Below are 59,043 nucleotides of genomic sequence, written 5' to 3'. Positions count from 1 at the left end.
CCTACTGGTTGCCTCTAAAACTTGTTTTAAAGGGAATATTACCCATTCTTAATGCAGTTTGAAATCTCAGGATGTATTTAAAATGATAATAATAACGAATTACAATAATAAAAATCTATGTGTGTGTGTTTCTCATTGGGAGGACAATGTTGTCTAATTTAACTGAATGGTGCCGTGTTGCATGCTTTACCTGCAGACCCCCTGCCGTCAGTCACGATGACCCGCACCCTGTGCTTCGGCTGCCCCTTCCTCCTCCTGCTGCTGCTGCTGTCCTTCTCCTGTCCCGCTCGTGCTGAACCTCGACGGTCAACGTCCCCTCAGCGCAGGGCGGCGCGCGCACCGGCCGCCAAGGTGCGTTTGGCGGGTAACTTTCCTCGAGAACCTAACGAGGGGCGTGTGGAGGTGCTGCACAACAACACCTGGGGGACCGTCTGCGATGATGAAGTGAACATCAAACTGGCCAACGTGGTGTGCCGAGAGCTGGGTTACCAGAGCGGTATAACGTGGGCACACAGCGCACAGTACGGAGAAGGAGAAGGTGAGAGGACCTCCTGTAGAAAATTACAGTTAAAGGAAGGTCAGTGTCACTAAAGCCAGACTGACTGATTGGAAAGGTGTGACACACCTTCATATGTTGATATAGCAGGAAGCGGGAAAAACACAGGTGTAATCAATAATATTAATAAGGGCTGCAGTCCATTTAGCTTTACTTGTTTAGTCCTGCCACTGTGCAATTTAGCTCACTAACAGGGCTTACCAACACACTTTACTGGAACAGAGCCATCATTACTTGTAATAATTAGGCAACACCTGTGGTTTTCCGGCAACCCTCTAGAAAAGGCCCATTGCAATAACATTTATCATTTTTGAGATGTCTTAGACTCAATATCAGGCAACTATATTGGACCAGTTTATCCCACCTGTCTTCTACAGAAACTTCCACTATAGTGTGCCTGCCTCACACACATCACAAACTAAGTGTATGGCTTCAGGAAAAGTCCACCAATTAAGACATCCAAAATAACTAACATCTCAAAGTGGCAAAGATAACATGTTGTGGGATTGGAGTCTACATCTCGTTAAGGTCTACTGGCAGTCTGGTAGAGCAAATATGTGGGCCAACAAGGGCATTTGTTTCAGAATAATGACAGCATTTGCTTGCCAGAGTTGTGCAACACTCTCTGTGGTTTATGTACGTTCTTACTGCTGCTTTTAAATTCAAATTAAAGAGAAGGTTGAGTGGATTCAAGGAGCAGGATCTACAGCACCCTGCCTTGTAAAATACTATGTATCTGCTGCTAAACACGCCACTAAGGTGCAACCCTAAATCAGTGTGCCTGTAAAAGTCAAATGTTAGATGTTTAAGAACCGAATCGGGCCCTTGAGTAGATGCATTGGCCAGTATTGAACAATCAATGAAAATCACAATGGATGAAGTAATGAATTGTTTATCCTTTCACAAGGCCCAATCTGGATGGATAATGTACACTGTGACGGCACAGAGAAGTCCCTGAAGGACTGCAAACACAACGGTTGGGGGGTGAATGACTGTAAACACTCTGAAGACTTGGGGGTGGTCTGCTCCACTGAGCGCAGGTTGGACCAGACAGCCAGCAGAGGCCACACCACTGCCGCCAGGCCCAATGGCAGCCCCGCGCCTCAGTGGCAGGGCCTTGTGGCCTCACGTGGGCATCAAGGACATGGCTATTATGGAAACAGACATCCACAAGAGACCCCCAATTTCCAAAGACAACACCACTACCAGGTACAGTATTTTCCTCGAGTTACATTTCCATATTTTTCCTGGAAAGACATGTAACAGTAGATGTGATGTGCATCTTCCCCAAGGGAAACAGAAAGGTTCAAATTGAGGAGGTCCGTCTTCGTCCCATCCTCATGGCTACCAAAAGGAAGAGCTTGATCACAGAGGGTGTGTTGGAAGTGAGGCATGCTGGGAGATGGAGGCAGGTGTGTGACCTGGGCTGGAGTCTCAACAGCAGCCGGGTGGTGTGCGGGATGCTCGGCTTTCCAGAAGCTACCAACCACAATGTCAAAACTTACACGTGAGTGTGAATTTTGCCTGCTAGCTGCACTGAGAGCAGCACAATTCACCTTTATGAACTAGATTAGAAGACAGCAGGCTGTTTGCCTGTAGTTCAAAAGGAAAACATGCTATGCCATTCATCTCATTATTAAGTGAATAACAGCACATTCATTCACATTAAAAACAAACAAAAAAACCCAAAACAAAACAGTGGCATCCAGTTTACAGCCACTTTGAGTAAAGGCCTTTTTGGGCTTATCTTCCTCCCCCAGCCACCTCTCCCCCATGTCCCCTTTACTCCCCCTCCCTCCCTCAGGCTCAGGATGATGATAAAGGGATCCCTGTCCTCTCTCTGCTGCCCTTTCTCCACACCCCTCTCAAAGGCAGATCACCTCTGCTCACCTCATTGCCTTTTGCTCTCTCTCACTCTCTCTGATGCTATCTTCAGCTTGCAGCTCTCAGACAAACAGCCCCACTTTAACTTTTAGATTCCCATGCCAAGGTGTAATATCACTGCTGATTGTGCTTTAACTCTCCCGTTGATAGCATGTGTGAGACAGGGGTAGCAATTGGAAAGTGGGATGAGAGTCTTTGTGAAGCAACTCGTCTTATTGGCAGGGCAGCCTCTGCAGGCTTGAGTCAGCCATGCATCTCTTCTGCACTTTTACATCCCACTCCAACAGCACCCATGACTTGCTGCTAGTGTGGTTAGTGTGTGCTTGTATGTATGCAAGTGTACTAATGTTGGGTATAATTTATATGCTTTTCCATAGAAAAAACTTTCCTTCCTAATACAGAACCTTTCGAAATAAAACACTTTAAAATAAGGAAAAACCAGAGAATGAGTGAAAGCTAATGAACAAACATTCAGTCCCTGGTTTTAGTGCTTTTGGCACATTTCAGTGCGTTTTCATCACTACTTAAAGGAACAGTGCGACATTTTGGGAATATGCTTATTTTGCTTACCCGTGAAGATACCACACTGATGTCTGTATGGAAAATGTATAACTGGAGCAAGCATTGGTAAGCATAGTTTAGAATAAATACTGGGGTTCTGTCCGAATTTAACAAAATCCACCAAATAGAACCTGGAAAGCTCAAAACTCAATATGATATAATTTGTTTCTCTCATCTGTTTAAAAATTTATTTTATAGGGTTTCGGTGAATTTTGTTACCTTAGGACAGAACCAGAACCAGCCAACTGTTCCAGCTACATATTCAATTGAAACACATGAGAGTGGTATCAATATTCTAATTAAACTCTCACAAAGAAAGTTAATTAAGCTATTTTCCCAAAATGTCAAACTCTTCCTTTTTTAAAAGCATATAGGCTCAATCCCCTCCTCGGCATGTACACGTGCATTGCACCATGTCAGCACTGCTCTAATGAGACATGTTCATAAATACATTATATGCTTAAAAAAACATAGACAGTGGTTGTTGGGAAGGTTCTGCTCTTAACCACACGAGGACCACACATTAGAAGAGAATTGCTCTATTGCTATTATAAGAATGAATACTGCTTGACCATTCCCTGTCCTCAGTGGAAAAGGGACCCAGTTGGATCTTGCTCCTGGAGAGCTGCCGGCTCTTGGTGATTCACAGTTTAGCTATTCCTTTCGACGTTTGGCCGGGGTTATTCTGACTCAACTGGCAACAGACCACAACATCTGCTCTGTACTGTAGGTGCTAGATTCCTCTTGCTACTTGAAAGATTATAACTACTGGGGTAACTTATTTGTTTTATAGACTTTTTTAACTTTTTATTGACTTGACAAACTCCCCATATTGAAGCACACTCATTCACTGAAAGTATTTCTGCATTGCCCTTGAATTAAGCTATCTCAGCGGAACTTTTTGTTATTGGAAACACGATGGCGCTGTAACTGGATGCTGTTGTTGGAGGAGGGCATCATCAGGCATGATATCTTCAGTAATAAAAGGCCCACAGAATGAGGTGTCAGTGAACAGCCCCGGCCTGACTCTGCACACCATCTGTACAGGATCATTTATTAGAGCACGGCTTCCCCGCATTGCAGGTGTGATGCTTTCATGCTGCTCTTCTATTTTCTATTGTAGCACAGAGTCAACACTCACAGTACAAAGAACAGCAGATGAGAGGTACAAGTATTAGCTGAGTGAGGAATTAGATGGTTAGATTTGTGTGATTGCAGCATTAGAGATTTGGCTGCTCACCAAGAAGAGAGATATGACAGAGGAGGATAAGGTTGCTGTAGCTCGAAGTGAAGCCTGGAGGGAATCTATTCACTGGCTGCTTCACAATGCTGTTTTTAAATCTCCTCCTTCAGTCCAGGAAAAGAAACTTGAACAATAGGATATAGCATGTTTATTTAACATATCTGCTTAAAGGTACAATGAAAAGTTTGAACAAACATATGCCATTGTGCTGATTTTTTTATTGTCTGTGTAAATTACAAGGCTCTGGCACTGAAGCGGTCATGACTCGATACATCTTGGTCTGCCTGTCCTGAGTGTGACCCGGTGTTTTGCTGTAGCCCCAGGATCTATCTCTGTCTGAACCACGATGATGTTGTTGTTTCCAATTCTGTACCTGTTTTCTATCTCCACAGATGGATATTTGGCTCTCGCCATGTGTTTTTCACTTTAAAGTGGTTCTAGGTGTACACATGCCTCAAACTTTTAGCTGCCAGTGATATATTCGAGTTATTTTACACTATTTGGTTTCTGTCTTCGTTATGTTATTGGGATGTTTAACCGGCAGTCATAAGCAGAAGAACACTTGAAATACAAGTTATGCTATTTCAGCCTTAACTTGGGGGTTCTCTGACTGATGTTGCCACTGTAATTATGATTACAAAATGTGAGCAGAGTCACAGAGAAGCAGTTGGGTTTGAGACAATATGATGTTCAGTTTTCATGTAACGTTTTCCACTTCAATGGTTGCCAGAAAATCTCAGGATTGTATTGCATGGTTTTACCAAATTTAGCCATGGACACTCCCCCCCGCTTCTCCATCTTGCTTCCAAGTCTCTCAGCCATTCTTAGAAATTCCGGACCGTGCCATGTCTCTTGGCTCCCTGTGTCTCTTGGATGAGTCTCTGAAGATGCTGTAATTACAGGTTGGTCATGACCAAGGCTCTCTGGGGTTTCTGCTGAGAGTGAAAAAAACACCCCCAATTATAGCTGTGTGTGTGTGAGAGAGAGAGAGAGAGAGAGAGAGAGAGAGAGAGTAAGACAGAGCTGGTGCAGGAGGAAGAGAGTAACAGGAGAAAGAGGAGATGGAGAGAATGAACAAGAGCAGCAGCCAGATTTTCGCTTGCTCGCGTGAAATATGTCCAATTACAGCTGCAGTTAGCAGCGCGGCCCGCTGTGTCAGCAGCTGTCTGTCTTCCTCTGTCACTGTAGTGATTTGGGGACTTAACTGGCATTTTATGTTTAATTATGCTTCAGCTGAAAATTTCTTGCAATGAGGGTATCATTTTCAGGCTTTTGGGTGACATTTTGCGTGACCGAGTCTGGGTTTCCTGTCTGATCTCTATGTGATCTTCCTCACTGACCTTCTCTCTAATTTATTTTACCATCTTTTAATTCCTGTACTCATGCTGGTGGCTATTTTTGTGGCCCAGAACAGGCTGTGGAAGCTGTATTTCAAAACTGAGTTGAAGCGTAGTAATTATTATCAGCTCACTGGTCAGCATGGAACTATTTAGCAACTATTTGTCATACAAAATTCATTGATAATCAAGGTAGGGCAAAATTAAACCTTCTAAAATATTTCATGTTGACTTTCATATTCTCTATATGGAATTAATGTGTTTCAGTTTTTTTGTTATTTTTCTTTAACTGATTGTTGGGTTTACTGTTAACTTCTTGTACAGCGAAAATATTTACCTTAATGCCACTGAATGAGCAGTAAAAGCGTCTTGTGAAACAAGCTAATATATTTTAACATACCTACTTCTAATATAGGTATAAAAGGGTCAGCATTTTTAGTTTTTGCTCATTTTCATAGCAGTGAATAGTGGAAAAAAATAGTGGAGTCAAAAATTATTAATTAATTAATATTGAGGCTCACATTGTAATGAAATTTCACTTTTCATGTAGGGGTGTCATTGTGGTCAGAAGAATTCATGAAAAAATACCATCGTGCTATCTATAGAAAATGTGAAATATCTGTCAAATTCTTCTTTGGCTTTGTTTGTCTCTTTTTCGGCATTACACTCAAAATTTGCGTGTTGGGAGGTGAAGACAGAGTCTGAAAGTATACTAAAAGAACAATTACACTCAATGAACAGTGAAGAAGCAAACAGATCAACTGATAAACAAAAGATTCTAACATCTGGATTATTTATATAATATTATCATATGTTTATTATTAAAAATATAATCAATATTTATTTTTTAATATCAAAGTTATTGCCTTTGGTTGTACAAATGGTGAATAATTGCATTGTGATGCAATACCGATTTGCATCTTTATTTAGTTTTTAGTTTATTTATTTCTTTACTTATCATGGATTTTTACGACAATTTATCAGGCCTTGTTGCATTTAAGAAAGATACACAGATTTTGCTTCCAGAAATGAAGCCACTTAGCAGTGTGAGGGTGATGAAACCCAAACAGTGGTGTAATGCTTGTCTTTTAACAGGCGGGTGGGACTCCCTATCATTAACCTCTGTTCCCCTGGCTCCACAACAAGGGCTGGATACACTGTCTAAGCATTGGTGATGAATGTTATGAAGGTGGAGAACAAACTAATACTGAGCCATTGAATCAGCACTGAGCTTGTGGGGAAGTACTCTAAAACCGCTACCTATTAAATTACATGCATTTATATTGGATTAGTTATACCCTTTACAACTAGAGACTGATCTAATTCTTACTTATTTGATCTTATATATTAGAAAAGTGACATTTATCCGTTTTATTTTCCTTGAATGAAGTTCAGCATTAACAAACAAGGCTGTAATTCAGTCAAATGAAAGACCTGAAGGGATCATTTATAGCCTGCGTAGTAGTTCTGATGATTTCTGAAGAGAGAAAAATGGTTAGCCAGTTGGTCTGTGGTGAGGTCACAAACAAGTCACAGACATGTTTGCCTCATGGGAAAATGTGTTTGTATGTGTATGTTTATGCTCCTCACTGTTAATCTGTGATGACATGTTGCTGCAGAGCCATATGGCAGACGCATTTAAGACATTTTACAAGTGGAATTCAAGACATTGTAAAGAATAAGCCTTAAATTCTATACAATGTGTCGCAAGTCACAGAGGGTCCTGTGATATCACACGCAGCTTTATTTGGAGCTGTGCACGTGATTTAAAATTGTGGGATTTTTTTTTTGGCATCAAGGCGAAAGTTTGATGTCGCTTTGAAAGGCTACTTGAGTTCTTAAGAATTTATGTACAGATGTTCATAATTTAAGCACACATTTGAGCCAGTCAGAGCTGCATTGTGCTTCAAATGAGCCTGAGAAATGACCCAAATTCCATTTGAAGAATATTTAAAAATAGCATCTGCAATTTGCAAAACGGCTCTATTTGCTAAATAATTGCACAAATGAAATTATACTTGTTTTCCTTACCAAATACTAATATTTTTGATGAGAGGTCTCTTCTGGCTCATTGGTTACTTGCAGCATCAGGAAAGAGGTTGATATGTGATTTCGAAAAGTGTTCAGTCAGCAGTCCATGACTTTGCACAGCCACGCATGTAACATCACGTCGATGACAATGTCTCTCTTGTTTCCAACATCCTAAGTTTGTTTTGTGAAGCTTTTTTTTTTTTTTGGCTTTACCTTAATGGGAATATTTAGAGTTCAAGTCAGAAATTCAAATATTGACCTGTCTCTACTTTCATACAAACATCCCTAGATATGTTTGTTTCTTTAAAGTTCTGAAGTTTTTTACTGGCCACAAAAACCATTTTACCCACCCCATACCTGTGATGGCATGCTGATGTACAGCTCCACAGAGAGTGAAAAGTGTAGTGTCCACTGTTTCAAAGGAAACTACACCTCACCAGCTTATTTTGATGAATGCCAGTTTGAAGTGTTCAGTCCAATGGACTTGATAGGCTACAAATTCTTGACACTGGGTGGATGATCCACATGTTAGGAGTGCAAGACAGCCAGAGTTTTGGATGAAGGTGCTATGTAAAATACCACCATTTGTAATGTAAACAAAAACGCTTGGCTCTGAATTACTTAATGCACTATGAACTGGATTTTTTTTTTTAGCACCTCAAGAATATCTGTAATCCCTATCTACTTTCAAGGTGTGTGGAGAATTGAAAAAGTCTGAAAAGGTCAAAACTCCCTGAGTGTTTTTGTGTAATGGATGTGAATGTCAGTGATGGTGCATGCACTTTGCAGTGGTTATGAGGATGTCCTGGCATGGTCTGTGTGGCATGTCTGCTTTGCATGTCTGCCAAAGAACAGAAGGCTTTTCTCTCTGCTGCTCTCCCGAGAACGCCAGCCTGCTTGCAGCATAAATCTTTATTTGGCTCTGGCGTTTCTCGGACGTGCAGCGCAGCACAGTGCCAGAAGTTTTTGTTTGTACATCATGCTTGGTTGGACCTTTTTTTCTCAGAAATGTTGTACATCATTGATGTTGGATGTTAGGATGGCAATGTGGCTTTAGAGGTTAACAACAGACTTCCAAATATGTTGTGTTTGTTATTTTTTTAAATCCTCTTATCATTCTTACATCCTGCAGTTACATACAAACATTGCATCTAGCTATGGTAAAGTCTTATATTCAGAGGGACTATGTTAGTTTAAAAGGCAAGTACATTTTAATTATTCCTGTTGAACACTTATCATTATGAAGGTACCAGAAAGTAGTGTTGCCTTTAAGCTCAAGAACCTATGATACTTTGGCCACTCTAAACATAAACACGGTAAACAGCAAGCAGCCCACATTCCAGATGGAAATATATACTACTGAACCCATACAACAAGAAAGAGAGACAGAAAATGAAGTTGCTGAAAGAACAAAAACAAGAACATTGCATTCTTCCTTAAACTGTACCGGTCATCACCATCACTATGCCTAACACTCACCACAAAGCCACGCACACAAGTCATCCTGGTTTTATATACAAACGTTTGGAGCTGCATGATTCATTTTTGATAAGAATCAGTATCTGAGCTGCAACTATTTTAAGTCATCATCACACATCCCAGCAAGACAACTTTTCTTTCTGTGTGTGTGTGTGTGTGCATGTGTGTTGGTAACCTCAACAAATATACAGATCTGATGGAACTAACATCCATCTCTGCTCTTTGGTTCTTTTACAGGAAAATATGGGATAGCAAGGTTGCAGATCCCTCAACAAGGTAATAAAAAGATGACTATTCTTCTTGTTGTCATGTTTGACTCCATTCCTTTTATAACTGTCCAAGGTACTGGCCGACCTAACAAGTTGGACTGTTATTACCATTATATTATTGCTCGTCTTTCTAGATTGAGCCTCATGGCAAAGAAGAAGGGATTCTGGGTAGAAAAAGTTCACTGTCTGGGCACAGAAAACTCCCTGTCAGAGTGCCATGCTCAGCTGTCAATCCCCCGCAGTCCTTCCCCTTGTAAGAACGGGAGACATGCAGTGGTCAAGTGCGTACCAGGCCCTCAGTTTGCTCGCATGTCCTCAGGGAGACCCCAGGCCCCGTATCCAGTTGTGGTAATGTTAACAAAGTTATACCTACACTATCACGATCGCAGTGTGTTTATGAACTACATGTAAGCTCAGGTATATTCTCCCTGCTGCCCTGTTCAGCCCGTGCGTCTGAAGGCCGGCCCCAGGCTGGGCGAGGGTCGCGTGGAGGTGCTCCGAGACGGAAAATGGGGAACCATTGTGGACCACATGTGGGACAGACCTGCAGCCAGTGTGGTGTGCAGAGAACTGGGCTTTGGCACTGCCAAGGATGCCCTACACGGAGCCTTTATGGGTCAAGGTGAGTGAGAGAAGTGCTGCTGCCCAGAAGGCTTTCACACAACTTAGACAGGAAATTCTGGAGAAGTCCACATTTAATCTAGCTGTTGAGTCTGCAATTTCAACGGTTGAATGCGGTTATCATGCGTCATGGTATTCCAGAGAAGACAGGGAGACTTTCTCAGTGTTGTGCTTATCTTAGATGCCGCACCCGTCTGCCCTGAGTGATCAGATAATGTATGGCCTTGTGTGTTTGTCTGTCTGTGTATGTTTCCTTGTGAAGCTGCAAATGTGTTGATTGCAGTATCTCCAGCTGTGATTACATGAGTGCTGTGCCAGGCCTTCCAGCTGCCCAAACATCATTGACATGCACACACACACACAGACAGACAGACAGACAGAATGTAATGCTATAAGCCATGGTGGTTAACAGTGACATTTGGTAACTAAATCAGCAAACATAATCTTGTTAGCTTCAAGAAAGCTTTTCATTCACTCCCTTGAGTGCTCCTTCAATTTTAAATTTCCCAGCTTTGGTGATGCGCAGATTCAGTCAGCATCCAGCTGTGGCAGTGGTGTCCCCACCCTTACAAGATGTGAGAATGACTTCCCCATGCCTCAGTCTAGGTTGTAGTCTCTAATCATGCTGATCGAGATGAAATGTGAGAAGGTAGTCTGCTGGTTTGGTTTTACAAATAATATTTTTGTATGAGGTGGATTAGTCCCTTTTGCCTTTTATCTTCCTAAACCTTTTCTCTAGATGATGTCATTCACTCTACCGTTCTTTTTTCAATGGGTCTAATAGAATTAAAATCTGGTTCTTTTGGATCCTCTCAGCGGTTTCACACCCCTTGGCGTCTGGTTTCAATCAGTACCTTTGGTCGCTGGGTCAGTGTTCAGGTTTATTGTGGTTACAGCAGTCTGGTGTTTAAGGTGTTTAATTGTCGGGAAAGGTCAAAAAAGCTTTCAATTTTCTACCTAAAATAGATTTTCCCTGATCTGACCACAAAACTACATTTTGTAGCATGCATATATTGCCTGGGTGTGGGTGTGTGTGCGCATAATAAAATCAGTCGCAGAATTATAACCTTAAGATGTGGCTCTGTTTGGTTTGACAAATAGCAGGTTTACCCTCTACTTTTATATTACTCCTGTCTCGCTCGGGAAATGCAGGTTTCCTATACCATGTTTCCTGTGATTTTGATTCACTTGCTCCCTTTTGGGCACTTCATGCACTATACTTTCATGGCAGCACTCCAACCATCGGTATTTGCCTGACCTTGAAATTAGCTTTGCCCTTCTCTTTGGTATTATGGTGCCAAGTGCACAGTGGGTGGGAGGGGAGGCACAAACAGGTGGGAGGTGAATTCAAATGAGGTAGCACCAAGTGAATTTTTGGACTTCTAGTTGGACACCAGGCTACATGAAATACAGCGGAACTATGATTGAAATAGCATTGGATGTATGTGATCATAAAAACTGCTCCACCAAATTATGTGTAATTATTTGAGTCTATCATCATTGTACTAATTAACTGTTAAAAAAAAAAAAACACACCATCTGATACCTGCCAACAGGTAGGATATGTAGGCCAAACCAATTTGTTGCGTAGATTCTGTTTAATTATTATGTATGTGCTTATGTACCCATGTGTGATGATCATTCATGGTGAATCAAAAAGCATTTTTCCATTCGTTGAGCTGTTGTCATGTGTCAGTGTATGACTGACACAGCTAATGCAGTGCAATGAGACCAGTGATGTGACTAGCTAGGAGTGTATTTATCACCACTCCCTTCAGATCTATATTCACTTTAACCCTGCTGCTTCACTTTGTACCCTCAGCCAGGATGTACCACTTTGTGTTTGTTATTGTGCAGAAACCTACTTCACAAACATATAAGTACATAGTGTCTCTTCTGTGAGACTCCAACACACCCATGCACATACACCGCCCACACACAGTGCACCACCTTCTCTTCTTGTCTGTCTCTTTCTTACACTTACATATACACTGCCTTTGCTGAATGATTGGACTTCAAAGTCCCCTCACAGCTTCCTTTCTATAACATTCAGTCTGTTTTACACATTTTACTGCGACATATAATTTTCCATGTGCTGTAAGACCACATAAACACAGGCCTATAGGTCGCCTGAATTAGACTCCTTTCAGACCAGGGAGGGAGGGTTTGTTCTGTTAAACTGTAAAGTTTTGTACAAATGTTTAAAAAGCGCATACAGTCAATTTCTCTTTCAAATTCCTACATTTCAAAGGGCATCAGTGTTTTCTTCACATCACACTGCATTACATTCAGGTACAGTTTTTTTTCTGTCAGCATATGAAAAGAAAATCCTCATCATTTCTATGAAATCTTTCAGCCAGTAGTGTCTAGCATAAGACCCCCCTGGAGAGTGTTGAATTATTTGTGATGATCAAATGTGATAAAGGCTGTGGTCGACTGGCTGGTCGGCTGGAGAGAGTGGTAGACTGTCTGTCAGTCAGAGAATCTGGCATTGAATGTAATCTCATTCTACAGATTTGCTGAAACAGTTGTTTGCACATACGCATTTTCCTGCAAGTGTGGTCTACAGGCCATGCACACACAAGCATATAATATGCTCCACTGCGATAAGTGAAGTGTCATCATATCACTTGTTAGCCAGCTTTGAAAGCCTGTTGACAAAGGAAACGTGACTTTGATACTGCCATCTAAAAGCAGACAGGCAGACAAATCTATTTACAAACGTAAATAGTTTTATCATTTGGCTAAGAAAAAGATCTGTCTGATGACAGAAACTTTTTGTTAGAGGCATAGAAAGGGACGTTCCATGGAAAGAAAAATACTAAAAACACTACATTAATGTGCCTAAAACGGAGTGTAATTTCAGAGAGGGAAAGAACAGGGTTTCCCTTGCAACCACCAACTGACTACTTGTGCTATTTTCAACAAGAATGTGACCAATGTTACCCTATTTCCATCCCCTAAAGTCAATTTTCTAATCTGTCTAAATGATCTGCGGCATCTGCCAATTCTAATTACATGGGCATCAAGCGCACTCTTTTTCTTGTAAATACTGAATTGAAGCTACCACATAAAAAAGCAAGTGGAAATTGATTTTCGGGAAGAATGAAAATATATCCTAAGATCTGTTCTCACTTCCATCTGCTAACACTCTAACTCCCACCATCATGACATTTATCATCACCATCAGTGATTTAAATTACAGGGACAATGTTTCTAGTTGCATTCTTGACCAACATTACTTTACTGTGTTATTTTGCCTGTGAAGTTTTTACATGTAGTATAGACTACATGTAAGTAAAACAGCCCGAACACCACTGTGTGTATACTGTGTGTGTGCATGTTAAGTGTCTGTGGCACATTTCTTGGAATTATTTTGTGTTTTTGTGGATTACCCAAAGGTTTAAATCTAGCATGTCACTGTTCATTCTGAGGATCCCTCAAGTTGGCCCCATGTTTGACATGATAACTTAAACAGTGGGAGTTGGGATCTAGTTTGTGGCCCGTACCATGCAGATAGAGGCGGAAGTGGTTCAGATGTGTCTTTTTCATACGTGTGAACCCACGCTCGGTGACCAATATGGAGGCAAGCCTACAATCTACTAAAACCAACAGAGGGACAGATTGGGTTTGGCTGCAATCTGGCCACTACCATTTTGGTCATCTTCTTTTTTGCCCTTCTTTCTTGGTTTTTTCTCTCTTTCCTCTAGTTTATGTGGTTTTGGTTGTGTTTATTTCAATTCAACCTCATCTCCAGGCTTGGAGTTTGTCGCTCTTGTTTTAAAAAGACTCATAAGCCATAGTTTGTTCCAGGTTTTCATTTGTTACCATCATTATGGCAGCAGCTGCTTGCTTTCTCCAAATTTTAAACTTTTTCCCCACCACCTTCTGTGTTGTTTAGAGATTATCTGGTTTTAAACGACAAACAAATGCTACTGAAAGTCTTTTATTTTGTTGACAGAGATTTGGTCTTGTGTGCACACCCAAGGCGGTGGACTACAGACAGTGTTGTTGTTTGTTGTGCCTAAAGCAACAGAATAGTGGTAATGAGGTGTGACAGATCCCCAAAGTAGATGCTGGTGGTTCCTTCTGCTTGGCTTGCAGGAGCATTTTGTCATAACAGCTTTTCACTGTTGGTTTGAAGATAAGATATAGAGAAAGTACATTTGGGAGGAAATACAAAGCCTTGCATGTGTGTGTGCTCCTTTGCGTGATAATGTCTGCTAATCTCATTATGGTCTGTGTTGGTGGCCCCAGACAGCGCTCATGAAATATTGCCCTACAGTTAAGTCCATGCTCACAGGTTTCTGTATTTGCTCTGCTTTTTTTTGTCAGCATAGTATGTAAAACTACCCACTGTCCTCCTTCAGGTACAGGACCAATTCACATGAACAGTGTCCAGTGTATGGGGTCAGAGCGCTCCATCCTTGACTGTTACTTCCAGGAAGTCCAACCGTGGACATTCAAACACAGTCAAGATGCCTCAGTACGCTGTAACGTGCCTAAAACTGGCATAGAGAACACGGTATGTAAGATTCGCTCTCATGAGACATACACTCATCAGCTTACAAATCGCCCATTTAATCTTTTTAATCTAATGGTTTTTCAGGTACGGCTTGCCGGGGGTAGAGTCGCATCAGAAGGCCGTGTGGAGGTGTTGATGGAGGTTGGGGGTCGTAAGCGTTGGGGTGCTGTCTGCAGTGAGAACTGGGGCATCAATGAAGCCATGGTGGTGTGCAGACAGCTCGGCCTGGGCTTCGCTGCCAGCGCTCATCAGGTAACAATCCCCCTGATCAGCACAACATCCATAACTGACAAGGTGGCGAGTTAATTTTGAAACATACACCCAGAAACTTTTCAGCTCATCAGTGGTGATGGGCATGAACAAGCTATGCGGCACTCCCACCTCTAAACCAATCAGTGTCATTTTGAAAATGTCAGATTAGAGTGGTCAGAGGCATCCTTCCCCCAGTATTTGTCAAAATCCCATCAGCAATGACTGCATTATTGATGACAGAATAAACAAAACAGACATTCCATCCATAGTCACAGCCCCCTGTATTCGCTGTGGTGGACAATGAGCTATGATAATACTAATTGATAAAAAATCTGATGTCCTGTGACCCCACCCCTAACTTCCTCTTTGACAGGAGACATGGTACTGGTCTGGTGACCCAAATGCAGCTGACGTGATTCTCAGTGGAACTCACTGTGTGGGCACAGAACTTTCAATTCAACAGTGTCGCCGCAACAACCATGTCCACTGCCCTCGAGGAGGTGGAAATAAGGCAGCGGGGGTCAGCTGCTCAGACAGTAAGTCGAGCCGTCTTCCCGTTTTTCCCTTTCTCCTTCGTTTCTTCTAAATATGTGTGAATCCTAACAAACCTCTCACATGTGACCTGCTTTAGCGGCACCTGACCTTGTGCTGGATGCACAGCTGGTCCAGGAGACGGCCTATCTGGAAGACCGACCCCTCCACCTGCTGACCTGTGCCAATGAGGAAAACTGTCTGTCCTCATCTGCTGCCAGGATGAACTGGCCTTATGGTCACAGACGGCTGCTGCGCTTCTCCTCCCGCATCATGAACCTTGGTCGATCAGATTTCAGACCAAAAGCGACAAGAGAGAGCTGGATATGGCACCAGTGTCACAGGTAGAGCGGAGGGTTTACATTGCTTTGGTGTTTAGATTGTGGAAAAAAAATATATAAATACTTACTATTTGTGGGATATTGTGGTTGTGTGTTTTTGGGAAAACTGTGATTTAGAGTGGACACAAGTGAGCTGTGGTTTTTAGAGGCTGTCAAAAATATTCTGACAAACACCTGCTCCTCGTTCAGAATTGCTTATATGTACATTAATCACACAGCTTGCTCCATGTTGAGTAATTTGAGTTATATTTAATTTAAAGAAAACATGCTGACGCGCACCAGCGCACATGTAGATTGACGAGCACTGCAGGTAGCATGCAACACTCACATTAAACATAAAAGCCTTAGTCCTCGCTGACCTTCAGCAGCATTTCATCTGTTAGCTGAAAATAGATGAAACATTGTCTTCAGGTCTACTCTTAACATGTTCCACTCCTCTTACTAAGTTAGTTCTTGTTAAGCGACGAGAGCACTTTCAGGCTTGTCATCACAAGAGAAAAAGGAGCCATTTGAAGACCACAATACTGGCAGTGTGAGATGTGTCCCAGTGAGCTACGGGTGGCCTGAAACAGTGTTGTCATCTTTTCAGATTCATTAGCCGCCCTACGACACGTGTCTGTGGAAATGACGGTTGAACCAATCCAGTTACCACAGGTTGGGTGTAATACAAAGGACAGGGTCCGCCACAGTTTGTTACAACAACACATCAGAGCTAAGGGTGTGTGTTTCAAAGCCCTCCATTCACTCAGAATGAGTAAACAGTTTAACCAAGCTGGGACTAAAACAAGCTTCTGTGAGAGGTGTTACGGTGACACCCACGCTCATGTTCAAGCAGTGAGGTCATTAGGCTACAAACCATAGGGAGCCAGTGTTCAGTTAGTGTAAATGCACACACTCACACACACACTCTCACCTGGAATTTCCCTTCTGTCATCCCAGGCACTATCACAGCATCGAGGTGTTCACACATTACGACCTGCTGACTCTGAATGGCACGAGGATTGCGGAGGGCCACAAGGCCAGTTTCTGTCTGGAGGACACGTACTGCCCTGATGGTAATGTTCACCATTATTCTTGAGTCCCAGTAGTCCCATTAGTGACAGGAAATTAATATCAATATTTCAGCTACTTGTGTACTACTTTGTGGTTAATGTATCAGATCACTGCTGTTGTTGTTTCTTCACCGTCCATTTACTTGTTATATCATGGATGAAATAAGTCATGAAAAAGTGTTGTTCATATGTAGTCTAACACAAGCTAAAGGCTGGAAGCTAAAGACTCTTAAAATAATAGGGAGTGCCAAGCATTAAATGAGCTCTGATGTTGTGTTGATAATGTTGTTGGTGTCTGTGTCTGTATGTTAGGACTCCAGAAGCGGTTCTCCTGCTATAACATGGGTGACCAGGGAATTTCTGTGGGCTGCTGGGATACGTATCGTCACGATATCGACTGTCAGTGGATTGATGTGACGGATGTACGACCGGGAGACTACATCTTCCAGGTCAGAATTCATTTTACGTCTCTCTTTCTTTCTTTCTTTTTTTTTTTTGCTAAGAGTTAGACAGGATGAATATGAAGCTACTACCAGAAGCCAGTTAGTTTGGCTTAGCACTACCTGGTAGCCTTGGTGATGGTAGGACTCCAACTACACCTGGCCAAGAAATAATCCAACACTTACTTTACACTTACGTTTTTATGATATAAGATATAATGCTAATGATAACTAGTGAGCTTTAGAGGAGCTGGCAGGTCCTGCTAAGCTAACCAGCTGCTGACGTAGCTGTGGTTTTAAGATATAAGAGTTGGTATCAATCTGCTCATCTCCATCTTGGCAAGAGACCAAATAACATTTGAATGTTTTACTTGTTGTTCGCTGCAGCTCAGTGGTGTAGAGAGCGATGGTTGAGTGAGCTACACTGTGAATGAAGAGAGAGTGGAGTGGATTAACCTCTGCACAACCCTCTGGACTTGGTGTGAATACAGCCGAAGTGCAGGCTTCATCCTGCATCTCTGCTCCTGTCTGTCTCACACTGACAGACCTGCATCTCTATATGGCAAACAGAGAGCAGAGGAGAGAGTCACAAAGATAAACAGAAAGAGCTGTAACCTGGTTGCTATGATTTTATGCCATGACCTTGTGCTGTTATTGGCTGGGAGTTACACAGAGCTGCACACAGCACACACTCCTAGTGGGTCATAAGCAATGATTGAGAGAAATGACTCTTGTATGAGTGTATACACTGTTTTTAGGAAATTGCTGCATATTATACCTTTAAGGCCAAAGATTTAGGTAATGAGAGGTTCATGGGCTCTTAAGGTGGGCTTTCTCATGATTCTTTGGTGTTTCTGTCTATTTCTCTTAAACCTCCCAACCTACCTCATCACAGTCATCACCTCGACCATTCTTCTGTTTGTACTTTGACTGTGGTCAGTCAGTCGAGTCATTGTGGCAGTAACACTAAAACACATCAAGGACTTCTTCTCCCATTATCTCCCATTTCTAGTTCAGACTGCACTCACCAGAATATACACAGTCTTTTAGATATTATGCTGCCAATTACCTTCCAGATGTGGAAGATCAATTAAACTGTCTGCTGTTAAAAGTTCTGCTGTTGCCTGGGTTGTCTGAGAGGTCACACTGAGCCTTTGTAATTACAATTCTAATCTCTAAAGTTGGATTTGTTTAATTTACTCATGATCGATGTGACACAACCATACATGCCAATTGGATGTATTTTAAGCATGTTAAGCGGAGTGTAATTATAAAGTTGGACATTGCTACAGAACAATGCGGAGGCGGAAAGAGGGAATGATGGATAGAGGAGGATAGAAATGGAGAACTGGAAGAGCTGAAGGTGAAAAGGTCAGGGTCATTTTAGGAGACCAGCGCTAAGGGAACATAACCAGATATAACTGAGAAGATCAAGAGAGAAAAAACAAGTAAGCCAAGCAGGGAGTTTTATTCACCAAGGCTGCAGAATCTGAAAAATACAAACATCTCATTCAGCAGCCCTCCTTCTCTCTGCTGTGTTCTTTTATTTATCCAGTAAAGTGTGGATGATGCCTGACTTTTCTGATCCTGTACTTTATAGAAAGGTTCAGCAGCAGGCCTACCCTTGAACCACCCACTGCTAATGAAACACACCAATTACCCAAATTAACTATTGCCTCCCTTTAGTCAAACAGCAGCTAGTCCCCCCTTCTATTAGGAACGGCTAATTTGCCACCAAGGAATTCCTTCTGCCCTGTTTTTATTTTTACTGCCACTTTCTCACTGAGCAACACATTCTGCCACTGAACCAGCCCTCTACAACAGCCTCATACGCTCTGCTCCAGCACTGTAATTTACCCTGAAAAATTAAGAGAGAAGAGTTATTGTGCATTCACTAAGTTGTTTTAAGTTTTTTTTTGTGTGTGTAGTTTTCCTTCTTTCTCCCTGTAGCTGTTTGTAACATGTACTTAAAGTGGGTGTAGCAGTTTACAGAGCAGCTATTAGAGTAAATGACTTCTCAGTATTATCACCAGACCAGATTAAGAGAATGGTTGTATCAGCAGTTACAGAGCTGCTCTGCAAATGACAGACTATTAGTACAATATATGGCAGCACTCAGAATAAGACTCATTTCAGACATATAAACATGTCATGCATAACTACTCTGTTGCAACAGATTTCAGGTTTGGGATAATTCAGTCCTTATTATTGCATAACAATGTTGCTATGAGGAGCAGAGCAGATTTCTCCTCTGCAGAAGCTGGGGGATACACTGTGGTAGAGCCACATTCCATGACCTTAAAGTTGCACAACCTCTCGTGCAGCTAGTTATCATGTTTTGTGTCTTTCTTACATGTTTTCGTACAAGTTATAAAGTATTTTACGATGGGGTTTTCTTAAATGTCAGTATGTTGCGTGTTTTGCAGAAAATACATGTTTAAAATGCTTTTGCCGCCACATGTTATTCAGTCCATATGCTTAGCTGGAGACTACCAAGTGAACATCATTCCAACATTAAGTCCCTGAGAATGTAGTGGATTTATCTTTCCAAACAGGAATACAGTATGGAAAAGTAATCTAGCTTTTTATAGATGAGAAAGGGATTGACTATAAAAACAATACCAACCACGAGCGCTGTTTAATAACAGGCCCTCTAACATCCAACTGCCCTTTAATGAAAAGGATTTCTCACTGTATGGAGAGCCTGGCAAGCTGGAGATACAGTATTACTGTAGATGAAAATGAGGACAACAAAGTGATAAACTGTCCTTTTTTCCTAATAAATGTTTGTCATGGTGATGAAGTACGCAGCTGAAACCCACAAGGTCAGAGACATCTGGTGTCGTGATATTGAAGTGATTACTGTCAAGAGAGGCTGAATATGACTGTGTGTTTTTGCAGGTGGAAGTCAACCCCTCGATGGACATGGCAGAGTCTGATTTTATGAACAATGTCATGAGATGTCGGTGCAAGTATGATGGCCACAGAGCTTACATGTATGGATGTCATGCAGGTGAAGACAGCAAACCCTCTTCCTCTTTCTCTTTTCATCTTAATTCTCCCCTCCTCTGTCACTGATAGTTGTTTTTTTTTCCCTAATAGGTGATGCTTACAGTGCAGAGATTGAAGACCTGTTTGAGCACCAGAGGCAAATCACCAACAACTTTGTGTAGCCCATCCCAGGGCCCAGTACGAAGGCCTTACAGCGGGGCTCAGAGACTACTCAGGGTGGGCTGAGGTTGATGTCCTCAGGCCCTCGGAACCTCAGGTTCCCACAATAACAGAGAACACACAAAATGGTGCCTGTTCATCTCCTTGGCTGATGCGGATAAAATATTCATAAGTGCATCATACCACAGCAGCGATCATTGCAGAGACAAGACACAGAGTGGAACAAGTGCTAAACAGCTCAACTTTTTTTTTTTTTTTTTTTTTTTTACTCTAGTAAGTAAGAGGATTTTAGACATTGATTTAAATTATACTGAATTTTATGAATGTGGACATCTAGTAATTTATGTTGTTATTCAAAACATATATGCAAGAAAGACCTTAATGTTGCTATAACAAATCTGTCACAAAGACAACTGGGAAGCCAGAGCTGTAGGGAAATCTCACTCCCAAGCTAAAAGATTTAAGATTTAACTATAATTGACTCTGTTGGCATTATTTCACCCAAATTCTTCGCTTTTACTTTACTTTAATATTGGTGCTCCTTAACAATGCTGTACATTGTTATATTAACCTCACTACAATTCAGGTAAACAGTATTGTACAATCTGTTTTGGTTAGATTTCTCTTACAGTTAATTAGGTGTGATTGCATTGGATTTAACAAAATTGTTGTTTTAGAAAAGTGTGGTTTTGCTTCTTATCTAGAGTAGGTAAGAGGAGGTCAAATGATTTTTCATGAAACAAAGCACTTTATCTTTTAAACATCAGTATTCTGGTTTTTTGCCCCCATACCTTTTAAAATTAGCTACCAAATTGACTTTTTAGGGTGAAATTAATACTTTTGTTGTTTTGCATATCAGAAAGTGTATTATGAGGTTTATGTTTAGTTTTCATATACAATGTACTATTTATGCTGTAGCTTTATTTATTATGAACTTCACACATACAAAGCCTGTTCAGTAAAGAGTTTGTTAGGTAGCATTTAATTAACAGTACGGAATATTTTTTTCTTTTTCTTTTTATTTTTGGCATAATTAACTGAGGAGAAAAAATGATTTCATACAGTAGTTCCAGGACGTTATTATAACGTTCCCATGATGCAGATGAATAATTGTTGATTTATTTTATTTTAGTTATTAAAACAACTGTAACTGTACAGTTTTCCTCTTCCAGCCACTCTGATGGGAAGGAAAACCGGCCTGACAAAACCACAGTATTGTGGTAGGCAGGCAGGCTGGGATTTGAGAGCATATAAAAAGCCTTTTAATTACATCTGTTTGGGTTAGACTTAAGGTTACGGTTAAGGTTAGGGCTATAGCATGTGCTTTCTAAAGAAACATTATGGAATTGTTACTTATGGAATTAGGGAAAAAACGAGAATATGGATTCCCTTTAAGCAAACTTCAAGAAAGATTGTGAGTTTCTGAGAAGTTTAGTGAGGGAGAGAGCGACTGATTGAAAGAAAGAATGAGAAAGTAAGACAGAACGAAGGAAAGGGGTGAAGTTTGGAGAAAGACTTATGCAGAAGTACAGTTTTACTACCAGAGCTGCCTTTTTTGTAGGCAGCCCTACAGAGACCACAAGCTGGCATTTTCAGCTCCCCAACGAGAACAACATGTTTGTCTGGGAGAAAAAATAAACTTCTCGATTCATGCTTCTACACAGTAAACAGTGGTCTTATTTTTACTAAAGCTGGGCCCACAAAAATATACTGTGTCTTCCTACATTTTCTTTGCTAACCTTTTAGCTCCACACCAAACAATGATACAAGTCCATTTTCTTTACAACATGGAACTGGTTTTATCCCATTAATGTGTTTGATGTGTTTGCCTTATTGTATGAGTGCTTAAACGTGTTAAGATGGTTTTCTGGTGGACAGTTTCCAGGACATGTTGTGGAAAAGACACGTCACTCGTTAAGACGACTGTAGACTTCATTAATTGCTTAAGGAGATTGTGTTCCTCCTCACTGGAACGTCGTGATTTCAACTGCCCAAAAAAGGCTTAGAAAGAATCTGTAGCTTTTGTTGTTTGCTGATGTGCTTTCCTGTTGTTTTGTGCTTGTGTACAGTTACTATTGACATATTACCATGGTCTGTTTTGTGTGTTATTTAAAATGCTATATTATTCCATAGTTAACGTTGGTTCACATTCACCACTCTCATCACATTACTGTATTTGGACCCATGCTGTAGGCTTAGCACTGGGACACTGTTTTCCATGGCCAGTTATACTTTTATTTTATCTTTAAAGCTGAGAGTGTGAGCTACGTGGTGCTTTTCTACAGTCACATTCATAGAAAGCTGTGCTCTCAGGGATATTGAACTCATCTAAAGAATAAAAATAACATTTGATGTGATTTAGGTTGCTTTTAGCTGTGATGCATACACAACACAAAATGAACTGAAACTGAGTTCTTTTTCGAGGAATCGGATTATCAGCGCTCTTACAATCTGTATCCACTTGTTTATTCTGCAGGTAAAAATTTAAGGTATGAAGGTGATAAACTTTGTTGTGTTTTTCCTTGAGGAGAGTTAGAATAACTGTGGATAGACACTGGCTGAGTCAGAGGCAGATTTCAGTTACAGAACCAATCACAAGCCATTCATTCAGCATTACTGTGAATCAATAAAACTTTATCACATACTAAAACGCCCTCTGCTTCCTGCCTCCTTCTTGCTGTTAATTCATGACACTGCAGAACAGTTGCTGATGAGACAGTGGCTTGAACTGTATGTTTCGAAATCAAGAAGCAGCATTTTGCTTCCACCTGCTCAGTTTATGCGAAGATCTGATCTGTCTAAAGTGGCTACTCAGGCACTCTGGGTTCTTACATTTGAGACACTTAAAGGCTGATGTTATACTGGAACTTTATTTAACAAGGTTTCCCCTAAAATGACTAGACAGCCCCTTCAAGTTGTTAGATATTCTGTCTGACTTAATCCTTTGCAAACACTGCCCCTCATGGGAACTGAGGAGTCAACTAACTATTCTGGTAACAAAAATACACAAAGTGTCCAGGAATTAATGACTAAATTCAAGCATATCAAATGCGGCAGAGGTGGGTGGAGTAAACAGCCATGTCTGGAAAGGAAATTTATTCTTTACAAAAGTCTGATTTGATCGCAGCTCACAAGTCCACCCAAAAAGAAAACAGCAGAGCTGTGAAGTGGTCGCTCGCTGGGATGAAACAGCTGCTGGGCAAACAGGAAAGGAATACTTGAAAGCAGAGCACCTGGGTTCACACAGTGCGCTCACACACATTCAGCATCCCTACATGCTCTTTCAGCATTCCAATAAACACACATGCAAGTGCACACATATGGAAAGCAAGAATAGTGGACTTCACAAAACCATCTTGATTTACATTAGGCCTTAAACTCTTATCGTTTCATGTTGTTGAGTTTTTAAATGCCTGAAAGTTAGCGATAAATCCACTTGCGCCTTATACTGTTTCACTGTTCACTGGAAACATGTCACTACTGTGGAAAGATCTCAAATTATCTCATCATACTGGCAGACACTAGATAATGTCTGGAACTTGCTTTAGGGGAATAGGATTTTGTAAGTCAGAACATGATTACATCTCTTTCTTGTGAAGGGTGGACATGTGTGGACCTATAATCTAAAGTTAAACCCAAGCAAACTGAATTATTCCATCAAGATGAATTGGAATAGGAGAAAGAAAGCAATTTGAGGTCGAAAAAAAAGAGCTTAGGAAATATGACCAAACTCCATTCAGAAAAGCTCAGCCGCACAGTTTTAGTTTTATCCTTGCAGGCCCACTTCCTGTTTGCAGCACGTGTTTTTATTCGGGAGGCCCCGTTGCCACCCCACCCTGACCCGATGGGGACCACAGATGGCTTCACAATGGAGACTGTGTGTACTCTCTGAATGACAGACCTGTCCATACAAGCTACAAGGAACCCCCTACTCAACCAACCTCAACCCTGTCACACACACACACACAAACAACTGGACTGTATAACAGGTTTTCTCTTTCTGAGGCAGTGTTCCATGGTTTACTCAGCAGACAAACATGATGAAGGATTTTAGAGATCAAACTTCAGATTATTGAGCAGGAATGTCTTCTCTGAGAGCCATGTGGCAGCTTTGATAATGGGAACTGTCTGGTCCACATGATAACTTGCCTTTTGTCATGTTCAGGATGATGAGCTGCTCCTGTATAATATAAGGAGCTGATGGGAAGGCTCATTAGTGTTGCCTTCCACTTGTAATTGATTTACCTGTTTTCATCATTTTGTATGCAAGTATGTGAGTGTGTTTCCATGTGTGCATGGATCATAAGCAGACCACCTGACATGCAGGCCCTAACCCATCAGCTGGGATTGTTAATACTTACTGATAAGGATAAGCTCTCTTGAATAATGGATACATCTGCATAATTGTCCCATCCTATTGTGTAAAAACACATTATGAGACACACATTCAATTTCCATGTCTGGCCCATTGAGAGACGAAATGACTGTGGAGAGGGATATAATGACTTACAAAGGCAAAGAGCGCTTGCAAATTAGCACAATGGCTTTTGGTAGGTGCTTGGACAGTTTTATCTACTTGTCTACATGCTTACTGTGTTGTTTGATCATTGTGTGTAAGTAAATGTCTCTTTATGGGCAAGCAAGTGCTTGTGTGCACGCACATACCCCCTAGCCTGCACCCCTCCCCACCCCAAGCTTCTCCTCTCCACTACCAGATTTATTGCGAAGCAGCCCTGTGAGAGAGTACACATGCTCTGCCCAGTCTCCGTACTGCACCCTGACAATTACTGCTATATATACCACTCCAAATGAGAGCCATGAACCGGCGTGATTATAGGGTGGAGCAGGAGCAAAGAGGGAGAGGGGTGAAACGAAAGAGTGAGGCGAGCTGAGAGAGAAAAGTAGAGAGAAGAAGAAAGAAAGAAAGAGGGAAGAGGCAATATGAGCGGAAGTGACTGAAGTCTGCTGCAAATTGTATTCTGCATCTTTCATAAATCACAGTGTATAACAGAAGGTATGTTTTAGTCTGAACAGTTTTCTTTTCAAAATAGTGAAGACGAGATTAAAGGGATGAGAACCGTGTAAGGAATGAGCAGCAAAATTCAAGTTGATGACATCTGTCTGCTACTGGTTCTCCTCGATAAATTACAGAGCAGAGCAGGAGAATACTGTACATGGCAGAAGTTATCATAGCGTTTGGTAAAGAAGTGCTGCCCTCTTCTGGAAGTGAGGGAAGACGAACTTGAAAGAAGAAGAGTGTTTCCTCACTAAAAGAGCTCAGGTTTAAATCAACGTGCAGATCCTTTTCTTATAAATACGCAGAGTACGCAGAGAAAACAGAGGAAGACTTCAGGATGACTGGCCAAAAAAATAGACATGAAAGTAGAAAAAAATGCTTCTTCACTTCCCCAGTGGCTGTCTAACACTGAGCTTGTCACTTGAGCAGAGTGACAACGTGCCGTCAGTCACAGGGCTGCCCTGACTCTGCTGTCACATCCGACAGGCTATCTGGCAACATCAGGCAGCCTAAAAAGAGGCATCTAAAGAAAGATTGATAACACAGGAACTGATGTCACAGCGAAAAATCCCAACATATGATGTATTAAACCGATGGATGTAATAGAGTTCAGGCCCCGGTGATGAACGATGTACTAAACAGATCAGTCTATCTTACGGGGTCATGAAATTGTGAGGAAGGTGGTGAACTGGGAAGTGATGAGTAGAGAAATGGCTGTTCTTTTAATTCCCCCCCCCCCCAATCGGTGGAAGCCATCCCTGTGGGGGGAAAAGCAGCAGGATCGCATTACCCATGGACCAAGTTTCATTGCACAGAAACCCACGCTCTGCCTCACTCCAGCGACTCGCATAATTGGAAGCATCTTGGCATGAAGATAGAGTCAAGGTGGCATATCAATGGGCGCGTACTCCAAGGGCATGCAGATAAGAAAAGGCTGCTTCTCTTAACAGGTCGTTTCCATGATAGGGTCACTGGCCCTCCCTAAAAAGACTGCAAGCTGGGTGTTGACTCACATACAAATAGAAAAAGCTGATCAGTGGTGTGGAGCCTTGTAGTACAATTCACTCCCAGTGGAGCTCATCCCTAACACCAACAAGAAACTGCTTTGTTGCCAAGCATTGTCTCATTATGTATGCATGCATAGCAGCAGAGAATCCTGGCAGCTCAGGATAAAGAAACCAACAGAGAGTACCTGCAGCATGGCTGAAAATCAGTTCTTATGTATGAGTGCTTATTTGCTCATAAAAACTTTACTGCTCTTTGTTGTTACATTACACCAATAAGAGATCTGTGGTTATATCAGTGCTTTTGCCCAACAGTGTCACAGACATTAGTGTCTGGTCTTACAAGGCTTTTGCAACATGTTTGCCCCCCAAAAAAGTCCCTGCTTGGGGATCAGTACTTTCCAAAACTTGAGCAAGTCTCCAAGTGGGGCTTGGCCCTGAATGTCACTGACTGGCAAAATATACTTTTGTTTTCTGTAGCATTTTACAACCACTCCTAAAGCTTGAAACCTTGAAACTGCAAACACACTGTTTGGTGTGGTCAGTAGTTAATTGTGCTGTGACCAACAACAGTCGGAACGGAGCTGCAGAAGAGATTTTACAACTGATGGACAAACGGTACCCTGAAGCTTTTTGGGGTGTTTTTGCTGAGGACAACATCCAGAGAAAATCTGAGATGGTGATCCACATCGAGTGGGTGTACCTGAAAGGTGTCAAAGAAGACATTTGTCCTGTCCATGACTAGAACAATTATTTATAATTTATCTTGTACAATGTAAAAATATTGTGATTATATTATATTATATGATAAATAGGCAAAATTGCTGTTTAATGTCAGCTGCATTCCACTGTTTTGTATTATATCAAAACCTTTTAAACATTAAACTGAAACTTCAGCACCCCGGTTAATAAAAATGTATTTAACAAAACAATGTGAGCCCAGTAAATAGTATGATATTGAATTCTAACCAGCTGTAAGTCATACATTGATTCAGTCCTGCATAGTACTTGTCATATGGTCCCAGTAAAAATGATCAGTTCCTCTTTCTCATGCCTACTTGGTCCGTCTCAGCAAAGCATCCCATATCGCCCCACTGCTTCTCGGACTGCAACAGTATCCACACTGCTCCACTCCCCTCCAGAAGGTGGGGAGAAGAGCGGGACTTCTCAGCCTCCGCACAAATAAAACTGTGTGCCAAGCCGCATTAACTCTGCATCCTTATCGCCTTTCTGACTTGAGACATTTTATGAGCGGGAGTTGTCAGCCCCCCTCAGACTCCAACAACAAGAAGAGGCATGCTTTATGCACTGCTGCATCGCTGTTTACGAGACACCATTATCACTTAACTGCATGTACACTACGAAAGGTCATATTTTGGACTTCAATTCATCACACCTCATTATATGATATACATGTAATGCAGCTTCAAAGCTGCTCCTGGGCTGGAGGCAGGTGAAATTGAGCAAAACTGTGGTGAAGTTACATGTAAACACAGTCGTGTTAACACACCTAGTTGAGGCAAATGACCTGCTGTGGCCGGCTTAAACCAGCTCTACGGACTCTCTTATAGTTTCTGCCCACACAAACACTGACCGCACTGGCCCTTGCTGTTTCTGAAATAGGCGTTTATGCTTACTGAGGGGAAAATGACTCAATAGAGTGCTGGGAATGTGTACGGATTTCCACGAATATCTAAACAGAAGTGTAAAATAACGCGAAAGTACCTAATTTTAAAACAGTGGCGTATATTGTATATTCGTCAACATGCTCCACCAGGACAAATTGCAGGTTTACAATTTAAATGTTTGGTCTGATACTTTTCACTTTTCAGTATGCATCCACTGTTGCCTGAATCAGCATTTCCGCCACATCGCTGCGGCTTGCACTCAACTAAAGCATTAGTATATGCAATACCTGACAGTCATGCTGTGGCTTTGGCCCCTTGTGGTTTCTATAGCAGTGACTTAATTCTGCTCCACTAATCATTATAATTATAGATATTACAGTAGTTGTGGTAATTACTGTAGTGCACTGGCTCCTATCCTTTAATGGATGCTTAAACAAACAGATTTCAGATAAGTTTGGGAAGAAAACTAATTTGTGGCCTCTGAGGGGAGATCAATCAGGTGACGGGGTTGGGGATGGGGGGGTGTGATAGGGTGGGGTTCAGTAATTAATACAGAATGCAGTAAGAGATGGAAGCTGGCTCTTCCTTTTTTTCAATTCTACTTCCTTTTCATCTCTACATTCCTCCTTCTCTCCGTGGCACATTATTTATCTCTGCTGTCACACCATTGTTGTGATTATGGATGTCATGCAGCCGTAAAGCGCTCCACGATCAATAAGCCTGAAATTAAACCAAAAAATGAATTTCCGCAGTGTCGGCCACATGCACTCCTGAGCAGGAATTACCTCGCAGGCTGATTATCCCACTGAGGAGACAGCAGCAGAAACACAGGAGGAGGGATAGTTTTGGACTGGCAGCACAAGGACAGTTTTACTGGAAACTTTGTTAAACAAAGTCCAGGAAAAACAGTTTTAATTCAACAAAACATTTGAGTTGTCGCACTGGGACAAGCTGACCTCATTTGACTAAGGATAAGGAAGTAGAAACTGATCTGTGCAACCGTGAGGCAAATATCTGTAATGTCACAAGTGTGGGTTGTTCATGATGACACAGGCCAACTAGATGATGCAGTCATTTCCTCCAGTCAGAGATCAATACACTATTAGGCATGATGAGATGAAAAAGCATTCATTACTGTGGAGAAGCCCGCAGACTGGGAAACTATGGCCAACTGGCAAGACCTTCTGTGATGAAAAACACAATGACTAAATAAAAATTTGAGGTTCAGGCTCATATGAACCTCCCTGTCACTCTTGGAGTTTTAGCGCCATTGCTGTCCACACGGTTGAGATTATTTTAAAATGTAGTCAGTTATTGAATCTTAATTACAAGGACAGTTTTGTTTGTTTTTTTGTTTTTGTTGCTAATATAATCTAATCGGAATACAATATATATATATTCAAGAAATGGAGAAAGCCACAAAAGTTTGAGTTCCACAAATGTTCTTTTTTCTTCTTAAACATCTCAAAACATTTTCAGTGCAAATGTGGTGTAGACTGCATATTTAGCATTTGCAGTTGGTCACATCAAGCAAGCCATCAGTTCTTTTGTATAAGTTTTTGTTGGTGTTTTTTAATGAGAGGCCACATGGAGGGGGTAAGAGGAGCACTTGCTCAAAATGTTTTTGAGCATTATCAGTGCAAATAAAAAGGAATAAAAACTCCACTATCATCAATAAAAACAAAAACAATTATTTAGGTCATCATTAACAAACTTGACAAACTGAGAGGAATACTAAAATATACTGCATAACATATTTGTCATATTTAATAAAAAAGTTTCATATATTTCAGTATATTAGTATAATATATATTAAACACAAAACAATAATGATAAATTAATTTTTGATGATGTAACTATAATCTAATTACACATTTTATGTAATCTGGACTGATTAATTACTTAATTCCTGTTCCACACAGTTCATCACTACTCAACCCTAACTGTCCACACAAGCAGCTGGTATTTATCCTAAGCAACAGATGTGGAGCTGCAGAGAGAGGATGGGATGTCAGGGGAAATGTTTCGTGCTTTTGAACATACCTTGTAGAGCTTTGTGAGACCAACCTGCCTTTCAGAATCTTCGCCTCCTCCACCGGAGATGGACGCATCCTTTTGTTTCTCTCTTGCTTCCCTTGGCCCTCATTTAGAATCGATTTGCTATTAATGCCAGCGCATCACAGAGGGAGGGTGACAAGGGGTCGAGATGGCTGTAGCTGCTTGACAGGCTTCTTCATCTCCGAACAGGAAGTTTGGTTTACATCAGCCATGGGGCGGGAACTGTCATCAGGAGACCTCAGGGCTAATGGGATGGATTTATGCGCTCCTCTCCTCCTCTCAGAGTGGACCAAAATTTGGAGGAAGCCGAAGTCACTGATCTGAAGTTTTCCATAGCTTATGACAAAGATTATTCCTGTTAGAAGATATAAAAGTTGAGCTTAAATTCAAAACACAGTTATGGCTGTAATGCATTTATATAACATTGTCAAGCAGTTCACCTAAAGTCATTCCTTTCCTTAACTTGACATGTCAAGACAAATTATGTTCATCACTCCAAGATGCTGGGTGCTGGGCAGTAACCACTGTTTGGTTTTCAAATCAATCTGACAAATCCTCTGAGAATTGTAAAACAGTCTTAGAGCAAATAATGGCCTGACACTCTGCATTAGCAGAAAAGACATGAGTCACAACTGACGTCTGACCATGTGGCTTCTGGGTTTTAAAAGGAAACATCATGTTCTGTCACTTATGACATTGTTGTAAGATGCCAATAAAGGTTAGCATTTTGAACACTCAAAGTACAATGACGCCTGGAAGAAAAGTGTATCACAGCTCAATGCAGCCAGCAGCTTCATTTAAAAGTGACGAAAATATCATGTGACTTGTGCCCCGATTGCAGGGTTAAAATCAAAGAATATAAAAGTGACCAGTTGATTCTAGTAATTATTTATTTCCGTCTAGATTATCTGAATTAATTCTTTTTCCATTTCTCTCTATTCCTGGTCTTTCCCCCATAGCTCCATCTCCATCTCCCAACCTTGTGAGCATCACAGTGACTGAACTCATTCTCAACTATTTATTTGCTTTATTTCCTGAGATCAGCTATAAAGAACAAACACTATTAAGCCAGCCAATCAATAAGGGAACATCAGCACTGTTACCCCCCCCCCCCCCCCCCCCGTCTCACAAAATAGATTTATATCTTCTGCCCGAGCAACATAAATCACATATTCATACATTAAATTAAAAACCTGATTGATAGCAACGGTGAGTGTGTGTACAAAACCTCATGATGTACAAAACAATATTAGTTGGGAACTATAGAGGGTGAAGAGAAACAAACACTGTTTTTCAAGGGTAATTCTTCACAGTCTTGTGAGGGTGTCCAAGTTCAGGAGATGAGTTGTTGCTTTAGCAAAAGGAAAGCTGACGTTTGGTGAAAATTGGAGCTACAGAGGCAGATTATGCAGACAATTATCAACATGCAAACTCAAACACAAACTCAGGGTTACCAAGCAGTTCTCACAATAAAAGAAAAGCTCTTAAAGGTTAGTCCAGAGTCCAAGAGACATTTTGACTATTAAAGGTGCAGGTCAGCCTCCAGCCCCTGCATGTCATTCTGCAAGGCGAACTGCGTGAGGAGAAACAGGTTCATTCACAAAGTGACACTTAATGGGATATATACAGATTGTGTCATGCATTACAGGGCCCAGTGGTTCTGGGAGCAGAGGAGAGAGGCAGAGAAATATGGCAGCATCCATCAGGGGCTCGGCCAGAGAGAAAAAGGTGCAGGAACAGAGAGGGAACGAGAGCTGGGGGTTGGGGTGCTGCCAAGGACATTTAAGAGAGCTGTCAGGGGAAGCTGATCTATGAAGGACCCTGCTGGCCAAACCTATATCCCGTGTGTGTGTGTGTGTGTGTGCTGTTGAAAGACACAAGTGCAGTCACACCAACATATGCAGTAGCACATACATTCTAGACTAAAGTACAGTAGAGCAGCCTCAGTGCACAAAGATCAGAGCTGGAGCTCATCCACACAGAAAATCAAATGCTTTCAAATGTGCACTCTGAGCATGAAATGAAACAGAGAATAAAAAAAATTAGAGCGAGAGAGAAACTGTTCAACTGCAAAAAATAGTTTATGTAATAAAAAGTTGCAGTTTAATCATAAGTTGTAATTATCATTAGTGTTTATGCATGTGTGCGTGACATAAAATTAAAGAAAACTCTATAACAAATAAATAACAAATAAAGCATACTTATAGCAACCAAAAGTAATTAAAAAATCCATTTAGGGCTTCTTTTCAGACAAAGAACTTAAGCTGAGATACAAAACAGGATTCACTTTTTACTTCTCCTACAGCAAACAGGTCACATAATTTAATCTGCTCCTGAATATTTTTCAATCTGACAACCTGAATAGCTGGAGAAAGGAATGTTTTCTGTAGGATTTGATAACAAATTTCCCTTCTGGTACAATAAAGATTAAAATCACTGGAGGTTCGACTTGTCTCTGCAAGTGCAACACTCAATCGCTGCCACGATTGTGGTGTGAGTGCTTGAGCTGCTCGTTAAAATTGTTGTATGAAAAGTGCTTTATGAGAGTGTATGTCCATATTTTCCAAATAACACAAACCTTTTTTTGTTGTGATATTTAATTGATGAGAACACATTTTGAATCTAGCAGATTCATGAAACATTGCTCCAGGAACCTGACTCTTCCTCGGCTGACTCTTGAGGCAGCCCAGCAGCTGCAGCAGCAGCAGCAGCAGTAAAGCAGTGGGAATCTGCAGGCAGCCAGCAGGCCTGTTAGCCAGAGGAGTGAACGCCGGGCAGCCCTGCCAGAGGGGGACGCGGCACTGGGACCATTACTAAAGCTTAATGATATGAGAAGTGTTCTCTTATCCACCGCGGAAGGGATTCATCATGATGCTGTAGCACTATACATCTTTCAACAGCCCTTAAAGAGGAACGGGGACATTTCTTCATGCTGTAGTAAAAGCCCCTCCCATCCCCGTTCTTCCTTTGAGCTTTCTATGCTCCTCATCTTCACTTAAAGAAGCTCTATTTTAAGATCATTGCGTCTAAGGAGGGAGGAGGGGGGGCCATGACCTTGGTGACAAGTGAGGGTGAAGAAAGGGAAGTAAGTGAGAAGCGCTGGATGAGTGTTTGTAGCCAATGGACAAAGTCACAAACCACAACATCTTGTCTGGAATTTGTCCCAGTGTGCCCCTGGGGAAGGAATACAATTCACTCTTCCTCAATGTCACACTATACACTGTCACCGGCTTCAGTCGAGTGCTGATAGATGTCTCTTTGTCCCTCATAAATAAAAACACTCTGGTCTCCGCTGTGAGAGACTGTAGATCAGGGAGTAAATAGCTGAAGGTATGCGCAGCAGTACGACAAGCATGGAAGATTTTCCCTTTCTTCTAACCCTTCACATTTTGTGACCGCGTAAGAGAACTCTGCAACCTGTAAATCAAATGGGGCAGATAAACTGCAACACAAGAGCAATCAAAATAAGTAAAAGCAGTGTTGACTTTGGGTCTTTAACTTGATTTTATAGCCCGGAGCCAATATGCAGTAATCACAGCATGGAAAAGCAGAGCGTTTCTGTCCTGCTATTTGCATTGTTTGACTCACAGCCACCTGCCTGCAGATTTACACCAGTAGATCACAGACAATAACAGTAAAGACAGAAGTGTGCTGGTTTATGACTTCAGCACTTTCAGTTTGAAGTCTTCCAGCACCAGTGAGTTTAAATTATGGTGGGAGACGTCCTTGGGATGTGAACATCTCATTTCAGCAGGCTGTGCGCAACCACACACACCCACCCACACACACACAACTCATTTCATTGGGGGTCTCTGGGAGGCTGGACTCAGTGGAGCATGACATAAGAATTATACATCTGACAGCAGTAAACCTGCAAACTCTCTCTCTCACTCACACACACATGCACACACACTCAGGACTGTTGGGAGACAGATCACTAACTTTTTGTTCATCACTCTGAGAAGGAATTAGTTATTATTTCTGAGGATCATTTCTATTGTAACACCGTTATATGCAAATGCGTCACTGTTGTTTGATACCTTTGATTCCTCAGAGAGAGCTGAAACAGCTCGCTGGTTCTTTGAAGATAAGGTCAAGCAGGCAATTAAAGAACCCACAGCTCCATTTCTACGTGTGCATTCAGTTACTTTAATTACCTCCTTTTCCTCAGTCAGGTTATTGATAGATCAAAGTCAAAACCTTCAAGGAGCAGTAAGAACTTTTTTGTCGATTAAAAATATGAAAATTCACACAGAAAACGGAAGATTTGATGTTTGATGGGATGAGAGTGTACATTTTCTTTTGTTTATGATCTGACTCTTCCTGAAAATCTACAGTGTGTGTAGGATGGGGCCAAAGTTCAACAGACAGAATGAGCGGCCTACGCGTGATATAAACAGCACATGCCTGGGACCACCTAAAACCGGATTTATCATAAACTGCACGAGACAAAAGTTTACCACACGAAACTTCAAAGAGTTTTCACCCGAAGTTAATGTGAAAACCCCGTAGAAATAATCTACTTCTGACACTGAAAAAAATGTACATCTCTGACATCTATCGCTACGCTTGTTTTATCCAAGCCTCCGATTGTTCCTTAAAGAAGGGGGGGGTGTACAAAACAAAATGTGTGGCCGCACGTGGATGAGGCAGGAGTCAAAGCATCCTAACCGGACGGAGGAAGCTCAGCATCCCCATCCCAGCTGCACCCCTTCTGTCGTATCATAATGAACACCTGGGGACACGCCCACCCACCGGTTTCCAGCTCTGTTATTGGTTACGTGTTTAAAACATCTCGCGAACGGTCCGGCGATTGGCTCAAATATCACACAAGTGATTTCATAAAGCAAATCTTTTGGAAGTTGTGTATAGGGGGATAAGTGGGGAAAACCCTTGAGATAACTGCGGCATCTACAGCACAATTAGCCGCCTTTGTCGCTGTCTCTCCCTCTCTCTCTCTCTCCCTCCCTCTCTCTCTCTCCTCGCTGTCAATCGCTGGAGGATTTTGTCGGGAGTTTCCGAGCGCCTCTGTCTCCGTGAGTACCTGAGTTTTGTTGTTGCTGATGCTGCTGCCTTCCTCCGGATTCAGGATGATCGCAGGCGCTCCGCTGGGATCTGCTGCAGAGAGAGAGGGAGAGAGAGAGAGCCGATAGAAAGTTGATCGCCGTCCTGCTCTGAACGCAACTTTCCTGTCAAAGAGCAAACCTTAAGTTCAGAGTAAGACGACGCCTGCTTCTCAGTTTTCAGTCAGATAGGATGAAGTACTGCTTTATACAAAGTGTGGGGAAAACAACTATCGATGAGCAGAAAGAAAAGCCTTTTTGTGCAAACACTCTGTATTGCAGCAATTATCCCTGTTTTTAAAATAATATCACGGTTGTGTTTTTCTTTTTTCATTTTCCCTCCACAGATTAGTTCAGTTTGTTTACTTATTGTTTACCACGGATTAGTTTAATTATTTGCTTTATGCTTTTGGTAAAGGCCTACTCAGTTATATTTGTGTATTTTATCTAATTTCATCTTTCAAAACTATTGAGATACTGTTAATATACATGATCATAAATCTAAAAGTTGTTCAGAGTTATACATCAGATGAGTGATAAATCCAAGAGATTAACTTTCTTCGCATTGCTTATCAATATAACTTATCGAGTGTGTTGTTGTGAAGCAGATGAGGTGTTATAGTGAGCTGTTGCTCTGTGTGTCTCTGCTGGAATAAGGAATGAGGTGTTTTACTGACAGATATTCACTGTGGAAAATGATGGATGCATGGAGCTTAACATTAATGGAAATTGTTGATTGTTCAGAGTGGCTGCTGAGTGTAATTCACTGGCACAGCACTATGTGTGTGTGTGTGTGTGTGTGTTATCTGCAGTGAAGGTGTCCTTCATAGAAAAGAGCTTCTGGAAGTGTGTGTGTTTGAAACTGAAGATGTTCCCGGCCCTTTGTCGCAGTGTTATCAGGATCAGAGTTGGGCTTGAACGCTCCAGAAAGCACATGCTGATGTTGCACGCTGTGGTAATGGCCTCTTATTGCCAACATAAATAACCACACTGAAAACATTTCTCGGCATTTTTTTTCCAGAGCTATTTCATGGTCTTTGACTGTTTTACTACAAATTACTTCATTTGATGCTTCCCACCAGTACTGTTATAGACCATGGAGATGTTACATCCTAAAATACCAATGAGTGTATGAACTGTTGTGTGAATTGTTGCTCAAGGAAAAGTCACATTGCAACTTTACTTGGAGATTTTACTGCAGTGGACGTGGGACAAAGTGACTATATGCCCTTGACTGGATAATACAGTATCCCATCATTTTATCAGGCTGATCCCCAGTGGTTTCAGACACTCATCTGTCTTTTTTTCTATATCCCTCCTCTATTTCGTTATTGCAGTTTGGCTGAATTGTTGGGAATATTTTATTTTTTCTGTTTCCAAATCGGCGATGAACTGAAATATGTCTGACGTCCTGGTGCAATATCAGGCTTGCAGCATTTTTTCTTTTATTCAACCAGGAGAGTCCCAATCAGATTAAGAATCTGTTTTTCAAGGGAGACCTGGCCAAGTCTGTCTACAGCATAAAAACAAATACTTACAGATGGAGATCACTAAGAGGAGACTGAATAAAATAAACAGGCTTGGTTAACTCACATTTCAAAAAGAGAAAGTTGGTAACCGTTGTTAAAAATGTTCTCAGGATTCTGCCTCTAATTCTTTCATTTTGGATTTAAAAACATTTATGAGATTAAGTTCTGACATGAGTTTCATGTCATTCTACAGCACAAAACACAAATGTCCTTTTTCTAGACTTTGTCTGGGCATTCAGTCCTGAGAGCACAAAGAGTCCTGCACTCTTCTGTGTGATTATTAGTAGTGTGTGACCATACCAAGAATGGCCTTATATACAAAGCTGTATATAGCCTATGTTGCCCAAAAGTCGATGGTTTTGTCCATTTTAAAGGGGATGCTAAAGGTGCATCTTCGCGTAAAAAGACATTATAAGAGTAAATCTTTTTCCAACAAACTTTTCTTTTTTACTTTTCAATATTCCTTATCCTCCTATTTTTAATTTATAGCTCACTGGCCCTATCTAACATAGACTATATGGGCAAGTCTGTAAAGTTGCCTTGTGTAATCTGGAGCTGCTCAGCTCATTTGTCATTACATCCTGCGCTAATGAGGAGAAACTGCCTCATCTTGAGCTTCCAGTGTTGTTAATTAACCCTTCTTGCTAACAGCCACAGTCTACATCGCTACCAGCCAGCGTTATCACTGCGCTGCCTGCCAGGAGAGCTAGCACTAGCCTTGGCCATATTTCTCCAGGTGTCAGCGGAGGTGCATCCTCTCTCTGCCGATGTGCTTTTGAGAGTATTACTCAAACAGCAATGTGGTTTTATCTTAAATTGAATTGTTGAGGGAGATGTTAAAGAGCCATACATCACCCGGACACAAGCAGCAGAAAAGGAGAATGTGCTGCATGGAAGCAGAGATGGGAATGGCTCAGTGGCATTATAGGCACAATGAGCGCCATGACGAAGGCTGCATCATAAATCCACAAGGAGAGCAAATCAAGTTGTCAGCTTATAAATGCCAGTTAGTGTGTGTGTGTGGTTGTGTGTGTGTGTGTTGTATGTGTAAAATTTTGCAGGGATCTTGAAGAGCGTTTTATTTTGGCCTTAGTGAGGTGACCTTCCTCATTCCTTTCTCCTCTCAGTCATGTTTCTATTGACTGAGGGGAGGGACCCCACCTGTCTACCTGCCTGCACTTCATGAGTCCATTGGATCAGTTCTTTTGTGTTCACTTTCTGTCTGCTGACCACTAAAAGGACAGATGTACATCACACTGCCTTTTTATCCAGAAATGAAAGCTTTACCAATTTAAAGTTGGTCACTGTCTCTGAGGAAACAGCACCTCGGGTTTGTTATATCAGATCATATTGGTTTCCTCTGTGCTCACTAGGCCTCTGGCTAATGCCCGACTCCATATATGGATTTTCTGTCCTGTATTTCCTCAGCCTGTCTGCTTGTGATGGGTTGTTCAGCTCTCACACTGCAGAATGCTGCTGATTGTGGTGGTATATCTTCATCTTTATGTCTGAGTAAAGCAGAAAGCTCTACCAACAATCTGCTGATGTTTGCCTCACAGTGGATTTGGAGATTTAGCAACAATGGCATGTGTTGCAGTCCGCCAGTGTATGACTTACAGTTTTTATTTGATTCTCATTCACCTCGACTGCCAGGACCAGTGTGTGTTGCAGTTCAGTCCAGTCAAAGAGTGTTTTGTGTTTATTTGTTTGGGACGAGTTGGATGTCAGCACCATTGTTCTACTTTTTTGTTCAGACTTAAATTATTGCTGCACTTTTGCTAAGCACATATGAAATTGTGAAGAAAAAGTGTGAGAGTTTTGAAGCTGCAGAAAGGTGAACAGCATGGTGGTAGCATTCTGGTGCAAACGGTGTGTTTTTCCCCTCAGGTGAGGATGTTGTTGTGGCTGGTTTTACTCCTGCCTACCATCTCCTTGGCTCAGCGATCGGAGCCCATGTTCTCATCTATAACCAAGACCGTCCTTCCTCCCGACTATGACAACAACCCCACCCAGCTCAACTATGGCGTGGCCGTTACTGATGTGGATGGAGACGGAGAACTGGAGATGTTTGTAGCAGGGTGAGAAAGGGGGTTGTGTAAAACAACATTTTGTTTCTCAGTTACTAAAATTTTTGTGAGTCCAATGTCCCTCATGTCCAACTGCTCTTTTCACAGTGTTTTAATCACTCATTTTGTTTTCATTAAGTGCAATTAGAGCAATTAACTGTTGAGTAATATCTAACACTAAACTGGAGGCTAAAAGTGTGATGTCATTGTCCAAGCTAAAGGTTGAAGACAAAGGCAAACGACTGAAAGACGAGAGATAGTAAGGGTGTCCTGAGGCTCACTCAGCTGATGAAAATGGATGTGATTGGATGGAGCCCCTATGATGGGAACATTTTGGCAAGCCTGCCTATATGCAGTGAAGCCGTAATGAATTTCCCAGTGCTTAACAGAATATAGATAGACCAAAATGACCCTGCTTAATAAATGTCACTTATCCAAGACATCCTATTCAGCAGGTATAATGGACAGGAGGGCATCACAAAACCTTACAGAGGATGTATTTAACTTGAACTTAGAAGAATTTTAAGATTGAGTGTTTTAGTTTTAATTACTTTTAGACTGCGATGTTAATGGTCAGAATAGTGAGCACTGTTGAGAGATCAGATTTTTGTCCTCCTTGAGGACTTTTTTATGTCACTGATCAAAAATATCTACTAAGGCAGAGTTTTTTAAAAAGCTTTTATGATGTAACGCCATAAGTCTAAAACATTTAAGAGGTTTTTGGAACCCAGATATTTGGGCATAATTTCATTTTGACCACAAGCTTCTGCTTCACCCTCCCCTGGAATAACAGTGATTGATTTAATTAGCACCCTGAAGAATTTGAGATTCATTCCAGTAACACTACAAACACAGCTAAGAGGTCAAGTAAAGAGTTAAGCTAAGAGTAAAATAAATTACTCGAACCATCCATGAGTGACATCAGTGATGGCCTTAAATGACGATCACTTGAGGCAATTTTTCAGACTTTCACAATACACTTTATGCATTATTTTGGAGTTTCCTAAATTCTCAGTGGCTTTAAAAATACAGTTTTACAAAATTCAGCAACATTTTTTTTGAGTAAGTTCTTAAATTAAGTAACATAATCATTGTTTTAATGATTTGTAAGCCACATTCAATACTCATAAATATTAGGCCAAAAGTGGCACTCCATGATTTAGGCTTGAAAATTCCTGCTGACAGTCTTATGTCACAACTTTTCTTTGGTGCCCATTGACAGTTATAATGGCCCAAACCTTGTGCTAAAGTATGACAAGGAGAAAAGAAGGCTTTTCAACATTGCCGTTGACAACCGCAGCTCCCCGTTCTACGCCCTGAGAGACCGACAAGGCAATGCTATTGGGGTGACAGCGTGTGACATCGATGGAGACGGTCGGGAGGAGATTTATGTCCTTAACACCAATAATGCCTTCTCTGGTACAGTGCATTCTTTTACACAAATGCATATAATTTCCTAAAAAAATACAGTGACACCTACATACTGTATATGCACACACTCACATAGGAGCTGTATCACTTTTCTCGTAAAGCAACAAAACAAGAGAATCAGTATGCAGATATTAACCTTATCTCATCCGAGTTCTCATCAGATAACAGATAAGGATTGTGCTGCTATTAATCAATCTGAGGGCTGTAGAGTACACACTGCCAAAACTGCAACACCTCACATCTATCTTTTTTTATAAAAATGATAGGGGTCATTTGCAGCCACAGCAACCTGCTCTTCTATTTCCAATCACCCACGGTTCTTGTGTTGCATAATGCCTCTTTACTCTCCGCACAGTCTTTGACTGAACAATCTTTACCTGAACTCTGCTTCTCTCCACATCAAGGTCGGGCAACATATTCTCACAAGCTGTTTAAGTTTCGTAACGGACGCTTTGAAGATCTGCTGAATGATGACATTAACGAACACAGAGATGTAGCCAACCGTATGGCTGGGCGCTCAGTGGCCTGTGTGGACAGAAAGGTACTACACACACAAACACACACACATTTGTAGATCCACACCACACATACACACAAACTCCCCAGAGTGTCTTCTGCGTACATGCATGAATGCTTCTGTTTGTTTACCAGTGATAACTCATGCCCTGCCTACGCCGCCCTTCTCAGCATGTGCTATGACAGTTCATTTGGGGGAATGGTGTGCCATTTTCTCTCTTCTGTCCATCGCACTAGTGTAATTACAGAAGCCAGGGCTCGTTTGTTTTATAGAACATCGTACGAGGGGAGGAGTGATGACTACACACTGCTGCTTTCTGCCCGTAGCGTTTTCTCTCTTTCTCTCAGTCTCTGTCCCATTGTTCTCTTCCTTCTTGCTTCCTTTCCACCTCCTTTACTCCTTTTTTTCTCTCTCTGACTGACACGCTTGCACTCATTCTTTGTTTCTTATCTCACACACGTGTGCAGTTTTCACTTCCAATCAGGGGACAGGATAAAGAAAGTAATAGCGGGAAGAGGACAGTAGGGATTACAATAGATTTTTTTTAACCACAGTCCCATCTCATTGAGCACTGATAGGTTGTGCAGCTGCCAGACTGATTGGAAAGATATTTGCTTTTAATGGCATAATGCTTTTAGAGGAAGCCAAAACCCTGATGTGTACTCTTCCATGCTTGTTCCAGCAGACTGATGGAAAGAGAGAAAAAACACTTCTTATTGCTGAGCAAGTTTTATTAGAACAGAATTGGAACAGCACCAGAAGGTTACATAGGCGAAAATCAAAGCATGCTATGTAGCCAGCTAGGCAGTTAATGTATTTGGTCTTGTTTACTCATAAATAAAGTGTTATCATTCAGAAAAAGTGGGATAATTAGTCATCCCGCTGTTTCATCCCTCCCAGTCTCCTTGAAAGTGACATCCCATCATTAGTCTTATACAAACTGATGAAGGTGACATATTGAGGGGTCTCACGCTGAACTGATGGATTGGTTCACTTTGCACTTTTAGGCAGGGGTGGAACTTCTGAAAACAAGTGGATTTTAAAAGACAGAATAATTGGTATACGGCTGATAAAAAGCACAATATACGTTTCGTTTGAAAGGAAAATTAGGTTAGGCAGGCAGCAGCTTATTCAGGCTTCTCAGTGATAGCTGTGAAGGCTGATGTAAAGGGCATGCAGTCACAAATGCCTGCACCAACATGCACTTCACAGGCATGCATGTCACACTATTCACACTGCAGATCTTAATGACAGAAATTAGCCTTGGGTGAAGACTTATTGAAAAATCGGTGACTTTTAAGTTTGTTAAGTAACTGCCAGTGGCCTTCGGGTCTTTCATTGTAGTTAATTCTCATTGTGTGTGTGAGTGTGAGTGTAACACACTCCTCGCACGTCAGTAGGCCATAATGTGATGCTTCATGACATTTACATCAACCAGGTTCATTTACTTTTCTTGTCTTGTGAAAATATAGTGAAGTTAACACAAATGGTGAAATTATGTTTAGGTGTGTGTGTGTCTGTTTATATATGTGCATGTGTTTGTATTGATTGAAATACGTTAGGCCTGGTGGGAAAGCTCATTGGAATCGGGTGTGTAGTCTATTAGTGTGGTTCCGTCTGTGAGTTTGTGTCTGCAGGGACTCTCACTGATAATGGAGTGTGAAATTAATCTCCAAAGGGAGGCAGAGGAAGGAGGAGAAAGAGAGAAGGCTGTGGAAAAGGGGGTAAAGGGTAGGAAACCGGGTAAAGGGAGATAAAAGGGGAAAGGAAAGGTTTCGCTGTGAGAAGGTGAAACTGTGTATAATACTGAAAAAGAAAGCAAAAGAATAAAAAAAGATGTCCACAAACAAACCTATTTAATCTTATGTAATTCTAATCATTATAATTGATTTTTTTTTGTTTGTTTTAGAATAAGAAATCAATTGACAATTTGAAATATATTACTCATGTGTGAACCTACAGAGAATTCAGCTTACTGTTTAGCTGCCTGGTCACAACTCAGCACTCAGCAGCAGGCAGCTGTTGTCAGCTAAACTCCCCCCTCCAAAAAAACAAGACCAGCACCAAACAGCAGCGAAAAGGCAGTGAATGCTGGGCAAAGATAATGATAATGTTGCTGTTTAACTGATGGAAATGAGCAGCTGCTTGTTTATCTAATTCTTAATTTATTCTTAATTTTAATTTATTTATAATTAGGTTTTAATAATATTATTATTATATTTCCCAAAAAGCCAAACATGTTTTGTCATCAAGCTCCAGGATTCCTGAATCCGATACAGAGGAGGTGAACGCAATGCTTTTGGCTGTGCTGAGAGCAGGGAAGGACTTTTTTTTGTTGTTGTTAAATCAGTCTCAATGTGTCTTTCCAGAAGCAGAAGAAGTGTCCTCTTTGCTGTTTTAAAATGCTCTGAGCACCAACAATTAAATCCCATGCAGCATAAATCTGAGAGACATATATTTCACAACCCTGTGCAAGAGGTAAAAAAATATAATTTAGTGAATCACGTGAGCTGGCTGTTTAAAGATGATTTATGAACTCACATCTTGCTGCAGGTTCTGCTTTCTCGTTATGCTAATTATATTAAATATATAAGCACAGTACATTAATAAATATATTCAGAAATGTAAACCATGTTTGTTTTCTTCTCAGGGTACAGGCCGTTATGCTATCTACATAGCTAACTATGCCAGCGGCAACGTGGGTCCTCATGCTCTCATAGAAATGGATGAGGCAGCCAGCGATCTTTCGCAGGGCGTCATTGCCCTCACCAACGTGGCAGAGCAGGCCGGAGTCAACAAGTTCACTGGTAGGTGTGAGGAGATTTCTGTAAGTGTGTGTGCGTGTGTGTCCCCTTACTATAAGATCATCATCCAGCACCACAGGACCTTCTGTCTGATTTATGCAGGCATTTGCAGAGGAACATGTGCTTGTTGTGTATACACCCACAGAGTCTGAAATATAGGACTTTAGTCGTTCAGCATCTGCAGGATCGGAGGCGAGCAAGAGAGAGCTGGAAGAGTGCCAGGTGAGAAAAAAAGAAAGAAAGAAAGAGAACGTGGTGAGTGTCAGAGAAGAAAGAGAGGACTGGTGAGCGAGGGCGAAGTGTTTGTGGGCTCTTTTGGCCCTGTCAGCTATTTACTCCAGTCAAAGTCACAGGGAAGCGAAGGACGGCGCACACATTCATCAGGCCAGCTCAATGGCCCAAAGATGGCACCTGTCACATCCTGGTATGGTTCCCCAAGACCTCCGAAGCTGTGAATGTAAGTATGTGGACAGCGCTACAGCACAGTGTACTTAATGTGCAACAGCTCAGTCGCAGTCAACCTGATCAAAGCACGCGGCACAAAGGGGAAGACAGCTGTGTTTTCTACAAAGGTTAAATGTTTGGGGCTTTTTTTGTTGTTGTTGCTTTTCAATGTTGACAGGAAGTTACTGCTGACAAAAAAGGAAGCAACAAGGCAACATTCTCTCACTGGTCATTTTTAATGGCCATACAGACATTTTTAATTGACATGTCACCAAAAATACATTGTGACAATCTTACATCATCCTCTCTTTAATTGATTTGATTTTCAGGCTTCTGAAAATTGGACATAACAGCCATAAAATTGTATTTATTCCTTTGAAAATAATTCAACTTTCTTTTCAACTTTTTTTTATCATAAACTGCCTCTCAGTTTATGGCCTAAAAGCCTAGCATTCATTTGCTGCAGTTTTCATCTCATCGACCATTTGTTGTATTTTTATTGTGAGCATTGTGTTCACCATCCTATCGTCTTAACTTTTGACTGTGCTTTTATTGTTTTTTAAAATCCCTCACAGCAAAGTCTCTTGAGGTACAATATGGGAAAACTGTAAAGAGGAATCACTTTGATTACAGTTGGAATTTAAATGCTTTTGAAACTGATGGCAACATTGATCATTAACTTCACACTTCAGCTCAGTTCCTTTGCTTGGATCAATACTTCACTTAACCCTGTGAAGGATACCTCCTTTGGTATAGAGGGGCAGGAGGACTATAAATGCCAAAATGAATGATTTTACCGTGATCTGTTCCTTTGATAATAGAGATTGTCACGAGCATAAAAAAAATGCTGCCACTGTGATACTTTATTGTAACCACTGAAAAGTCCTTGACGCTGCTGTCCAAGTAAGTTTAGGAAATGGGAGATGACTTTGTATTTGAGCATAACAGTATCAATCTTCATCATTGTGGATCTTTTTTTCTGTGCAGGATGTCGTCCAAACCACCGGGAGGGGAGGGGGGGGGGACGCAGAGTGGGCTGGCCCAGAATCGCTGTAAATGATGTACGGTAGATGGCTTTGTCATCAGACTGCCGTTAATCAGAGCAGAGGGACAGTTCAGTGAAGTTGTATATCTAATGGTTACATATCTCTGGAGGGACATTAGTGGTTTATGGCCATAGGGGGCAAGTGATATTTGTCTGAGCTGATGGAGCGGGCCAGTAAATCATGAGCGAGTCCTGACTCACAGCACTGACTCTGCATACTAGAAGGGCAATCAAAGCCCTTTCAACTCCATAATTATACTCCACTGGTCTCAGACGAGACACTCCAGTGAGACACTTCACTTTAGAGAATGTCATTGGAAAATCCTGGGGTGACAGTGAGAGATTGTTGAACAATCAAAAAGATCTTTTCACACGGAGAAAATTATTGTTAGTTTTTGGTTAATGCAAAAGTTTCTCAGCATGTGTCACGTCTTGTGTGTGTTTTTCTCTTGGTTTGCTCTCAGGCCTAGGTGTGTTTGTGTGTGTGTGTAGCCCATCAGAGTCAGTGTCTGTGTCAGCAGAAAGACTTGGCCTGCTTGGAGGAAATGGCCTGGAAAGACAGTAATGATCGCTCGTCGTTCACTTTTGTGATGGAGCTTATCTCTCCCCCTCTGTTCTCGCTGTTGCTTCACCTATCCTGCTTCCTTTCTTCTTTCTAAAATTCTCTCTTTACCCTCTTTTTTTTTTTTTTTACTGCCTAGTTCTCTCTTACTTCTGCGCCTCATCTTTCTGACTGTGTTTGAGCAGGAGGCCGAGGTGTCGTAGTGGGACCTATTGTCAGTCAAAGCCTGTCTGATGTGTTTTGTGACAACGAATATGGACCCAACTTCCTGTTCAGGAACAATGGAGATGGAACTTTTACCGATGTGGCGCAGCAGGCTGGTGAGAGGAACAGCTTAATATCTCATGGCCTTGAAGATCAGTAATCTAGTGCAAAAGCACATGGGATGGTTTATAGTTTAACAGAGTGTATTACCATATTCCTGTAGGTGTGGAGGACCCCATGCAGCATGGCAGAGGGGTTGCTCTGGCTGACTTTAACCGTGATGGCAAGACGGACATCGTCTACGGGAACTGGAATGGACCTCATCGCCTGTACATGCAGCTGAATAACCGCAAACAGAAGTTCAAGGTGGGCCTCAGTGTGTTTCCTGGGTGTTTTACAAGTCGTAATGCACACAAACGCCAGTGGAGACACAAAAACTACTTTAGGGTCTCAGTATGTTTTAAACAAAGATGGTCTTTTGAGGCAGATCAAAATGAGGATATGTGCACAAAGTTTCAGATGCACACATGATAATATGATGAAAGCAGTTGTATGATGAGCGTAAAAGGGGAGTTTTAGAGGAAAGTATAAATTCTAATAACTTTCACACCTTACTAGGCCAGACAAATTGCTACAGGAAGTGGGCATCATAGTCTAATTGCTAGTTTTGGAAAGTCACAAAAATCAGATGCAGTCAGATGTTGCAAATACATATCTTGTATCTTGTTGAAATTGCAAAATAATCAAAAGTAATTAAATTCATAATTTAAATACATTGAATTAAAATATTCTCCATCTCCAACTTCCACAAGGAAGGTTTCTGATGCCATTAAACAGTCTGAGAAGTATTTGTTTGAAGCATACTGAGGCCTTGTTTTACTAATTTATTAAATGGGCAGTTGATCTAAATTACAAAATAAACAAAGAAAGCTTCTGTAGTCTTCCTTCAAATGATTCCCCTCTCAGGATATCAGGCAGGACAAACGATCTACGAGGCTTTTAGAGCGGGATCTTCTTCTTCTCTCTCCAGAATCAATGACTAGCAGCACAAAGACAGCAAATCTCACCCATTAGCTGCGTGAATCACAATTATCTATGCTAACCAATGGCTAGTGAATTAGCACTTGTCAGTGCCGGCCCGCTTTTGGATCGAGTGGGATTTAAAGATTGACGGGCGGTGATTTACTAAGTCAACCACAATCGACAACTCCTGTGAGACAGCCACCAGCGAACATGTGTTTGCCTAGTACAGTCAAGAGCCGCAGAGACAGAGACGAGCTCTGCTGCTTGTAAATCTGTGGAGGTTACGTGCTTGGTGATCTATCTGTCAGCACCTGAGCTGCATCTTTTACCGATGAGATAAACGTCACAAGAGACATATTTATAGGGGTCAGATAAGGGGTTAATGTGTGATGCTTGCCCAGAGTGGATTCCATCAGTTTGCCACACACACACACACACACACAGACCCACAGAAGACAAATTGAATTAGCTTGTCAGTGTTTTTTTTTTTTTAAACCAAGATTGTTAAATCACAAGCCCACAACACATTTAAGACCCTTTTCCTGCACACAAGCTGACACTCCTGCTAGCCGTGTTGACCTTTGGCATGCATAATGAAGCTGTTGTATCACTCCAGTAAACCGCTAATTAAATTGGGCTGAAACAGCAGCTTGCCTGGGTAGTGGAAAATGCCGATTAGGCCTGTTTGTGCTTAATTAAAATCTATTGCCCAGGTTTTCCCAGCAATAGTTTTAACACGTACACACATGCGAAAACATACCCATGCATATCTGTTATGTATTTAAAGAGAAGAAAAAGGTCCCAGTCAGAAGTTTTGCTTCTTCAGAGCATGTATATGCATGCATAAATTTCCATTTTAATATGGTAACGTGGATCGTTTTTTTCTCAAACGTTTTCCTACAAATCTCTTGTTTCTATTCTTTGTTTTGGTCAGAGCCCCTTTCTTTTTCCACATGGTACATCTATTCATCCACCTCGTGAGCGGTTAAATTCAGAACTGTCCCTCCCTCTCTCGTGGCCTCAGTTGGCCATCCCCTCTCCTTCACCTGAGAAGCAGAAGGTCACTGTTTGCCCTCCCCCCACCAGCTTTATGAGCCTTATAATTAAAACAGGGAGTAAATACTGGAGGGAGTCAAGGGCTGCTCTATAACTGTTCCCCGACTTATCGCCGTGTCACCGAAGTGAGGAGATATCTGCAACTTTTTCATGCAAAAACTCCTCTGCTGAGGAGACTTTTTTCGGTCAGGGTAGCCACAGTCTACTTTTCTGATGCCAGAGGATGTCAAAAAGGCCTTTGTTCTTGATCTTTAGGCTTTAGATGAATTTCTTTGTCTGGGTGACTTACAGTCAGGCGACAAATAAGTGGACTGGATTATTGATGGACATGTTGTCTGTTGACCTTATGGCCTTCGTGTTATGGAAGTGTCTTTCCAGCTATTGGCTCACGCTAGCTTGTCGACAGATCAGACAAAATACTGAATTGCATTTGATAGAATTTTAAGCTATGCTGTCATCAGCATGTCAAATAACAAAAAGGACACTTAATGTATGTATTGCTGCATGTATGGAAGTGTTACACTGTTACTAAATAAAACTAAAACCACCTTTTATCCCAAAAAGGCATTAATAAATAGTTAAAATTGAGCTGCATTCATTCAATAAAAAAGAACACAATACAAAATCACATGAATCAGAGGAGAAAACCAACACGTTTAGGTTTGATGGAACTATGCACAAATATGTTATCAGCACAGCAATAAGGACACAGTGTGTGTAGCAGAAAACCTGCAGCTCAGTTAAATTCTGTGATCAACATGTGGTTATAAATCATCCCATGTGTTCTGTGATCGCCGCTGCTGCTGAATTTTCTAATTTGTTCTGAACTTCTGCTTCCAAAGACATACATACAGAAAAGGTGTGTGTTTAGTGTCTGTGCATGGACATGTTTGTGTGTGTCAGTGATTTACCATACACTTGATTTATTCTCAGGACATAGCATCCCAGAAGTTTTCCATGCCGTCTCCGGTTCGAACTGTCATCGTTGCTGATTTTGACAATGACAACGAACTGGAGGTCTTCTTCAATAACATCGCCTACAGGGGTCCTTCTGCCAACAGACTCTTTAGGTACACACACACACACTGATATATACATTCGCAGATGTTGTACAAGTATGAGAGTAAGTTTAATAGCAATTTGGTGATGAGCTTAATGAGCTACTCTTGTGCCTTGATTTAATATTCTTAAAGTGGTCTTCGGAGCTGAGAAGAATTTAAAAATCCCAGCCAAGGATACTTATCTCTGGCATCCCGCCTCCTCCTCCACACATGAATGAATCTTTCATTAAGACAGTTTTAGGTCTCTTTTTGGCTCAGGGTTTAGCTTCCTCTCTAGATAATATTAATGAACTCAGGTCTCAAAAATGCAAGATATGATACATATCAGTTGTTAGGACTTAATAAAGAATAAACTCATCCTGTCTGAATAAAAATCTGATCTGGCATGTTTTTCTGAACAGGATGCAGAAGTCATGATGAATGTTGCCATGAGCTGGTGGGTCAATTCATACTGAATATCAATAATCAGTGTAAGCCCCAGAGATTTCCTGGATCAGAATATTCCTGCACGCCAGCTCACTGGAGGAGAATTTGTCTTTCTGGACACGATGAAGGTCTGACAGGGGTCACTGCTCCACAGCCTGTGGCTCTGCCGTTGTCTAATGTGAAGATGAATCAGCTAATTTAACTCTGCTCTCTGGCACTGGAAAAAAAAAAAAAAGAAGGCTCAAACTATTGTTCCCAAACTAATTAATTCAATACAACTAATCAATATTTAGCTGAGCTGAGAGATTTAACAGCCGGGATCAGCACATTATTGCACTGTTAAATGCAATTATAACTTGGATACAGAAATACTATGTGACTAAATGTACATGGCAGCTAGTAACGTGCGTGATTTCTTTGAAAATAAGTCAAATTTTAAAGTACAGTTTAACCAAAGTGACTTACAAAAAAAAAATACAATTACAGTAAGACAAGACAAAAATGCAAAAAGTGATAATAACAATAATAATCCCTTATTGAAGTAGAAATACCACACAGCAAAAATACTGCAGTGTGAAACTACTGTCAGCAAGATTTATTAAATATTTCCCTCTGAAAATGTAGTGGAGTAAAAGTATAAAGTAGTACCTCACACTTGAACGTAACTTAGTTCTATACTTGAGTAAGTGAAGTTGGTTATCTAGTAGCCAAGGTATTCAGGTTTAACAGTGACAATTACTGTGATGTTGATGTGACAGGGTGAGCAGGAGAGAGCATGGAGACCCCCAGATAGAAGAGCTGAATGTTGGGGAGGCATCAGAGCCTGAAGGACGAGGGACTGGTGAGTGTGGCACAGCATGCTGCTCTCTTACAACTCAGCATCTGCTATTCCAACATCTTACCATGAGGTGGCACCAGAGCTCCACCTGGATCTGAGTTCTCTCATGTGCTTTCTAAGACTTTAGTTCCATAACTGCTGATGCATTATGTGCATGTTTCCCAACATGAGGATAATAAATGTTATGCAGACTGGTTCCTGATGTGTTTAGTTGCCTCATTACTCTGATGGCTCTCCAGGAGCTGTAGCCACAGACTTTGATGGTGACGGCCGTCTGGAACTGCTGGTATCTCATGGTGAGAGTGCAGCACAACCTCTCTCTGTCTACAAAGTCAACCAGGTGAGTGTTTGGAAGACGTCTCAAAGGCTTCAGCATTAGTTTGACAGTGTAATCTTAACCCAACACTTTTTGGGTTTTTTCATTCCGTCTGTGCCTCAGGGCACCACTAACTCCTGGCTGCGAGTGATTCCCCGGACCAGATTTGGTGCTTTTGCCAGAGGAGCTAAAGTGGTGGTGTACACCAAAAAGACCGGCCCTCACACACGCATCATCGATGGTGGCTCAGGGTACCTGTGTGAGATGGAGCCTGTTGCCCACTTTGGCCTTGGTAAGTTTTTATTTCGTTTTTTAAACTGGTATTCGTATTGAACCTTTTAATGTTAGGCCTGCAACACATGATTATACAGTATAATTAGGAATTATTTTTTTAGATTAACCAGTTTTAGTATTTCAAAATGTCCATCAGTTTAACCCACAACTTAAAGCCCGACTTAGCTTTACAAAAACACAAAATAGGGGAAAAAACAGCAAATTCCCAAATCTGAGTCACTGAAAATGGACAGAATGAGCTTTTACAGAGAGTTGGACTGAGAAGGAAAATGAAAGCTCCATGTGGAAAGCCTTGTTTTAATATCTCCAGCATGATTAGACACCCATGGGAGACTAAGTTGTCTACAAAATGTGGACAAAATAGAGCGAGATGCGGGACAGGTGTTGCAGCTGAAGGCTGACCTGGAACCAGCTCCTTCTGAGCCCAGAGGACTGTCAGTTGGTCATCCAACCCTGGTACCTGGAATCTGATCCAAGCCTCGATCATCTCTGGAGGCCTTCAGTTTTAATACCTGATTACTTGTAACGCACTTGTCCACACCATCAAGGTGTCAGAACAGACCACCACACTTGCAAACTGGTAGAAACGTGAGATAGACACTAAATGACAAGGTGTCATGCGGGTGCAGAACAGATGAAATATTCTTTGGCTCTCAGGCAACACACCTGCTGTATAGATCACTGTCTGGCATGGTAACTCAAGATCTGTTTACATTAGAAATGCCACTGTAATTAAGGGCTGCAGAGGCCCACTGCAGAGGGGCTTTCTCTGTGGCTGATTAAAATAGTTAATGGGGAGGAAGGAGAAAGCTTCATAAGACAACACCATGATAACCTACAGTATCTACTGAACTGTGTGAGGCCTTGGGAACCACTTAAGAACATATGAATGTTCCTCTGTGTGGTCTTACCAGGTAAGGATGTGGCCACCAATGTCGAGGTGTACTGGCCAGACGGGCGTTCAGTGGCTCGACCCCTGGAACCTTCAGACATCAACTCGGTGCTGGAGATCCACTATCCAAGAGATGAGGAGGAAGTCACTCCTACTGTGGAAATAGAGGTACAGCAGTGCTTCACAGTAATCCAAACTTTTCATTGCCTAAGAATTTGTTTTTATTGTTATGCTTTGTGGCTTAGCTTCTATGTGTAGAATCTTAAAATAATTACACATAAATTTATAATACTACTATCAAATAGGTTGGCTGAAACAACAGACACACAGACTACACAGAAAACTGCTCAGGGGCCTCGAAAACTCCAGGCTTACTAGTTTTAAGACCTTGATTCTGTGAGTTTTGTATATTATTGCATACTGCAAAATTAATTTTGCAGACCGAAACCCCTATGTGGTTAATCTTGCCCTGGAATGACCTCACAAATTTCCACTTGCATTGTGTAATTTTTGAAAAAGAAAAAAAAAATGCTACAAATCAGTGACAGTTGTCTCAGCAAGGTTTTGGGCCTCTACAAATATCCAGGACTGTAACAAGGTTCACTGACATAGATTATCCGGGTCCCAGCAAGTCTAACGGAGGGATAAACAATGTTTTTCCAAATATTTCATTATAGGATAAAGGTGATCACACAGAATAACTCTGTGCCCCAATCTGAGCGGAAGCAGCAGGATTAGTCATGTTTGTCCACTTATTTAATCAGCTTTTTCCTTTATTTGTCACATGTCTGTAATCACATATAAAAAACGAAAAGCATTGTTTCTAATTAGACTGACTGTGTCTTACAGTGCGGTCAAGGGTTTGCCCTGAATGAGAATGGTCGTTGCACAGGTAAGCTGCAAAGACACGTGTTATCCTCCCGGAATATCCTTTTGTCCCTGTTTGATTTCCAGACAAAAAGTGTCTTTCCTCCCCTCACCTACACCTCCCTCAGATGAAGATGAGTGTACCCAGTTCCCCTCTGTGTGCCCCTCTGACCGCCCTGTCTGCACCAACACCTATGGCAGTTATAAGTGCCGTGCCAAGAGGAGATGCAACCAGGGCTTTGAGCCCAACGATGATGGGTCCGCCTGTGTGGGTGAGTGGTCCTGGCAGAGTCAGAGTAGACTTAGCTGGATTACCAAGATCAGGAGAACAAAGGAAGCACTGCCAGAGAACGAGATGCTTTAAGCTGCCTTAATTACTCTGGTTTTGAGTAAAGGCTTAGAGGTGCTAACATTCCTCTGGCCGTGTCCCCTCTCTGCACCCTGCTGTCTTGCATGACTAACTGCCCCATGTGAATGAGCTCTCTTTCAGCCATAAAGACACAGATGTTGGCTAACGTTTCCATGCCCCCTGTTTTGCCTCTTTCTCTGCAGCCCAGGTGGCTTACTTTGGAGGGACGCGGTCTTCTGGGGAACGCAAGTGGTCGGGCCTTTCTTTCTGGCTGCTCTCCATCTCTGTGCTTCCACTTGTTTCTGCCCAGCTCCAAACCGGACTACTGTAGCTGTCGCCATCTTCTCCCAGTCCTAATTCTCTCCACTGCTAAAAGGGGGGAGATGTACAGAAACTCTCGAAGCAAACTTTTCACTGAAACATCTAGTCCTCCTTCTCCTCTGGGGACCTCTGCTATCTTTTGCCACCAGTTATTGACAGTCTTGCCTCTCCTCATCGCTGCTTTGTGTCACCTCTTGGCTCCCGGCCCCCTCTGGACTATAAAGAAACACACAGGGAGCATGCTCGCTGGGAGCTACGGGGTTCAGAACTAACTGTGTCACACCCGCAGAGCCCTCACGTCATCACCTGGCACTTATCTTAGTGGGACCTGGACTGAGGCCAAGTCAATAAGTGGAGCCGCGGCATATAAACTACTGCTCATTCTGTACAGTAGACAGATCTACTGACGACACAGACCACATTCATTAGAGACACGCTGAGGCCCCATCTGTATCTCCACAATGCCACCATGTTAATCCTTACAGTGTCACTCTCATTCTGATTATGGGCTTATTGGGATGCTGAGGAACCCCAGGTCTCTAAGCTTTAGTCCCTCCCTGTGTGTGTGTGCGCGTACCAGGCAGTTGCATAGAGAAACATATGCCAGACCATCTGTTTCTGATGGAAGGTTACATTTTGTTACCTATGAATAATACAACAGCACAGTGGAGAACATAAATACACTTGTATGTGCGTGAAACAAGCAAATTTTATGATTTCAAGTACAGCGTTAAGAAGGTGCACTTGAACTCATGACTAATTTGGCAATTTTTAAATAATGTCAATGTAGAGCTTAAAGTTGTAAATATTAAATGAGCTTCATCTTATAATATTTAGACCTAATATTAACCCCCGAATTCACTACATTTATTGACTTATTTTCCCATTTGAATTAAATAATGGGCAGGTGAAGACAAAAGAAGACAAAAGGATTTGCATTTTGTTGGACTGGAATTTTTCTGAAATGAATGAATGTTCTTGAAAAACACCTAAAACAAAACTTACCAGTCCATGTAATGTAGTGCTTGTGATGTTTCACGTTACTGTCACCATAAAGGTCTTAAAAGATTTGCAAATAAATCTGCCATAAAAAATATGTCATAACGTTTAAATTCTACACTTTTCAAAATTTTAAGCATGGCGGCTTTGCTTATTTAACAAATTTTAAATCTTTGCCACACAATATAAAACTTTGAAGAATAAGGATGGTGATATTTAATATTTTTGGAATAGTTAATAAAAAACGAAATCAACCAGGCATTAGTCAGCCTCTCAAAGCCTTCTAACTTCCCTGCTGTCTCTGCGGCACTCGGAAGCACCTCCTGCATTACAAATGAATTCATGTTTTAAAATTCGGTTGGGAACAAACAGGAGTAAATTGTGTTTTTGTTGGGTTCATTATTTACAGCTGCAGGACTGTGAACGTCAGATTGATTCAACGTAAACTACAGAGCTCAAACGGATCATAATTAAGGGATCTGTCACTCAGTGCAACAGAGTGGCCCACTGATGTGTTTTTAATCATGTTTGAACAACTGTGGATGTAATTTATTTCCCTGAGGCACAGAGGAATAAATGGTATCAGGCGTGTACACACAGGCAGTGCTTGTTAGTGGGATTGGCTCATTTTGGAATTTGGGCTTTTTAGAGAATTTGTTAATGGCAAGAAAAATATAAAATATCACCATAGTTATGGACAGACACACACACACAAACACACACTCACCATTTAAATGAAATAGAGATCAAGCCACACACACAAAATTCCAAAGTTATGGATATTTGGAGGAGCTTTGATTTTCTAAAGCAAACTAAACCTCACTTTTCCTCATTAATGTGTGTGAGGTGATGCTTGTTTTCCCCTTATGTTTGTGGTTTCACACAGTGTTCATGCTGAAACTCTCGATATACTGCAGTAAAATACAGACAGCACATGGAACCTTTCACGTTTTCCTTTCACACTTGTTGCCACATGTCTCTTGAAACTTTTTAGGAAATTAATAAACATTTTGGCAGAGAAGATGAGCAAAAAAGTGAAAACTTCATGTCCTCACGTTGACAGCATGCTGACCGACAGATATTTGCCTCCACATTATTCTGCAGGGGAGCATCAGTTCTGTTCTCTGCAATCCCAGTGCAGAAACTAGGCAACACAACTCCTAACTTATCCAGCCTCAGACCACGATCACTGTCACAGCAGGGGATAGATTCATCATCAAGTGCTGGCCTGTACAGTCCTCAAGAGCAATGACTGTGTGTGTGTGTGTGTGTGTGTGTGTGTGTGAGAGAGAGAGAGAGAGAGAGAGAGAGAGATTCATGGATTTCTCCCTATTCACTCGCTGAGGCAAGTGTTATATATTTTTTGGACATTTTTAGCTAAAACCTCACACATTCCATTTCAGATACAGCACCAAACTCGGGCCCTTGACATCAGTCCCCGAGCCTGCTAATGAGTTGGACCCAAGCCACAGATGCCACCTGTAAATAACATTTCAGCTGAGATTTAGAGACTGAACTTATTCTCTGTGAGACATTTTTAATGAAAACTAAGAGGCATCGGAGCATGAAAAACTAATAAACAAACGATGATGGATGTGTTGAAGCAATTAAAATTACTCACCACGGATCTTTGTTGGATCCACGCTGACGATGTTGTCATGCTATCTGTGTAAGCCAAAGAATCTGTGGAGAGTGAGAGTTACTGAGGGTTCAGCAAGATCATGTCCACTCCGGTTAAATGTATGAATATGTTAGTTCAGACATTGTCAGCACACAAAAAGCTGAGGTTGCTGTAAAGATGTTATTAAAAGGACAGAATGAAACTGTTTTTTGTAGTTTGAATCACACTTTTGGGTCAGACCTGACAGACTGATATGTAAGCTCACAGTTTGCATGAACAATAAGATCCACAAGCTGTTTATCAAAATTGCACGCTTTAACTGGACATACAGTTGTTCTAAACCTATTGCTCATTTTCTCCTACTTGATCTCCACAGTTCTAATAACAATGTAGTAAAGTCATGGTTGTGTGAGTCCAGTTCGTTTCTCTTTCTGTAAATGTGTTGAAATGGGTTGTGGTATTATTTGCAAACAGAGAAAAGCATACCACAGAAGACTGCTGGCTAGCTCTTAATTGAGTGCACATGCAACATGAAAGTCAACACACTATGTACAGTATTTACTGTGTCTGCTCTGCCCATTCAAACACCCAGGGAGTGTCTGGAAATCACAGTTCTCACAAACACATAAGACTAAATTCAGCTTTTCTGTGTCCATTGAAACTGGAGTTTATTCAAAGCATGAGGTAATGCTGAAGAAAATAAATGGTACACATTATTCACAGTTATGCATTACTTTGCTCAACTGCTTTAGACATACCTGGAAGAAGAATTTCATTTTTGGGGGAGATAGAGAGGAAGGAAATGACTAAAGAAAGGTAAAAAATGACCCGTTATCAGTAATTACAATAACAGAAAAGACTCCACAAAGGACAAGGTAAGCTTTAGGCAAAATTAAAATGGGAAATGTAGCTGAACAGTGTCACTGAATGATGTCTAACGACCTGCATGAAAGATGCTTTGTGTGTGTGTGTGTGTGTGTGTGTGTGCGTGCGTGTGTGTGCGTGTGTGTCTGGCATGGTCACAGCATTGTTTGCGTCCCAGAGGCTCCAGCTGTGTTTCTTTCTGCATAAATGAACTGCAAGTGGAGATGTCCCTGTGAAGAATAAAACCTGGAACACAATGCTCAGAGTGTGTTTCAGGGGAGTTTGAACCAGTGTGTGTGTGTGTGTGTGTGTGTGTCTGTCGGTGTGCAGCCTGTTTGCAGGTGGTTGTGTCCTTCATGTGGAAAAATAATCAAAATGCCATTTTTTGTGCTTCAGACCACTAAAACAAAATGTCCCACAAACAGCCATTACACAATACACACACCATGAGCCAGTCGCAGACAGTAAGAGAAGACAGATATAGAAGACATGTTAGGAAAATCTTTTTGCTGCATATGAACGACCAGGAAATAGGAGTGGAAAGAGAGCAGCAGAAGAAGCTGGATAAATGTGGAAGTGTACTCTGTAGGGGTCATTTTTTAGCTGCAGCAAGAGAATAACGATATTTAATTTGTTTTTAGTTTTGAGAAAATGAGCTTGTCATTGGTGCAAACACCCAAGCAGATTTTTCTTCATGAGCAGCGTAATGCTGTGTGTGTGTCCGTGTGTAGCTTGTCTCTTGTGTGTTTGGGCCATGAGTCCTTATTCCAGTAAAGATGAATTGGGGATCATTGCAGCCTGAGATAAAATGAATGCTTCATCAACCCTGTTTATAACTGCCCGAGCACACCTCAAGTCAGTTGATTTCTATTTATTTGACTAATTTACCGGACCTTAAAACAAGTTAATGATATTAAAGTTGAAGTAGATTAACAGCCACTTGAGCATGAACAGTATTGCACACAGATGGCTGTTAAGTGGGTTGTGGGATGTCATAGTTGCGACTAATTTCAAAAAGATGTTCTCAAATGCATTCTCTTTCTTTCATTTTCTTTACTTCAGTGTCACACAAGGTTAAAACAATTGAACTGTTGGGTAGAAGGCAAATAATTCTGGCTTTCATTTCTATCCTTTATAATAACATTACACTCAGTAAAGTAAAGTAACTTCTGAAGTCTGGGAGCATTGCTACAAAAAAGTGTGAAGCTCTGACAAGCAGAAAACACGAGCAGTCAGAAAAACTGTGTGCAAGCATAAAGTAAAGCAAGTATAGGTCAAAAAACTAAGTTGTTCTGTAATTATTCATTTCAGAATTTGCCTTTAATCTTTCTTCCAAATAAAGTGTGTTAAGTTATACTGTTTCAAACCTGTGGTCGTCAGACCTCTCGTATATCTGGCCTTGTTGGGCTTCCTTTTAATGATGTTGTTTCCAGATCTCAGCAATGAACTTGTTGAGTGTTATTACTGTTTATGACTTTATTTCGAATAAAAGCCATAACTACAAACATAAGTCTGCCATTCACCTGACTTACAAAGACATAAACATGCAAACTCTGCACAGACAAGCTGCAGCTGGAGCACATGGGTCAGTCTTGATTTGAGGCAGCACATCAAACTGCTGGAACACTTTATTTTTTTACTTTATTTTAGACCAACCTAAAAAAAAATGAAAAAAAGCTGTCATTAGCAGAGATTTATTAAAAGAATTGAGCATACTATAAATACTACCTTCTTGGATTTCTTGTTTAATTTCAGGTCAGTGCTGCTTTCAGACAAAATAAATCTGTATTTGGATACTGTGAAGTTACTGTGGGCAGACTACTTTGTATAGCCAAAGGTGCAATAGTATTTAACGTGCTTCACGCTTCATGTGATTCTGAACACACGTGTATGGAAACACAACATGCACATAAGCTGTTGAGCTACACAAATAATATATCTGGCTTACTGAAAAGGGAGTCTGCCATACTGCCATTCATCCAAACACCAGGACAGATGTTGGTCATCACAATGGACAGACATTGTCAGACATTTGGCTTTGGGCCTTGTGTTTGTTGTTCGTGAAGAAACTTGTTCTCTGTCAGCCTTCATCCTCGTTTCTGTTCGACATTCTCAAAGCAGTTAAGAGCGCAGCGAGTGACACAGCAACATTTATTTGCCTTTAGCAACAGATCTGAGGAGAACGACACACTAACCTCTGTCTCACAGTTAACCAAGGTGATCAGAAGTGACATTTTAATTGGAACCACACGTTTCCAGAACCTGACGGTGAGCATTGAGTTTTTATGTGGCATTCAGGGCTCTACTTGGGTGGAGGTCCCACGGTAAACGCAACATACATGCTGTCAATCACGCTGAGGTTCAGTAAACTGAGCGGATATTCATGCCGAAGTCCACAGCACATATCATATATCAGCGTGCCCAAAACACAAAGAGGACAAATCCTGCAGT

General features: G+C 41.4%; 2 protein-coding genes across 5 annotated transcripts; both read left to right on the top strand.

Annotated features, from left to right (window-relative positions):
- Positions 1-216: 216 nt before the first annotated feature.
- On the top strand, positions 217-22,946 carry loxl4 (lysyl oxidase-like 4). 2 transcript variants are annotated; one of them, XM_046401604.1, is made up of 14 exons: positions 217-538; positions 1,464-1,765; positions 1,849-2,063; positions 9,329-9,367; positions 9,495-9,708; positions 9,805-9,982; positions 14,352-14,506; positions 14,591-14,758; positions 15,132-15,294; positions 15,390-15,633; positions 16,570-16,685; positions 16,995-17,131; positions 20,024-20,135; positions 20,225-22,946. In XM_046401604.1, the coding sequence occupies exons 1-14, from the start codon at positions 217-219 to the stop codon at positions 20,293-20,295; spliced, it is 2,436 nt and encodes an 811-aa protein (XP_046257560.1). In that variant the 3' UTR covers positions 20,296-22,946. The 2 variants fall into 2 exon arrangements, with proteins under 2 accessions (XP_046257560.1, XP_046257558.1); XM_046401602.1 differs by having other exon boundaries at positions 14,352-14,758.
- An 11,877-nt stretch (positions 22,947-34,823) lies between these two features.
- Positions 34,824-56,878, top strand: crtac1b (cartilage acidic protein 1b). Of its 3 annotated transcripts, none has more exons than XM_046402749.1 (15): positions 34,824-35,036; positions 38,480-38,670; positions 39,881-40,077; positions 40,494-40,630; positions 43,257-43,413; positions 45,647-45,781; positions 45,889-46,031; positions 48,678-48,814; positions 49,990-50,072; positions 50,309-50,409; positions 50,509-50,677; positions 51,594-51,739; positions 52,421-52,463; positions 52,567-52,710; positions 52,991-56,878. In XM_046402749.1, the coding sequence occupies exons 2-15, from the start codon at positions 38,486-38,488 to the stop codon at positions 53,116-53,118; spliced, it is 1,905 nt and encodes a 634-aa protein (XP_046258705.1). In that variant the 5' UTR covers positions 34,824-35,036; positions 38,480-38,485; the 3' UTR covers positions 53,119-56,878. The 3 variants fall into 3 exon arrangements, with proteins under 3 accessions (XP_046258705.1, XP_046258706.1, XP_046258704.1); XM_046402750.1 differs by having other exon boundaries at positions 34,824-35,217; positions 39,959-40,077; XM_046402748.1 differs by having other exon boundaries at positions 34,824-35,217.
- The last annotated feature ends 2,165 nt before the right edge of the window (positions 56,879-59,043 follow it).

This window comes from Scatophagus argus, chromosome 10 (assembly GCF_020382885.2).
Source record: "Scatophagus argus isolate fScaArg1 chromosome 10, fScaArg1.pri, whole genome shotgun sequence".
Taxonomy (NCBI): domain Eukaryota; kingdom Metazoa; phylum Chordata; class Actinopteri; family Scatophagidae; genus Scatophagus; species Scatophagus argus.
This window is presented reverse-complemented; position numbering and strand designations above follow the sequence as displayed.

Excerpts from the sequence above, each read along its gene's own strand:
- loxl4 (XM_046401602.1), top strand. The coding sequence starts at position 217 with ATGACCCGCACCCTGTGCTTCGGCTGCCCCTTCCTCCTCCTGCTGCTG. Across the intron at positions 2,064-9,328 it reads CACAATGTCAAAACTTACAC|GAAAATATGGGATAGCAAGG; the intron begins GTGAGTGTGAAT and ends GTTCTTTTACAG. Across the intron at positions 14,759-15,131 it reads TCGCTGCCAGCGCTCATCAG|GAGACATGGTACTGGTCTGG; the intron begins GTAACAATCCCC and ends CCTCTTTGACAG.
- crtac1b (XM_046402749.1), top strand. The coding sequence starts at position 38,486 with ATGTTGTTGTGGCTGGTTTTACTCCTGCCTACCATCTCCTTGGCTCAG. Across the intron at positions 40,078-40,493 it reads CACCAATAATGCCTTCTCTG|GTCGGGCAACATATTCTCAC; the intron begins GTACAGTGCATT and ends CTCCACATCAAG. Across the intron at positions 52,464-52,566 it reads TGAGAATGGTCGTTGCACAG|ATGAAGATGAGTGTACCCAG; the intron begins GTAAGCTGCAAA and ends CACCTCCCTCAG.